The sequence below is a fragment of the Zootoca vivipara genome, chromosome Z1 (genome assembly GCF_965207765.1).
Source record: "Zootoca vivipara chromosome Z1, rZooViv2.hap1.1, whole genome shotgun sequence".
In the NCBI taxonomy this organism is placed as follows: Eukaryota; Metazoa; Chordata; class Lepidosauria; order Squamata; family Lacertidae; genus Zootoca; species Zootoca vivipara.
Window position 1 is genome coordinate 54748940 of NC_142583.1, and position 72089 is coordinate 54821028.

At 43.1% G+C, this 72089-nt stretch overlaps 1 protein-coding gene and 1 long non-coding RNA gene across 6 annotated transcripts; both read left to right on the forward strand.

Annotated features, from left to right (window-relative positions):
• Positions 1 to 7494: 7494 nt before the first annotated feature.
• EMCN (endomucin) lies at positions 7495 to 43193 on the forward strand. Of its 5 annotated transcripts, none has more exons than XM_088661118.1 (14): positions 7495 to 7646; positions 17795 to 17836; positions 18519 to 18548; positions 20008 to 20055; positions 22815 to 22913; positions 27675 to 27740; positions 28629 to 28721; positions 32996 to 33046; positions 33893 to 33988; positions 35294 to 35318; positions 38190 to 38251; positions 40979 to 41063; positions 41597 to 41673; positions 42853 to 43193. In XM_088661118.1, exons 1-13 carry the CDS (start codon positions 7553 to 7555, stop codon positions 41622 to 41624), a joined length of 819 nt encoding a protein of 272 aa, XP_088517244.1. In that variant the 5' UTR covers positions 7495 to 7552; the 3' UTR covers positions 41625 to 41673; positions 42853 to 43193. The 5 variants fall into 5 exon arrangements, with proteins under 5 accessions (XP_088517244.1, XP_088517246.1, XP_088517245.1 ...); XM_088661120.1 differs by having other exon boundaries at positions 38190 to 38247; positions 41026 to 41063; XM_088661119.1 differs by having other exon boundaries at positions 7495 to 7640.
• A 10630-nt stretch (positions 43194 to 53823) lies between these two features.
• Positions 53824 to 64382, forward strand: LOC148687387 (uncharacterized). Its single transcript, XR_015947893.1, has 3 exons — positions 53824 to 55344; positions 59230 to 59308; positions 61919 to 64382. It is a non-coding gene; the product is annotated as an uncharacterized LOC148687387 (long non-coding RNA).
• Positions 64383 to 72089: the final 7707 nt, after the last annotated feature.

The window sequence follows — 72089 nt, forward strand, 5'->3', positions numbered from 1 at the left end:
CTCTACCTAGAGCCGGCCCTGGTTGAACCTAGCCATGGTGCAAGCCAAGCAAGCAGGGTCTCACAGGGGGACCAGGGTGCAGATTCCAAGCAGGCAGATACCGAACCCACACTTGGGTTTGCCGTAGTCAATCCTCCCCTCAGGCCCCTTTGGGGGGGGGGGCTATACTATGTTGATCCTGCCCAATGCCATTTATTCCCTCATACAAACAACATTCTTCTGCCTAACAGAGGAAAGCCATAATTTCACTGAGGGAAGGGCGGAAAGAAAACAACCCAACCAATTGCCAATAAGGTTGAGAGAGAGAACATTCCTTTCCTGCCCTGTCAACCAACGACCCAAAATTGCTCTATCTAACCTGAGGGTGGGCAGGTGGGAAGCTCTCCAAGCTCCAGGGAAAGCAGCCTTATATACGTTTTCCCTCCCCCTCTTCAGCAAGGGTTCATGGGACAGGTTTTTTCCCATGAGCCGATCACACAGAGAAGATACTGGGCAAAACCATCCTTCCTTCCTTGCTTGCTTGATTCTTTTACCTAGTAGCTTAGTTTAAAGGTTCTCTTCCAACCCTGGCTAGTTAGAAATGCCACAGCAACAGATGAGTGCATGCTAGAATATACTGTTACGATGAAAAGCCCAGCAGTGTAATAAATTACTATAAGTGTGCATGTGTGAAAAATTGTCTCTACTTTCAACCTTTCTATGGGTAATTTGAAATATTGGCTTTCAGCAAGTTGCCCTGAACACTTTTGATTTTCGGCTGGTTACTTTACTGGCACAATTGATGGCTTTCCATGGCATGGAAAATATTTCATCCTGCTTTTATATGTCTTATATAAATTGGAAAGTGGAAACACAGGCAGCAAGGGTGGGGGGAGGTGGGGTGGGGGAGGGGAGGTGTGATAGCTGGAAGGAAGCAGATGCAAAGCTGATCACCAAGCAGCTGAAGTATCTGGGGTGTATTTTTTGAACACCGACAGAACGTCTGCCTATTGCTGTTAGGTTTTCTGGGCTGATTTCCGCAGCCACCAGTGCTAGAAATTTGTGGGACCTGCTGAATTATTATTATTATTATTACTATGCATGGTAAATTAAAATATTCATCTCACACACGTATACACATTCTTCCAATCTGAGGGCCAAACGAGACATGACAAGTGCATATTTGCATTTATATGCCTTTAAAAAAATGCAAATAACATCAGCTGAAGGATGTGTATGATAATGATGAGGATTGCAGCAGGCATATGGGGGAATGTAACCTTTTCTCTTCCCTGCTGGAGTCCTAAGAAAAATCCCTCCTCTGAATCTTTGCACTGGGAAGAAATCTGCACACCCCACCCGGCACTAATGGGGCACTTGCTCCCAAGGCTAACACTTCAGAGGAGGGAATTTCCTCATGATTTTAGCAGGGAATAGAAAGGCTTCAGTGCCCCACACACAAACTGTTGCAGCCCTAATAATTGCCACACACATTTTTTAAATGTGAATTCCATTTGAATTGAAATGCACGTTGATAAAATTTAAAGAGATAGAACGGCAATTTCAAAAAATAAGCTATTTCTTGCTTGCTTGCTTGCTTGCTTGCTTGCTTGCTTCCCTCCCTCCCATAATGCTACCAAGGTGGGCTAATGATATAAGTACTTAATGAGTAGACCTGGCATCCAAAATAATTAAATAATAATAATAATAAAATTATTATTTATTTATTTATACCCCGCCCATCTGGCTGGGTTTCCCCAGCCACTCTGGGCGGCTTCCAACAAAACAGTAAAAATACATAAAACACCCAAGCTTTTTCAATAGGTAGACCAGGCATCCTGTATATGTGTATGTTTAGAGAGGGGAAGCCTAGCGTCTCATGTTGGGCATTGGAATGGAAGAATACAGTATATATCTCTATCATAACTATTTCCGAGACTTCCTCCAAGGAACCCCAGATACATGAGATTTTTCTTACATAACATAATTTCTTTTTTTTCAACAACTTTGCGAGGTTCTTTAGGCTGAGAAATAGGAAATGGAATCTAGGTATCCCAAATCCAAATTAATGTTTTGCTCACTGCCGCACCATGGCTTGGTTTTTGAGGTGCCAGGATAACTAGATTCCTCCTTCAAGGGGGAGGCAAAACAGCTGGGAAGCAACAGTCCAGAGCTCCATCCCAGATGGTTGGCAGGCCAGCTGGCTGATGCATCTAGCCATCCATGAACAGTGTGCACTGGATTAAGGAACTGCTAACTAACCCATATGGCGATGGGACACTTGTGGAGAGCCATTGTGGTGTGGTGTGGTTTGGTTTGGTGCTTAGAGTGTTGGACTAAAACCTGGGAGACTAGGATTCTAGATCCCATTCAGCCATGATCACCTCACTGGGTGACTTTGGGCTGTCACTGTCTCTCTGCCTAACCTACTTGGCAGGGTTGTTGTAAGGCTAAAATGAGGAGAGGTAGAACCCTGTACCTTGAGCGCCTTGGGGGAAAAGATGGGGTATAAATGAAACATCAAGTCATGCCTACTGATTGAGATCTGTGAGAGTGTGAGATTCAAGAGGGGTGTTGTTGTTGTTGCTGTTGTTGTTGTGTGAAAGAAGCATTTGCAAGCGATCCAATGATGCAGTGACCTGCAGCTGTGGAAAAACAATTCAAGCCACTATCAATGTAAGCCTGGTTTGTGCAGCAAAATAAAGGAGAGACAGCTGACAATGTTAAACTGAAGGAAGTCTTTATCTACATTGCTAAGGCGCTGATATGGCTTTTGCTCTATGACATAAACTTGGCTTTGACGGGTTTTGGCCCAGAGAAGCTGTTGGCATCATTTCCTGACTCACAGAATTGCTGTATTTTGAAGTGGAAAGCTACACCCAGTGAATTGAAACAAACAAACAGGAGTGTGGGCACACACCACACACACACAGACACAGACACACACACACCAATTGCATAGAAGTCATTGCAGCAATGGAGTGCACAAACTATCATCAGGTTGCCTTGCTTTAAAAGGCAGACTGAATAAATCCTCAGTTGTTCCTGGTGTCTGGTCTGCTGAGCTGGATGAAGACCAAGGTTGCTAAACCAGTGCTAGAGTATCTCGACTCACAGGAAGCCCCAGATAGCTCAGGGACTACATATAAACTCCGTAAAAGCCCTACCTCAGAAATATTTAGAGGGGTTAAAGCAAGTCACCCTTGGGGTGGCAGGCTTGGGTTTGGGGTGTGTAAAAGGTGTTGTGGCCAGGAGTGCTTTTGCCCGGCTTTGGCTAGGATGCCCCAACTGTGCCCCTTTCCTGGAGAATAAAGATCTGGCCACGTTGATACATGCTTCTCATTTCAATTTGTGCAATGCACTCTCATGGAGCTACCCTGGAAGACTGTTTGGAAACTTGAGGAGTTGTAAAATGCAGCCTGATGTGTGCTTTATGAACTATTGAAGAATAATCTTTTATCCACTGCACTGGCTTCCAAGTTGCTCATTCTTGCCTATAAGGCCTTAAATGGATTGGGACCAAGAAAGATCACCTCCGTCTCTTGCTAGCATGCCTTAAATGTAGAATCTTCATCAGAGCCCTGTTGTATGTCTCACAATTAGAAGAAGCTAGGCTCATTGGTACCTGGGACAGGGCCTTTTTGGTTGCAGCACCCCTCCACACTGTGGAACTTCCTCTCTAGGAAGTTCGAGTTGGCATGGACTTGCAAAACTTTCAGCAGGCTGTAAAAACTTTTTTTCTTTTGCCTGGCCTTTGATTCAAAACAACCTGCCCTCCAGCTCTGTTTCAATAAAGGTTTTGTCCTGTTTAAGTGGTGTTTTTTAAAAAGTATCTGTGTTGCTGTTTTTGATTATTGTATATCGCCAGGTTGCCGGGGGGAGGAGAGAGAGAGAGGTTGTTCTTGTGAGTCAGAAGGCAATTAATAATCAATCAACTGCTTAGGGGCTTACATAAAAATGACATCAACTATCTCTTATTTCCCAAAAGCCACAGCACCGTCATGATTTTGTGATTTTATTCCACAACCACAAGGGCTGAAATGTTTACAAGATTTGTTGTTGTTTAGTCGTTTAGTCGTGTCCGACTCTTCGTGACCCCATGGACCATAGCACGCCAGGCACTCCTTAATTGAGTTATCATTGCCCGTGTCCATTTAGCTTAAATATTTTTTCACCCAACCAGCCCATCCTCTCCTCCCCATTTCCATTCCTGTTTTCACGTAGCATTTCATTTGCATTAGGATGTGATTTGTACGTAGATAGATAGCGGTTGAGCTTGCACAGTCTTTTGGAAAATTAAGGCCTGGCCCCGACACACAGCTTCTGTTTTGCTTCGTGTGAGACAGCCAAGAGTATAATCAGAGCATGCATTTCGAATAACAAAAGATGCCAAGGAGACTGACTCATTGTTTCCGATTTAATTAGCTGGGATCAGGATGTGGGGCTCATAAACATATATTGGGAAGGGGGACTTTATATGACACAATTATTCACAGAGTCCGTGGGCCTCAGTTTTGCTTTGCCTTGTCTCAGACATCCAATCTCCTAAGCATGATGTTTTGTCTGGCTGCAGCCAACCAATAACCTTTTCTTTAACGGTGTATCCGGTTTTGCTTCTGATGAGCTGCTAAAGATGAACAGATCAACCTATTCCCATGTCAGCTCTGCGTGCTTTCAGTCGCAAGTCTGCTCTAGCACCTTTTTCTTTTTAAAAGACATAACATTTAAAATGTGTGTTTTAATTGCATGGAGTTTTCCCTGATGTATGCACTTTCCCTTAAAATATATACATTTCAAATGCATTTCCCTTCCTAAAAATAAGTACCTTTGAATGCATTTTCTGGGAGGAGAGTAGGATGAGATTATTTTCTTAACCAAAATTATATCGCAAACTTTGGAGCAGTGCACAAAGCTGATTAAGAAATGCATTCCGATTTGCAGATAAGTCTAGGGACTGCAAATTAGGTAGGTGAGCATTAAAATATGGACTAAACTAAATTCTCCTCCAAAGCTTACACATTGCAATGCCAAGAATATTGCTCTTTGCTTTATCGAAAGATGGATATGGGCTGGCACTCAACTAAAAGTCTATTTTCAACAATGTATTACTTACTTACTTACTTACATACATACATACTTACTTGTTGTTGTTGTTGTTGTTTAGTCATTTAGTCGTGTCTGACTCTTCATGACCCCATGGACCAGAACACGCCAAGCACACCTGTCTTCCACTGCCTCCCGCAGTGAAAAACAACAAACTAATTAACTAACTATAAATTCAACAATATGAGCAAAGCAGAATGAATGAATAACAGCACAGCTTAAAACAGAACAAGCCAGTTCTACACCATACATTTAAAGCACATTTAGAGTACATAGCTCCCACCAAAGAATCATGGAAACTATAAGTTTACCCCTCACAGAGCTACAACTTCCATAACACTTACCAAATTACAGTTCCCAGAATCCTTTAGGGAAAGCAGGGAGAAATGAAAATTTTGAAATTCAAAAATATGCAATTGTTATTTTTTCCAGCACCCTTAGAGATTGAAAGGCATTTTGTTACTTTAGTAACAAAGTGCTATGTATAACTTGTCTTGTCATTAAATTATCATGTTTGGTATTTTAAAAATACAATTAATCCAGTCAGTAATTAAACATTGAATTTACTTTTTTTAAAATTTAAAATGTTTGTTTGTTTGTTTGTTTATACTCTGTCTTTCCCCCTCACAGGATTTATTTCTAGCTTTAATTAGAAATGGAGGCACAAGCTGCTGAACTGTTAGGAGTCTGGTATCTCTTCCATTTGCCAGTGTATGAGGATTGGGGGGGAAAACAACTACAGGAGAAACCGTCAACATTTATAGTTAAAATATACATTATGTATTCTGAAAATTATTGTTGGTTGTAGCCAAGAAAATACATCTCACAGTAGGAACATTGAAATTGATAAATCCAAGTTAGTCATGACCAGGCTTCCTCAACCTCGGCCCTCCAGATGTTTTGAGACTACAATTCCCATCATCCCTGACCACTGGTCCTGCTAGCTAGGGATCATGGGAGTTGTAGGCCAAAAACATCTGGAGGGCCGAGGTTGAGGAAGCCTGGTCATGACGATTAACTTCAGTGGGTCTACTCTGAGTAGGGTTAGCACTGAATACCACCGTGCTACAGTCCTCCTACAGTCCTCTAGAGCAGGCATCCCCAAACTCGGCCCTCCAGCTGTTTTGGGACTACAACCCCCATCATCCCTGACCACTGGTCCTGTTAGCTAGAGATGATGGGAGTTGTAGTCCCAAAACATCTGGAGAGCCGAGTTTGGGGGTGCCTGTTCTAGAGTGTCAAGCAGACATCAAGCACTCATTTCCACAAAAAGAGCCGTGAAAACAAGCCAAGATTCAATTAATACTACTTGAAATGTAATCAATCCATGTTGCAACTGATACTTCCCTGCTACTAAATTTGTATCTGACAAGGGAAGACAGCTGAGCTTTGAGCAGTTCTTGCCCATGATGTAAATTATTACCAAGAAGAAGGATCGGGACTGGGCTGCATTGAGGATTATGTGGAAGGGCTGAGGGGATTCAGCAAGGTGGGGAAGGACTCAGTCATGAGAGTGAAGATACATTTGAACATAATAGCCATGTTCAAATATATAAAAGGATGTCATATAGAGGAGGGAGAAAGGTTGTTTTCTGCTGCTCCAGGGAAGCGGACACGGAGCAATGGATTCAAACTACAAGAAAGAAGATTCCACCTAAACATTAGGAAGAACTTCCTGACAGTAAGAGCTGTTCAGCAGTGGAATTTGCTATCAAGGAGTGTGGTGGAGTCTCCTTCTATGGAGGTCTTTAAGCAGAGATAGAGATAGAGATGATAGAGATAGAGATAGAGATAGAGATGATAGAGATGATAGAGATGATAGAGATAGAGATAGAGATAGAGATAGAGATAGAGATAGAGATAGAGATAGAGATAGAGACAGGGCCGGCCCTACGGCCAGGCTGGGTGGCGCAGGGCACCACGGCGCCGGCCCTCCAGGAGGGCACCGCGAGCTGTGCCCGCCCGCTGGCCGCCCGGTCCGCCGGGCAGCTGCGCCCACAGCAACTGCGCTGTGCCTGCCCACCCGCCGCATAGCAGTGCCTGTGGCAGCCGCGCTGTGCCCGCCCGCCCACCGTGCTGGGAAACGGGACGGGGGGCACCGGAGGGGAAACGGGGTGGGGGGGCGCCGGAGGGATCCGTCGCTCCACGGCGCCAGGGGCGCTTAAGACAGCCCTGGATAGATATATAAAAACTGTGAATCTGGTCCTCTTCTCAAGCAAGATCTGCTCTCTTTGGAACCTTCCTGACCTCTGAGGCTGAAGAAGAACAAACTAAAGTAGTAACAAAAACACGATTGCCTGCCAAGGAAAAGGAGTTCCTGCTAAAGGGCTGAAACAATAAATCTGAATTCCCAGAGGGAGTCTGTCGTGTTTCCTCCTGTTCTTTATCAAGCTCCCAAAAATAAGCAGGGCTGGGCAGTGGCCATTCATATGGGGAGAGAGTTTTGTGCTTCGCTGCCGTTGGAAAAGGAATGCCTGCAGCACAGAGAAGAAGCACTATGGAGCTGTTGGGAAGAGTCCTCCTCTCTGCGGCTTTGTTGACCCTCTGCTGTGTTGGCGGTAATGGTACATTCGTCTTTGCTACTCTTTTCTGGCTTGCTTGTTCGCTCAGAGCAGCTGGGGACAAGTAGAGGTTCCTGGTTAGGAAAAGGTTTGCCTGCTATACTGTTTTCTCTTGGGCTATACTAGAGAGTGCTTCATTGCCACATATGCATGGACTGGCTGATTGCATGACTAGAGAAGCATAGCTGCCAAGTTTTCCCTTTTCTCGCGAGGAAGCCTATTCAGCATAAGGGAAAATCCCTTTAAAAAAGGGATAACTTGGCAGCTATGTAGAGAAGGAAGGAAGAAGATTATTTCTTATGGATCTCAGTGTATTCAGAGAATAATATCTCTTGCTGGTCAGCTCTTCTGGAGCTCTAGTATTTGAGAGTGGGCAGAAAAATCTGATTTATGTACCTATTGCATGGGGCCCTTAGGCATGGTCACTTAGCCTAATTCACCACAACTGGTAGCTCCTTGAACACATCATACCTCCTGGAGATTAATCCAATCAGACCTTTTATTACAAGCAAAGAATAAAGCTGCATTCCTAAGCACACTTGCTAGGAAGTAAGCCCCTTTGAAGGTAGTAGAAATTGCTTCTGAATACACCTGCAGATATTTGTACTGTTAAGAGCGGTAAGTATTGTTCAAAGGAGATTGAAACAGGTAGAGGAATAAAACTGAGAGGGAAGTGTTGCATTAGTGCAGTGTCATTTTCTAATTTTGTTTTTTAAAAAATTTAATTTTGAAGGAAAAGAGACATGGAGAATAAGAAATAAAGATACAGAGTAACACAGAGATGTCATTGGGACGGGATTCTTTCTTATTTTAACTTTGGGTTCTAGTCATTGTATATCATTCAATCAGTTTTTGCAGTCTGTAGTACAGAATTGTTGTGTGTTTTTTTACAGTCCACAGTATTCAGTTTTAAACCAAACCAAAGGATGATAACCAGAGAACAACTGGAGCTGTTATTTGAAAATATAGCAATTCCATTTGACGCTAGGAAATGTTGTTTTTGTAGAAGGTGCTGTGTTGTGCAGTTGTCTCCTTTAAAAAGATGCAAAGCCTATACCCTTTCACAGATATATTATAAATAGACCAGTTGATTGAATGGTTACTAACCATGTAGCCGAATGCCTGCTGCTAAGTAATCACAAGTATTGGATCAAAGTCTTTTCCTCGGCTTACTCATTAGAATGGAAATAAACAGAAGCTTGGTGTGGCATAACCCATGTTGCTGGGCAGGCTCGCTGCTGTTCAAAATCCTGACAAGGAGGTGGCACCAAGGGTACCATCCCTGAAAGATCTGCTTTCAAACCCATGTCATGTCAGCATACACTCTGAAAATCCTCATTGGAGCCCCATTGGTGTCCTTCAGCATTTAGAAGAAGGGGCACTGATGTAATGATTAAACTTTGAAGGGGTTGTATGACTTCTGCAATTCAAGATGGAAAGGGGTCAATATTAGCAGACACAGCTCAGTGTCTTGGTTAAGAGAAAGTAAGGGTGGGGAAATTGGTCGATTTCAATTCTTCCAGTCTTCAGCTTTCCACATTTCCTCATCAGTTTGCAAGCTCTTTTTTTAAAAAAAAAATCCTCAAGAAAATCAAAAGTCAAAGCATTGCAAGAGGTGTTGAACTTTTGGGAGGTTGGATAGTTACAGTGGAATGGTCTTGGGGGTGGGGCGCACATTTTAATTTTTATTTATCATTATTACTTTGTTTAAAAAAATCAAAAAGAAAAAATCAAAAGCATTTCAGTGCAAATTTATGCTAATATACATGTGTTTGTATGCAGGTTTGCCTAATCTACCATTTTTGCTGAGCAATTCCCCCCATTACATGCACTTTTGTACATGTTACTTGGCTGCAGAACTGCATTGCAAAATTCAGAGAAGTGTGGCTTTTGAAAGTTGACTTGCGTTGGTTCATGCATTGTTTCAGAAAGTGCAAGTGCAAAGATAGGTTTACCTTTCAATACAAATAAAACCTAATTCCCCCACCATCCCCCATTGCAACCCAGAAAGTGCCCCCTGTTTCTCCCCTGCTGTGGCCATGCTTCATTTTCTAAGTATCTCTCTTCCTTCCAAATCAATGGCTGCACCTTCCCCCCCCCTCCCCAAACTGGTGAGTAATTACTACAGGTTGGGGCATAGCTGCCAAGTTTTCCCTTTTCTCGTGAGGAAGCCTATTCAGCATAATGAAATTTCCCTTTAAAAAAGGGAGAACTTGGCAGCTATGGGTTGGGGAGGCATATTTCAGCCTGGGGAGGCCTTCTCCATTAGAGCTTCTTCCTCAATTGAGTTCAGAGTGGAAGGGTAGCCAAATGACAACTTTGGATAGTGACTTAACCAAAACTGCCTAATGCTAAGTTTCATGACACCCCACACCCAAAACGAACAGCTACGCCAAGGATGGAGAACTTGGAACTCTCCAGTTGTTGATGGACTACAACGTCCACCATCCCTGACCTTTAACCATGCTGACTGGGTCTGATGGGAGTTGTAGTCCAACAGGCATCAGTAGGGCAACCAGTTCCCCACCCCTGTGCTATTATTTGAATGGGGGGGCTTGCATTTTCAAGCCCCTACCCCTTTGCAAATACATACCCCATCCCTAATTGTACATAAAGATATCTAAATTGTGTGGGCAATGCCCCTAGCAATTAGTATCCATTGTCCTCAGTTCTTCTCTTCCTTGTTGGCATCAATTAGAGCAATATTAAAACTACTTTAGGAATAATCTAGTCCTTAAGACATGCTGCTAATAAGCAAAACCATTCACACAATTACCCTAATCCTATTTATGTTGACCTAGTAGCATCTTCCACATTTTTCATTAATTAGAGATTAAAATGGCCTGACCTACTTAAGCATATTATCCAGCTCTTTGAAAGGCAGTATATATATATATATATAAATACACACATACACACATATTCCTCCTTTGAATATATTTTCCACAGCTTTGTCCAATCAAGGTTTTCAATTTATATGTCTTGAATACCAAGGGATTAAGCTACTCTCTCTCTCTCTCTTTCTCTCTTTTCATTGCCGGCTGATGTAATGGGCCTCACCACATGGTTATTTTGGGTGATATTCCATATAAATGAATGCTATGACTGTTTAACAAAAATTAAAAACCCACCCCATTCCTCTGAGTAATGGCCATGCCATTTCCCTTTATCTAGTTTCCATCCTACTTTGGTTTTGGGCTTTCTGATGCTCTGTGGGTTTTTTAAAAATAAATTGTCATCCTTAGCTGGACTTCTCATCCCAGTCATATTGAGAAGGGGCACACCCTGCTAAGAACTGCATCCCCACAAGTCATTGCTTTTGATAATCAGTAATAGCCATGTGTAACATTCTACTAGATCAGGCATCCCCAAACTTCGGCCCTCGAGATGTTTTGGACTACAATCCCCATCTTCCCCGACCACTGGTCCTGTTAGCTAGGGACCATGGGAGTTGTAGGCCAAAACATCTGGAGGGCCGCAGTTTGGGGATGCCTGTACTGGATGTTTTTTACAAGCATGGGCTTCCTTTACAAAGCTCTGCATGCAGCAGACTGTTATCTCTGCCATTTTATTCGAAGTAGCCTCTTGGAAAATGTAGGAAGCTGCCAGATACCAAGTCCACACCTTCCAACGCGACGCAGGGAAAAACCAGGATGCCTTCTTCTGGGGCCACATTCCCTTGCAAGTCATGTGACCTGGACGAGATCGTGGCCCTGGGAAAAAGTACTTTTCGGGGATGAGATTGCATCCTGAAATCACACAAGAGCACAGCGCCCAGAATGGCCATAATAATCTAAAATTCAGAATTAAAAACAGTTAAAATGGTTTACTGTCACAAGAATAGGCTGCGTCCTGAAAACACACAAATCCATTGTACAAGAATGAGGCTAAATCCCAGGTTAGGGCATCTGGTGAGTTTGAGTTTTCGGTTTTCCTCCCCTCAGCCTACATCTGGCTCTCCAGATATCACAAAAAAGAGCACTCCACAGCTTTTGAAATGGCTTTACCATAATCCTTTGGACTGGCCAAAGTGTGCTCACCTGAACAAGCAGATCTTTTATACAGAAACTACAAGTGATTCTTTGCTGAGGGGACTACCGTAGTTGCACACAGAAAATGCTGTTCAGCGCAAGAGACCGTGGTGGAAGTTCCCCTTCCGCTCCTTCAACAAGGCTGCTCATCCCTGCTGCCCAAGAATTTCAGGCGGCTTATCTTTCTGCAAGTTTAATTAATAAGAGAGAGAGCCCTGACCATCCATCAAAATAAACTTCAGTATAAGCCATTGGATTTCAATGGGGGTGTGGAGGAGAGAGTGATAATGTCAAGAGTTTGGATTCATAATGCAATGGAACCCTTTTTCTTTCAGGAAGGCAATGCTAAGCAATGTCAGGAGCTGCCTCATACTCTTTGTTCACCCAGCTCAATACAGTCTACTCTGACTGGCATCAGCTCTCCAGCATACATCTTTCCCTTCTTTGCTACTTGGTATTTTTCAGAGACTGAACATTGCACCTTTGGTTTGCAAAGCATATGCTCTGTCACCAACCAGTGGTCCTTCCTACCTCATTGACTTTCACCAGACATTACTTTGTTTCTTCATTTAGCTATCTGCTACCAAAGGCTGTTCGCATGTAACCATCATCTGGATTATTCAAAGTACTAGGTCAGGCATAGGCAAACTCACCCCTCCAGATGTTTTGGGACTACAACTCCCATCATCCGTATCTAACAGGACCAGTGGTCAGGGATGATGGGAATTGTAGTCTCAAAACATCTGGAGGGCCGGGTTTGCCTATGCCTGTTCTAGGTGCAGACGTGTGTGTATTTCCAGTGTCCTGTAATGTGCCATATTCCACATTTGTGTACATAGCTTTGGGGAACAGGACCCAGACTAACCTGGGTCATGGCTCAGTGGCAACACATCTGGCTTTGCATTCAGAAGGTCCCAGACAGAACTAGATAGACCGCTAGACGGATTCTTGTAAAGCAGGTTCCTACGTTCCTTTGTTTACAATGGAAGGACCATGGTATTGCACCTGCCTTGTCGCTGTCTTCTCTGTGGGTCCCTGCAGGAGTGCTGAGGTTTCCCATTGCAGATGAGCAGCCAGAACCTTTGATATAACCGGCAGCTATGTATTTCATAAAAGTGTACAAGCCTGATGGTAACATTCCCTTCCCCTGATCTAGGATATTTTGACGTGTGATGCAGCTGTTCATACACACTTTGTAAATACGTTGTTCTTTTTTTTAAAAAAAAAATATTTATTTAGTTTTTCAAATTAAAATTTTACAGTCCAACTTACAACATAAAAACAAGATTCCAAGGAATCTCCTGGATTTCCCTCCTCCCCTTTGTGGGTCCATTTCCTCCTGCATCATTTATGATAATCCAAAATCTTTTACCTCTCCGTTGTGTCCAAAACTCGCCTTTAACTACAAGTGATATTCCAATCCTACTAACAATTTTAACTGTTTACAATGGTTTCTAAGATAAATTATAATTCCCCCCCATTCCTTATTAAAATTTTGGTCTTCCTGTTTTCTGATTCTTCTGGTCCTTTTGGCCATTTTGGCATAATCCATCAACTTCATCTGCCATTCTTCTCTGGTGGGAGCTTTGTCTTCTTTCCATCTCTGGGCCAATAACATCCGTGCAGCCGTGGTCACATACATAAATAGTCTTATCTGCTCCCTTGGGATTTCGGCACCTAGAATTCCTAAAAGGAAGGCTTTGGGGGTTTGGGGTTTTTTTAGAAAAGGTTATTTTCAACATTTTTTTCAACTCATTATATATCATTTCCCAAAATTCTTTTACCGCTTTACATTTCCACCACCTATGATAAAAAGTACCTTCTTTTTCCTTATATTTCCAGCATACATTTGATCCCGTTATATTCATTTTCATAAAAAAAAAAATCATTCAACATGTAACATGCTATGAATTTTAAATCCCAATTCCATAACTTCTCCCATGCTGTAAGTTGTATATTATGCCCAAAGTCTCTTGCCCAGTATAGTACATACGTTGTTCAAAGACTCATTTTAATGGCAGTCACAGGATGAGCCCAGACAAGGGTGCCATCTGGGGAGCCAAGAGGCTGAGGGCCCCTCCAAAAAAATTCAAGGAGAGGGCTGAGCCCTCTCAATATTCCACGATGACTATGCACATCACTCACACACACCGCATGGCATGCTCATGTCACTCATGCAAGCCATGTGGCATGTGGGCAACATATTAGCACATTGCATGGCTTACACAAGTGACACCAGCATGTCACATGGCCCTGGCCCCCTCAATCATGGGGGCAAGCCAGTATGCTTGAGCCCAGAGATCACCTCTTTGTCCAACCAGCCACTAAACTTTAGACTCAAGTTTTCACTTTCTGGAGAAAACTGAGGATAAATAAGTGTGTAAACAGGAGTGGGCAGCCATCTCGGGGAGGAGTGGGGGGAATGCAGTTGCAACCACATTAATAGCTCCTGACATGCTACCTCAGCTCACTCTAACTGTGCCTCATATAGAGAAAGGTTGCTGTATCCACGAACATGTCTGTGTGATGGTGTGGAGGAATTCAGAAGAGGAGCTGTTAGTAGAAATGATAGGGTTGCCTTTACCTAATTGACACGTTCTGAAACCATTTGCCAATCAAAACACAGCCAGCCTTTGAAATTCTCACTTCTCCAAATTTTGTACAAAAAATGCATGCAATAGGGCAACGTGTGCACAGAAATGCATCTATTAGTGCAAACAACATGCAAAAATACATTATATTTACTTTGCTAAATAACATGAGGCAAAAGTGCATTAAAAACATGTAAAATAGGAGATGTTTGCACTAAAATGCGGATGGAATTTCATGAGGATCTTTTTTTGGAGGGGATGGTGGTAAATGCCACAAACTGATGTACAAATGTGCAGAACCTAGCTAAAGACTCGGGTGGTAGGAGAAACTAAGAAGAACCAAAATGGACAGATTTGGCCTCCTGCACATGTAAGAGAAGAAAACAGATGGGGTGGGGGAACAGCTCTTCTGTTGTGTAGCAAATGATGGGCGGTGTTCTTTTTGCATTATTCCGTCGTATCTCGGTGTGTTGCTGGCTTGACCTTGCAGCTGCGACTGTAATGGTCATATTTTTAGCATATCCTGTTATCTTTCACGCACTCCCTGAAGCCACACCCTCACCCCACTTCTCCCCCTGACACAATCCTGGAAGTGACTGCATTGGGATCAGGGAACAGAGCCGGACTCCCACACGTAGCTTTCCGTGGGAATGTTGCTAGTCACTTCTACCAGGGATGGCAAATCCCTGCCGAATCCAGCGCTTTCCTCTCCATGCTTGAAAAGATGAAGCTGTTGCAGCCAAAGGGACTCTAAAGGGATATCAGAAAAGCACAGGCTGGGGGAGGAATAAGCAGGTGACTGCTAAATAGAGGAGGCCATGAGAGGACGGACAGTCTTTCTATCACTGTGACAAATACCGGGAACAAATGAGGGGAAGGGCCATAGCTCAGTGGATAGAGCATCTGCCTTGCAAGTGGAAGGTCTCAAGTTCAATCCCCGGCATCTCCAGGTAGGGCTGGGGAGACCCCTATCTAAAACCCTGAATAGCTGCATCCAGTCTGTGCAGACAATACTGAGCTAGAGGACCAATGGTCTGACTCAGTATAAGACAGCTTCCTATATTCCTACGACAGCCTTCCCCAACATGAGCCTTCTAGATATACATACATACATACATACATACATACATACATACATACATACATACAGTCCAGCAACATCTGGGGGAACCACCCTTGACTTAAAGCAGGCATGAGGAGCCCTGGTCATCCCTGGTCATTGGCCATGCTTGCTGGGGCTGATGGGAGTTGCAGCTCAGCAACATCTGGAAGGCCACAGGTTCCTCTCACCTGGATTAAAGGATTAGTCCCATCCCTAAGCAAAATAGCTGACTTGTTGGTAACCACTCTGTGGATACTCCTAGACAGACAAACATTCTTGACTCTGCTGCTCATGTGTGCAATTGTTGTTGGGGTTTTTTGCAGCATCCACACAATACTGCTGACATCAAAATTCCTCCCCAGACCATTCCAGATCTACCCTTTCCAGGGAAAACATGTGTGTGTGTTGCCAACAACCCATTTACGATATGAAGCCCCCATTGGAAGCCCCCTTCCCTCATCCTTGCTCTTTGTCATCAGCTTGCTCCTCATCGCCCTTGCTCTTCATCATGGACGAAGAGCTTTATTTGGAGCTCTTGAGTGGACCAGAGGAGTAAAGTTCTCCATCTGGTCCACTCTGAGGCACCTAGTCCAACTGGTACCACTGGGAGAGTAAATGGCTATCTTTCACTTTCTTACTACTATTATTATACCGTCCTTCATCTGCAGATCTCGGGGCACAGGATGTGTCCTGGCTGAAGTGGGGACCATGTTTTTGAAAGACCTGCCCATTTCTTTACTACCTATAGGAAAGTGCTACTGACATAAATAGTAAGAATGATAAGATAGGGAAACAGGGCAGAAAGCTTCAGGTAGAGATAACAGACAATTATGAAAAAGAATAAGACATTGCTGTAGTCTGTGTGTTCACATCTGCAGTTTACATTTGTAGTTAAAAATGGAACTCAGTCAAGTGGCTACGATTGATATTCATTGACATAATTGTTTTAAGTCCATACATAATTAACTATGGGATTTTTTCTACATTTATGTTCCCTTTACATTGAAATTAATGTAAGTTATAGAAGTTACATAAATAATTTATGTAATTTACGTTACATAGTGGACAGTGAGATGAATAATGCAATATTGGAAGAAACTGAACTGCAGCAGACCAGAAACAGCACTGGTTGTGATGAATACAGGTTGGAACAGAAATTGCTGCCTTCTTACATCTCTGCCTCTGGGCTGCAATCCTGTCTACATTTACCAGGGAGCAACCCCCATCTTACTGAGTGTGACTTTATTCAGAGTAAACATACATAGAATTGCTCTACACATCATTTAAGAGTGAATAAGCTGTTAAAATGTGAACTTAAAAATTGCCCCCCCAACAAATCAGGGGCCTTGACACTAAACAAAATCTCTGAAATGACACGCTCTTGAAGGGAGAGGCTCGCAACTAAAGTTGATTAAAATCCTATAAACTTCAGCTTCTTCTATAGATGCAAACCAGCCTTTTCATCCATTCATGAAGTAATAAGATGGTTCGAATGTCACATAATTTTCTCTGCCTATGTGATTTCCCCAAACATCTCCTCCTGTGCTGCTATATATTTTCTGCAGTAAGGATTGCAATTTACATTGCACATTTGCACCGAAAAATTCAGACCTGTCATCACTGGCAATGGCTTTTTTTCTGTGTCTGGGTTTGCTACTCTAATTTGCTTTTCACACTGTAATAACTGCCATATAATTAAGCTTTTCATAGTGGATTGACCCCTTGCACAGCAAAGTCAATGTGTTGAGAACAGGGGCACTTAAGTCTATCTACTGGAAAGAAATTATACGAAGCCCAGCTCTCTATATATTTAGCCTAGCTTCTTTGGGCTATGCAGCCATGCTACCTACTTCTTCTTATAGTCCAGGAAAAAGCCTCCATTTAAAGGCACTGGCCAAATCCTGTCCCTGCTTTGGAGAAGAAAAAGAGGGGGAGTACAATTTTCATAAAGAGGAAGCAAACTATTGCTCTTTCTGAAAACTGGTCTTTTCCTAAAATTACAAACCTGGTATCTCCTACTGTAGCTGTGAAATGATCATAGTTTCGGTAAGGAATATCAGCAAAACACAACTAGCAACTGGCCACATTTTAACGAAAGGAGGATGGAAAAGATCAAAGTTGTAAAATTTCCCCCAAAAAATGAAGAAGCCGCCCTGAACATACTCCAGTTCTGGTAGATAATAAGGAAATGCACCAAAATGGTGGTTGGAATGGTATTGCCTTATACCATTAAATAAGTGATGAGCTATAACAGAGAAGGTTAATCAATAAACCATCAAAGGAAAGCATTACCAACTGTTCAAACAGCTGCTCGGCAGAATGACTTCTGCTTCCATGGCATCGCCTCTGAGTGCTAATTCTTCATTTGACAGAGATTGTTGAGAACAATGATTAACACTCATACTTTTGTTTGTTTTTAATCTTCAGAAGACATAAATACAACACCCAGCAAGGGCCCAACAAGTCCTGGTAAGCAACAACCCTTTATTGCCTTACTTTTAACCATCTCTTGAGAACAGGCCCATACATTAGAGTGGCTTTGTTCGAGAAAAAGCAACTTCTTCCCTGTTGCTGTTTATCAGCAAAGCCCATGATGGGTCCGTGCTGATTCTGGGCTTAGCTATGATGGTGCATGAGAGCCAGTGCAGTCAACTTAGTGGTTACAGTGTCAGGCTAGGACCAGGAAGATCCGGTTTAAATCCCTTCTCGTGCCCAGGGTGAGTATTCACTATCTCTTCCCAACCTACTTCACAGGATTGTTGTGAGGATAAAAGAGTTAGGAGAGAACCATATATACATCACCTGAAGCAGGATGTAATGTAAATAGTAGGAGTAATAGTAATAGTAAATATGTAAGGCCTTGCCTCCTCTGTCATTCTCAAGGATTGTCAGAACTCCAGGGGGTCTCTAACTTTCAGAACCCCTTGTTCTTGCAATCTGGGGTGCTCTTACCATCACTGATCCTGTCTGTTAGTTTGTTTTATTTCTCCAGGTATTCTTTTTTTACACTCCCACAACCTTCCTTTAGCATAGGTCCCCTGCCTTATGAAATCCCTTCTCAACAATTATTATTAAGATGGCTGTTTAGTGTAACATTAATCTCAACTGCAAGATAAACCACCACAATGAATGCTTTATGTTATTTGTACAGGATCAACCACAACTATCTCAACAACTAAAGGTAAGCTCACAGGTATATAATTGTCTGGGATTTTAAAGTCACTGCATAAGTGCATATCATTTATACTAATTCATGTAAACAATCGTTTTTAGCTTACTTCAGTGTCCATTGAAGGGTCCAACCAATTGGGTTAAACGCCTTTGCATTTAGTTTCCATTGCATTCATTTGCAACGACTTTGGTTCAAGGTTTCCATTTCAGATTGAAATGGATATATATATATATATATATATATATATATATATATATGTTGGAGATTAGTGTTATAGTACATGTAAAAGGGAGGCTCCTTACTGTGGAGGTGAGAGGGATCCAATGAAAGAGGAGATATAATATTCCAAAGTAAAGCACGATAGGGCAATGGAATCTGCTCCATTAGGGCAAATGGGCACTGACCCATTAACCTTGATTCCACAAAGCCCACTTGTCTGCCTTCTGACTTGCAACCAGTCCTTACCTCCAGATAAGGTCCAGGCAGAAGGTACTATTTGTAGACCTCTGGGTTATTTGTAGTTAAATCACCAATAACATCTGACTCCCAGTGGTTCAAAAAAAGCACCAGCCTTTCTTCCCAAATTAGGCTTCTAATTTGTGGGTTGGGGGACTAGGATTTTTGTGTGAAAGGACTATGACCTCATTTCTGGTACTGAAGACAAAGTCCTGGGCCGAGAGATGCTTTGTTCTTTCATTCGAAGTATATATATGCCCTTCTTACATTTTGATACAGCTGGTATTTGGGTTTGGGGGTGGGAAGCTGATCTTATAGGTTGGCAGTTCACCCAACCCTGCTTTAGATAATGATCAAGAACCCAGAAGTGACTTTTGAAGCATGCACTCACACCCACCATTCATATTTTCATATTAAAGCTGATACCAATTTGCAGTTAACTGGGATATCTTAGGGGACACCATCTCTCAAATAGATCTGCCCAGTCTTCTTCCTGGGGCTACTTTTCCAAATTAAAAAAAAACCACCAGATTCTCTACTTAAATCGTGCTTTGTGTGCAGGAGTAGCTTGTCCCTCAAGTATCATGGTATGAAGACCTTTACTTCTCAAATATAGTACAGTGAAATTGAAGGGTATTGTAACTTCAGAGGCCAATAAAAATTGTCAAATGCCTGGCTGAGCTCAGGAAGAGAATAGATTTTATTTTATTTTTTAAAAGGTATATTAAAGCAGTAAAGACACAGCGGTTTCATATACCAAAACCGCTCTCTTCATCTCCTAATACAAGCACAAAAGGGACAGGTAATGCTGCGAGACGGAACATTCAGAATGGTATATTTGAAATATGCTTTCAGGTAACTTTTATTTGAAATGCGGCATATATTGCCATGAGATATTACTATGTTCCAAAAGACCATCGGTCAACATATCTCAACCTTCTCCTTTTCCTCAAGCAGACTAGGTTGTTTTTAATAATAAAACTCATTTTGCTTTACCTTGCCCTTCTCATAGCAAGCCAAGAAACCTCTTCCAGGAACACAAGCAAAGCTGCAACTGCAGGTATTTTCTTCAACATTTGAATTATTTTTTTGCATGTGAGTTTTCTTCTTCTAGCTTCTGCTCTTTGATTAATCCACATCAGTTGCTTTCCGCCTGGGTTGCTGCACATAAAACCCTGTTTGACTGTGAAAGTGAGTTACAGTGAAATTTGAAGAACACATTCTATATCTTGGCCACATCTGCACCATATATTTAAAGCACTGCTATACCACTTTAACAGTTCCAAAAGAATTATGGGAGCTGTAGTTCGTTAAGGGTGCTAAGACCCCTACCTGCCCTACCGGAGGTACCATTTCCAGTTGCCTGGGAAGCGAGATTGATTGTTAAACCACTCTGGAAACTGTACAGCTATGAAGAGAATAGGATTTCCTAACAATTCTCATCATCTTTAGCAAACAGCAGCTCCCAGGATCCTTTGGGGAAAATCGTGACTATTGAAAGTGGTATAATGTAGGTTACAATGGTCAGGGCTGATCTGGGTTGTAGTTCAACAACATCTGGGGAGGGACCCAAGCTTGGACAGTTGTCAGGCTTTGGGGACTCGGCTTCCCCCCCCCCCTTGGCTGTAGATAAGCAGGACAAAGCAAAAAGAGTCTTTTACCATTTAAAGAGTCTTTAACGATCACAGCAAAAGAACAACACAGCCATTCTTGGAATGAAGGTGTTTCACTTTCCCCCTTGTCACGTGCGCTTCTTGCAACCTGATCTCACAACCACTGTGCTTTTTGTGTAGCCACCTTATCTGCTCTCCTTGACCTTGGACTGATAGGCTGGACACTTTCCAGTGAGAGAGAGTCTGTTAGCTCTCTCTCTGTCTTCCAGTTCTTCTTCACTTAGCTGTTCACCCCCCAGTTCATCCCAACTTTTGTCTTCAGAACTATGCCCCTCTGCAAACCACTGTTCCAAATCTGTACTGCTCCATTGTTTGTTCCTGGGCAGCTTCAGGATCTTGGTCAGGAGCTGACAGGGGGGGAGGCTCCCACCATTCCTCATCAGAGCTGTACTCCTCAGCGTGGTCTCTGCTTGAGAGGCCTGTGGTCTGACTTGGAATAAGCTTGCTTCATGAGCTAAGCAGATCTGGGGCCATCTGGGAAACCTACCTGAGAAAACCCAATGCATTATGGTTGAAAGGTAGGATATAAATGAGATGTGTATTTAAACAAAACAACAGCAAACCAGCTAAAACTTGCACAGTTAAGGCTGAAATCCCATGCACTGTAAATCAGTAAAATCTATTAAAATGTTTTAGTTTAATATCTAAATGACAGTGGGGTTGGTACCAGGTGAAGCCCTTGGGGGAGGGCATCCTGTAACTCTTCTTTTTAGATGATCTTCATACCTTTGATGAGAATATTTGGCTCAACCCTATCATTTTAGTTGACTTTTCCTGTATCTTCTTCCGTTCTGAGTCTTAGACACTTAACGTTGCTAGCATAAGAAGGGAATGGAGCTGCTTATACACACAGAGAGAGAGACCCCAGTTTAAAGGGAAAGCATGCACTGGCATCCAGAACAGTGTGGCAGTAAAAAAAGCAAATCATGTTTGGAATGATTTCCTCAGAGTGCCATTTACTCTTCTTGAAGTGATTAATTCTGTGCCACTGTCTACGAGCGAGGCTGTATTTTCCCCCTTGAAGAGCTGCACTCTGATGAAGGTGAACACTTTTTTTCATTTTCAAAAACGCTTTAGCGGCATTTGCTAATTCATTTTTTGCAACTCCCCTGCAACGTAAGTGGGTAATAATATCATCATTCCTGCTTTATAGAGAAGCCCAGAGCTATTGCAAGAGTCAGGGACAGAAAAGGAGGGCAAAAATGGAAGCTGTAGATGGAGGTAGCTTTCTCAATAGCTCTGACTTCATAGCTGCTCTACTGTTTATGTGGGTATTTAAAACAACATTTTTTTAACATTGGGGGGGGGGAAACGCTATGAATCAATGAACACCCATATAACATAGGCACCGTTTACTACACTTCCATGTTTCCCCCCTCAAATTAAAATCCCCTATTGCTTTCTAGAACATGTAAGCAGTGATTTCATCACGTGGAGTTGAAATCCTAGAGCACCTGACTGCAAAGCTTTAATAGAAATGGAGATTTAGGAAAGCAGCGTTTTCCATTCCATTCTGTAATTGCGCTGCTCCCATTCTGCAGCAATTCCATCTTCTGGCCCAAAACTATGCTATTCATGTCAACTTATGGGAAGAAGTCCCCGAGAAGCACCCTGAAACAGAAATAAAGCACGACATCAAGAAGGAGTGGGTGAAGTCAGCCCACTGTGGCAAAATTACATAACTTATGTGATTTACATTGGGTGGCATTCAGCTAAGTTTTACTCAGAGAAGACCTATTGAAATGAATGAACATGAATGTGTGAACACCGTCAATTTTCACTCCCAGTTTCATTTTCATGTGAATTTTCTGACATCCCTACAGGGCAACAAAAATTAGACCTGGATTTCTTGTTCTTTCTCTTTGGACAATATTTCTGTCTGTGACAAGGATTTATATATAGTCTCAGGTATAGCCACAGGAAGTGAATAATCACACCTCTGCATCAACAGGAGTGTCATTTACACATGCAGACAATGTCTTGGAGCTGTACCAGGAACACGAAAATTAAACAGCATGGAATGCTGGGAATTCTGTTGTCTTTTCATAAGCAATTTTAGCAATGAACCATAAGGGTTTCACAGATCGCCTATGTTTATTTGGCAGAGGAAGAGTAACAGAAAAAAATTGTGTCTTCATTGTTTCAGATAATACAACTGCTATTGCGAATTCTTCAGCGAATTCTTCAGCAACAGCCCAACCAACACAGACCTCTGCACTATCAACATCGAACAACACGGCAAGCAGTAGGTATTGTGTTTCGCTGGCTCACTGGTGAATTCATTGTAAGCCATACCTGAGGGTGAGAAGGGGCCGCCATGGCTGTGAAGCAGGGCATTGGTTGGTGGTGAAGGTCTTGACTCACTGATGGAGCACATACATTGCACGTTAAAAACTCCCACGTTCGATCCCCAGAATCTGCAAGAGACTCCTATGTGAAACCTTGGAAATCTGCTACCAATAGACCATACTGAGCTAGATTAACCAATGATCTAACTTGGTACAAGGCAGTTTTCGATGTGTGACCCCACTTCTTACCCCTGTGTTGGTGAACATGGGAGTGAAGAGTACTACTGGCATAAGACTATTGGCTAGTCTTCATGCAGCCACAGCTGAAATAAAGGCTATGTATATGCAGGGCCTGGAATCTGTAGATCCACACCAGCTTAAAGTCTGCCCATCCCTGTAGTAAACCAGCATATTAATTGATGATGCTATCATTCTACAATATTTCCAGAGGGGTAGCTATGGTAATATGCTGCAGCAGGAACAACAAAGAGGTCTGTGGCACATTAGCAATAAATCTGTTAGATCCTTAACACACGGCAAGACTCTTTTTCATGGTAGGCAGAAAAATGATGATGACAGAGAGCCAGTGTTATATCTGCTCACAAACTGCTCTCTGCAATGTCTTCACTGAACACATTTTGAGGAATAAGGTCATAGACCTGCATATGTAATTTTACAATCTATTGATGCTTCCCTAGTTAAAAATATCTATATATCCAAAATCTACAATGTTAAGTTCTTTGTGCCTTTCAAAATAAATAGAGAAGAAGGAGAAAACTCATACTGGACTGGATATTACTTTTGTAGAGCAGTTAGTGGCATAATTCATATGAAGCAAGGTTGGGGAACCCCTCTGTCCCATAGATTTTGGAGAAATGTAAAATGGCAAGGGATCTCCACTGTCTCTTTTGGTTTGGCCCTCCGTCTTGGGGATCAAGTGATAATAAAAACCCAATTTTCTTGCACAGGGTGCATTAGGCTAGATGAAGACATTTTATTTGGCTTCTGAGAAATTCTTTTGGGTCCACACAGAGCCGGATTTAGGTTTGATGAGGCCCTAAGCTAGTGAAGGTTATGGGGCCCTTTATATGTCCAGCTGTCCTTTGTCAACAACAAATTGTCGCTGTTTTTTGTGTTGAATACAGTGGAACCTCAGTTTATGAACACCTCGGTTTATGAATTTTCGGTTTATGAACGCCATGGACCCATCTGGAACGGATTAATTCATTTTCCATTACTTTCAATGGGAAAGTTTGCTTCAGTTTATGAACGCTTCAGTTTATGAACAGACTTCCGGAACCAATTACACCCATGCTTCAGTTTATGAACGCTTCAGTTTAAGTACTCTGCGGACCCGTCTGGAACGGATTAATCCACTTTCCATTACTTTCAATGGGAAAGTTTGCTTCAGTTTATGAACGCTTACTCCGCGGACCGTCTGGAACGGATTAATTCACTTTCCATTACTTTCAATGGAAAAGTTCGCTTCAGTTTATGAACGCTTCAGTTTATGAACAGACTTCCGGAACCAATTGTGTTCATAAACCGAGGTACCACTGTATATGGTAATTTATGGACCTAATAGGTATCTAGAGCCATTTGCACATAACAAAATATGTATTTTATCAAAGTAATTGTTGAACTGAAATACAATTGGAAATTTACATCCAGGTGTTTTTTTCCTTTAAATTTTTTGGGGGGCTCAAGAGAGTGGGGCCCTAAGCTATAGCTTGTTTAGCTTATACCTAAATCCGGCACTGGGTCCACAGCTCAACTTTCAACACCTAAGCCTCTCTGAATATGAAAGGCCCCCAATGAAGGGGAAAGTCTAACCCTTTGGTTCTTTGCAGAAGGTCATTCCAGTTGACTCTCACTTAACTCAAGCATGGCTACCGTCAGCCTTCTGCATAAGGGTGTCTTAGGGGGAAACTGTGACTCTCCAGATTTTGCTGGACTCCAACTTCCATCAGCCCCAGACAATATAGCCCATGTTCAGGGCTGAAGAGAGTGTCACGGTCCGGTCAGCGGGTGGTTGAAGCCCTGACTGAGGAAGTCAGGACCAGAGGCAAGATGGTGATGTAGAAGCAGGAACAGGTACAGGGGTGAGGGTCCAGCAGCAGGCAGTTGCAGGGTCAAGGAGCAAGGCAGAGGCAAAGGTCTGGGAGTCAATGAGCAAGGCGTCAGCAAGGCAAAGGTCCAAGGGTCAAGGAGCAAGGCGTCGGCAAGGCAAGGGTCCAAGGAGTGAGAGGCCAGATGCAACCAGGCAGGCATAGTGTTGCTGTGGCGAAGAGCTGAAGGGAAATGCTGAGCTTTTATCCCTCCCAGCTCCTGCCACCAGGTGCAGTGAGGTATCAAGTGGCCTCACCTGAGTGGCCACTCCTTGCTTCTCCAGCACAAGCTGAGGCAGGCCCCAGTCCTGCAAAGCACTACAAGCCCCAGAGCCTCAATCCTGCCCATACTCCTGACAGAGAGCAAGGCTGGCCCACTCATGAGGTAAGGTGAGGCGACTGCCTCAGGCGGCAGCATCCACCAGTACAGCAAGTCCTGACGTTGATTTTTCTTTCCCCCTTGTTCCTGATGTAGATATTCCCTCACCCCTTCTACCCTGGTGGGGAGGGGGTGCCATTTTAGGGATTGCCTCAGGTGCCAAAATGTCTTGGTGGGAGATGTAGCCCAACCAAATCTGGGAGACCACAGGTCCCCCATCCTTCCTCTAGTATGTGAATGTGTCCATTATTATGGAATGCTGCAGACATTTTTTTAAAAAATTACATACCCATACATAATTGCACACAAAGGCATCTCAATTTACCATAGTCTTTGGATGCACATCTTTTATTTTATACTTACCTACAGCACTAAAACACTGAACTGTCTGTCTCTGCTGTTACTGCACCAAATGAAGATTTGCTGATGTAGAACTGGTGCTGTAGGCTATGAAGAAGCGTTTGCTTTTGTTTTGCTTTTGTCGTTCCACTTTATAGCAGAAGTCCTAATGGATAGAAACAAAACAAAACAGAAAGCCCACAAATGTGACTCCTTTTATTTTAGGTCATGGAGAAGTTCCTCACTTGAGGGTATCCATAGAACACAACCACCTATAATTAACCTGTACTGAAAGCTAAAGCTTGTGGCAAGTAGGGAAAAGCTAATAAGCATAGGCAGGCCTGTCTCTACAGCTTAGTTCATGGTAGTGCCCTGAATGAATACTGGAAGTTGACTACTTCCTTGCCCATAGTAGACCAACCTAGAACAATACCATTGATGATGGTTTTTACGATCAGCTTCAAAGCGGAGCTTCTCCACCCATTCCAAGTGACTTCCTCAAGGGGTTCCGAGAAGAGGACAATGGCATTAGCATCTGGTTGGCCACTGTAGAAAAAGGATGCTAGATAGGAATTTGGTCTAATCCAGCAGACCTTTTCCTGGGTTCTTCACATTTATTTTGCCCTAACATTGCGGAAAACAGCTGTAGAAAAGACCGGGGAGTGCTGCAGCATTTGGATTAAAAAAGGTAAAGGACCCCTGACAGTTAAGTCCAGTCGCAAACGACTCTGGGGTTGCGACACTCATCTCACTTTACTGGCCGAGGGAGCCGACATTTGTCTGCAGTCAGTTTTTCCAGGTTATGTGGCCAGCATGACTAAGCTGCTTCTGGTGAAACCAGAGCAGTGCACGGAAATGCTGTTTACCTTCCCACCGGAGCGGTACCTATTTATCTACTTGCACTTGCTTTCGAACTGCTAGGTTGGCAGGAGCTGGGACCGAGCAACGGGAGCTCACCCCATTGCAGGCATTCGAACTGCCGACCTTCTGATCGGCAAGCCCTACGCTCAGTGGTTTAGACCACAGTGCCACCCGCGTCCTAGCATTTGGATTAGGAGAGGCATAAAAGCTCTTGCTCACAGAACTACACTTTCCAGCAACCATAAAAAAAGGCAGCTCTCAGGATTCTCTGGGGGAAGTCAGGTGTTTTACACGTACGGTGTATATGCAGCCTCAGTCAGCATTGTGCAAGTGTTGGGCAACTGCTGACTACTCCCAGTACGTTTCCGACCACAATGCAAAGTGTTGGTGCTGACCTTTAAACATAGCTGCCAAGTATCCCGTTTGGAATGACGTTATTCAGACATTGCAGTGCTTAGAACAAAACACCCCAAAGATAATCCCACCCTCTGCACACCCAACTGATCTCTGTATTCTGCAGAACAGGGCCTCATGCAACTAGCATTTCATTGGGAGGTCCATTCTCAAGTGCCAGAATCAGGCCTTTATTGTGACGACGCCTACTCTCTGACACTCACACCATCAGATAACCTCCATCCCTATTGTCTGTTTGGGAACTTGTTGAAAATCTTCCTCTTTTAACATGATTTTTTTCAAATCATTCATTGTTTATTTAATTGACTTTCAAATTGTTGTTTAAATTGATTTTTTTTCTAAATTGCTTTTATATGTGTAATTGTTTCATGAATGTTTTTATTGTATTGTAAATCGCCTCAAGAAGCCTCTTGGGAAGTGATTCATAAATGAAATAAATAACTATTATTAATAGGCACCGTTTTAAAGAAAAAGATGCAGGGACCTGAGGATGTTGAGACAACAGCTCTGCAGAATTACTCTGGTTTTCCCCACACGTGCATACTGATTATTCCTTTGACAAATATGTTTTGAGAACAGCAGTTAACACACTGTCATTTATCTTATCAAAATATCAGCAGGGACAGCTGAATCACCAGCACTGAGCGCTGTGACTTCATCTCACTCGGCTCTAACAACTCCTGGTAAGACATCCCCTTTATAATCTAATTCATAATCAACTGTTGACAACTGGCCCATTAAACAATTATATGACTGTATTATAGCAGCGGTTTTGCTTCGGTGCTGCGATGTTGAGTATAGCTTCAGTTTCCTTGCAGTAGATGCAGGCAGAGGTTTTTCGCGGTTGATTTTGCCCTGTAGCTTCTGGTTGTCGGGTAAACTTGATGAAAGGCTTGCAGGGGTTGGGTCCAAGGAAAAGCATCTCCCAGCGTGCTCCAGGGAACAAACAGAATAAGCTTTCAGGGGATGATGTCCCTTTGGTTGGTTTTAGGGCATCCCATGTGGCTTCTTTTGCAGAGATGAGTGCTCTGCTTGAAAAGCTATCCAGTCCCAAGCCTGGTTTAAATTGCTCATCAGCAGTTGTCATCAGGACAGGGGACTAAATAGGCACCCATCCACCCTCCCTGCTGTGATGAGATGTATTGCATTAAAAAGGGGACTATTTCTAACTTTGCATCCATACATATAAAGCAGCATATGCACAATTTCTGAAAACCTGTGCTTTTTTATGGGTAATGCATTTTCTGATCTTCTTCCCTCTCCCAATGTGCCATGGCTACTCCCACCAGCCAGATAATAAAGGAGAGGAAAATGTTCTACAGATGGGAGCTGGCAGGGAAGTTGTTTTAGGAAGGTGGAGGAGATTCACCTCTACCCTGCCTCTCCAGATTCACTTCCACACTATCTCACCAGACCGCTCAACGTTTTATAAACCTTTTATAAAAGGTCTCAGAAAGAGAGAGGGAGAGAAACATCCTTTGTTTCTCACTGCAAGCAGTGCTTCCTACCTGCACAAGAGTCTAAACCTTAGGATGGTGTTTGTGTTTAACATGAGATTTCCTTCCTTACAGCTCAACATAACAAGACAACATCTCCCAACAAGAATGCCACTCAGAGAAGCGTACAAGACACGCTTCAAAAAGCAACTGAAGTTCCAACTGAAAGTAAGTAAAGACAAATACTTGTCTCCTATTTTACCTCCAGACTGCCAGCATTTTGTGGGAGGGATTCCAGTGAATATGTAAAATTTAGCAATTGGCATGTGTGCTTTATCCCCCTGGTGCATCAAATTCACTTCAAAAAACCACAGTTTTGCATGTTGGGAAAGTTGTGGGGTAAATGCATTAAAATGTGTGGAATTAATAAATGATTAACAGGAACATCATTCTCCCATTCTCACTGTGATCCCCCCTTTCCCTTCTTGCTTTGTGGCAAACCATAGTTTGATGTTATATATACAAAGCAGCAAACTGTGGTTTCAATTTGCCCTACAAATCTGAGTTGATAATCAGGACTCATAAATGAGTTACATACGGAGCAGCCAGTCTGTGCTTTTTAAGTTCTTGAGATCTTCTACTTTTTTTTTAATTATTGAATTTCTATCCCACCCTTCCTCCCCCAGGAGCCCAGGGCAGAAAACAACAGATACACACAAAAACAAAAGCAAAGCAAAAACATTTTAACACTGTAAAAACAATTTAAAAGCTGTTACAGTTTAAAACATCTAAAAGTAGTTACAGTTAAAAAATATTCTTCCATCCAACAGTCTTAGGGTTGCCACCAAATGCTGGGTTAAACAAGAATGTTTTCAAATGCCTTCTGAAATCCCCAGGTCTCTAGAGTGTCCAGGATAAAGGACCCTCCCCAGAGTGGGTTCATTTGCAACCACTTTCGGCAGGTTTTATTTCTATAATTTGGAGAATTGGGAAGTTTAGAACAACATAGTATGTGTCATTTTTTAAAAATGAAAAGGTCTTCTTTGACCTCCTCCACCTCCAAATTACAAAAACATACTTTGTGTATTTTAGCATCCCCTTTGAGCAATCAGTCAGGAGTGTACTTGAGCTTAGCTTCATTTGGTTGCCATCCAAAAAGGAAGAGGGGGGAGAAACAAACGGAAGGAGACTGCAGTTGTTTAGTCAAAGGGCCATCTGAGAACACAGTGGAGGGAGGGAGGTTTGGGGTCTCCATCTCCCATGCCATCTGCTGGTCTGTTAACCACCTACTAGAATGAGGCAAGGCAGCAATGCAAAAAATAAGGGGCCAAATAGAAGGCTTTCTCCCTCCCCACTCATTGCCCAACAACAACTTATTCCGGACAATATTGCCCTCCTCATTTTTCAGTAGTGAGTCTGGAAGTCTTCCCAGATTCTTTTTATAGGGCAGCTGCCCCTCTAAACTCACAGCCCCCAAAGGAGTGTGAGGTTGACATGGAAGAGGCATAGAACAAGTTAAATAAGTCTGCCAGTCACTGTCAATTTCTTGGGCTTTCTATAGCGACGGCTGATGCGGCGCAAATTGCTCGTTAAAGGGTAACTGAAAACCATGATACTGTTGACCAGATATGCCTAACAGCACAAGGATATAAACAGCAGCTTGAGATTCCTTGTCCATCTAGATAAGCACAGTAGTGCTTATTCTGACTGATGGCAACAGTCCGGTGGCTACAGGAGATCCTTTAGGGAACCTTTGGACTTCCAGATGTTGCTCAACTACAACCAACCTCAGCCCCAGCAAGCATGGCCAATGACGGGGGATGATGGGAGTTGTAATTCAGCAACATCTGGAGGGCCAAATGTCCCCTTCACCTGCTCTATGTGACCTCGGGAGATACCAACAATTTAACCTGTGGCTTTATAGCAAGGGTGGGGAGAGTTTTTGCAGCCCAAGGATTGGACTCCCCCTTAGAATCATAGAGTTGGAAGAGACCACAAGGGCCATCCAGTCCAACCCCCTGCCAAGCAGGAAACAAGGGAACATGGCAGTGGCCAAGACAACAGTCTATGTGGCCAATGTGAGCATTTTAGCTTTTTCCAAGCCTTGTTGCTGCAGGATGGTTACCCATTCCCTCTGCTGCTTTTTCCAGGAAGACCCCCCTTTCCTCTGAAGCTGTGAGTACCCTGAAAATGCCTCCATCACACTGCAGTTAGGCATGGGAAAGCCTTCCATTGGTTCCAACAGAAGGTTGTTTTCAAGCCTTGTTGCATCAGGGAGGGGCAGATGAGACTCTGTTGGCTGTGGGGGGAAGGGTGGCAGCAGGAGCTGTGTAAGCCCTGAAGGTTAGTGATTCCATACCCTTGGTTTACAGGCCTTTGCAGACAAAGTTTATGTTCTGCTACCATGCTATAGGGCATTCAATTCTCTGCCTTATGGCAAACTTGCTTTTCACAAATGGGGGGGGGAGGAAACCCTGGGAATAAATATAATGATCCCGATTCACAACAGAATTTATAGTATAATAATAATAATAATAATAATAATAATAATAATAATAATAATAATTTATTATTTATACCCCGCCCATCTGGCTGGGTTTCCCCAGCCACTCTGGGCGGCTTACAACAGAAAAATGAAATAAAACAATTAAACATTAAAAGCCTCCCTAAACAGGGCTGCCTTCAGATGTCTTCTAAAAATCTGGTAGCTGTTTTTCTCTTTGACATCTGATGGGAGGGTGTTCCACAGGACAGGCGCCACCACCGAGAAGGCCCTCTGCCTGGTTCCCTGCAACTTGGCTTCTCGCAACGAGGGAACCGTCAGAAGGCCCTCAGTACTGGACCTCAGTGTCCGGGCAGAACGATGGGGGTGGAGACGCTCCTTCAGGTATACTGGACCGAGGCCATAGTAAGGTTGCAATCCTTTGATATGCCCTATTTTTGGTAAATACTGACAAAAATGTAGGATTTAAAGCATCTCAAAAACTTGAGGAGGCTTTTTATTTTTTAAAAGAATCCCCTGGGATTCAGATAATAAGGTAAAGGTTAGTGTGGGCTGAGAAATGCTATCACTCAAGAAAGAAAGTAAAACAGATGCATTTTTAAGACAATAACAGCACCTAGAATGTAGGTTTCTTAAGTGTATATGAAAATTCAAGAAAACATAATAATGGATGCCAGATTATTTTTCAAATAAATAGTATCACATCGTAGACAGGCAGAAAACTGCTGACCAGCATAAGATTATGGTTAATTCAATAAGGTTGAACCTGGATCAGCAAAAAATGTAATCTAGTTTTAATGAGACCAGTAATGTCAAAAAATGGGCTATAACAAAATCCCTGAAAAGCATTAAATAAACCATATGCTATTGTTGGGTGTGTGTGGGTGTGTATGGGGGGAGAGATCTGTGAAGTTGAGGTACTTGGATTTAATTCAGTCTAAATCTCTTGAAAGCAAATTATATTTAGTTGGCTTAAATTCTAAGCACTCAAAATGGAATCGGGGAGTGAAATTGGGTTGTATCCAAGTGGACTGGGCTAATATTTGACTTATGGATCGTTCCTAGCTGGGAATGGAAACGAAATTTGATTTAAAGCCATATCTACCTGATTTGCTTTTTTTAAAACAACACATGAACTGAAGCACAGTCATCCTCCAAATTTTGCAAGGAAGTTCATTGCTCAAACAGTATATGTACTGTATACTTTTATATGCAGACCCATATATTAGTGAAAGTAACATGCAAAAATGGGAAAACAGATTTGCAAAAATGTGTACATTAGGCAAAAACAGGGCTTTTGTCCCCAGCCAGAACTCACTGGAACGCAATTCCGGCACCTCTCAAGTGGGCGCCATTGTCATTCTAAGAGAACAAGGGAGGTATTCGTGGCGAGTTATGGCACTTCTTTTTCATGAAAAATAGCACTGAGCAAAACTGCATACAAAAAGGCGTATTTTGGGAGAAATTTGTTACTAAAATGCTGGTGAATTTTCCAATGACAAAAAAACCTGTTGTGGAAATGTGGAGAACTGACCTTGACACTGGGAAAATGAGAAGGGAGACAGACCGAACCAAAGCAGCTTCACTTCAGAATACAGTAGTATCATAATGCTAGTTTCATGTAGGTAGCCGTGTTGGTCTGACGGAGTCGAAACAAAATAAAAAAATTCCTTCCAGTAGCACCTTAGAGACCAAGTTTGTCATTGGTATGAGCTTCCGTGTACATGCACACTGAAGAAGTGTGCATGCACACAAAAGCTCATACCAATGACAAACTTAGTTGGTCTCTAAGGTGCTACTGGAAGGAATTTTTTTATTTAGTATCATAATAATTGCTCTTCAGTCTACTGATGACTTGGAACAGGACAGCAGTGGGATGTGGGGAGATAAGAAAGCTGCCGTTGTGTTCAACTGCTAGCTGAATTTTTTATATATATAAAAAAAGCAGAAACCATGCAAGTGAATGTTTTACTTTAATCGCTGTTTTTCTTTCTCGTAGGCAACACTGTAAATGCACACTCTGAAAAACAGGATCACCCCTCTTATACCAGTAAGTACACGAGCGTGGTGGTTTTACAGCAGCTGCCAAAACGTCAGTCCTTAGTGGACAGTGAACCTAATTACGGAAAGCTGTCTACCTGCCTGCATAAGAGCTATCTGCAAGAGAGGCAAGATCTAATGAGAGCAGAACTGACATTGCCTTTCACCCTTTGAGCCCTGAAATTATTCTTGAGGATGCAGGTGAAAGCCGCGATATCATGCAAAGTGATAACCCTGGATCAGGTCATTCTTACAGAGAGCATGAACAGGGGGGATATGTCTGCCCAATAACATCACAAATAAAACATAAATCATAAAGAATAATTAACAAATCATCACTAAAACAATGTGTGGCATTTGCCTCCTATCAAAGGACTTTGTTCAGTCCTGGACAAAGAAACCCGCACACACACAAAACACAACGTGACAACATAACATAGCATAACAGCATAACATAACATGCACACACAATGCAAATTGGAATTTTACTGCAGTCGCTGCTGGCACTTGTAATCTCATCCTTAATTCCCCTAGGAAAAGTGTTATACACCTTTAGGCCTGTCAAGCAAAAGTATATATGGACGCAGGCCTCGCAGCAAGGATACTGCTGTTTACTGCAGAGGCCTTTGGAAGGATTGAACTTGGGAGGAAGTCAGGTTATGGTCTTTCATAATGGCTGTAAGCCTGCCACCTAGTGATTGCACTGGAAAATAGGAAGGCTGGGAAATTAAGTAAGAATTTCCACTGCAGGCACTGTGTAGATTAGAAAGTGGTCAGTGCGGAGGGGGGGTCTTTTAAAAACGAATCTAAGATGTTGACAGGTTTGAATTAAAACAGTTTTCTCCATTGCATGCAGCCATTATTTTGCCGGTCATCATTGCCTTGATAGTAATATCACTTTCCGTATTCCTTCTGGTGATTTTGTACAGAATGTGCTTGAAGACAACTCCAGGTATCTATTCAACTTTTAACCCCCCCACCCCCCCAAAAAAAAGAAATTAACAAAATATTTAAAATGGATTTGAATTAGATCCCCCGTTGTAATTTCAGCTGGAGCATATTTGTTAGAATGTTTTTGAACTGACTGGGATTTGTGCGATGCCTTGCTTTATTTGTAATCGTGATGTTCAATATGTCGCATTGAGTTGTTGCTTCTCCAGCCTAAGCATCATCAACCAGCCTCCTTGCCACAAGAGGGAGCTGTCAGCAGGCTTTTGGACACCCCACGGTTTGCAGAAGAACAGGAAACTAGTCCAATGAAGACTGAGTATGCTCAGTCTTTGCGAAGTAATGACTGTTTGCAGAGGGTAGCTGTACTGCAGAGAGTAACTAGAATCCCAAACATCGGCTCTATTCACAGCAAAATTAAGTTGCAAGGGGGAAGGGGGGGATTCAATTCAGTTCACATTTAAAAGCGTATCTGCCTAATTCACACTTTCTGAAACAATATGCAAACCAAAACACAGCCAGCCTTCAAAATTTACACTTCTCAGAATTTTGCAATGCAGTTTTCCTGCCAAGTAATGTGTACAACAATACATATGTTAGGGTAAAGCGTGTGACAACATGCATAGATTAGTGAAGATAACATACAAAAATGCACTATAATAGAGAAATTATATTAGGGGAAATATACTTTGCATCAAATATGTATCTTAGGCAAAAGTACATACCAAAAAATAAGGGTGTGACTACTTTTATTCTGAATTTTGATTTGTTTTAATCCACTCTGGGGCTTGCTGCTGAAGGCAGGTAATAGAAGAAGAAGAAGAAGAAGAAGAAGAAGAAGAAGAAGAAGAAGAAGAAGAAGAAGAAGAAGAAGAAGAAGAAGAAGAAGAAGAAGAAGAAGAAGAAGAAATTTTCACAAAAATGTTTATCTGTTTTCATGAGGGCTTTTACAAATCACAATTGTAAACTAATATGGAAAGGTAGAGAACTGAAGATTTGAAACCTGAGGGATTGTGAAAAACTGTAATTCCCATATTTGCCCATCCCTACTAAGAAAAGAGGCGGTCGTTAGGCTCCCATTCTTATTGCTCTAGAAATCGCTTACAACTGTATAACCCTGGCAAGTAAATCATTCCTTATTGCCGAATTCAATGAATGCTCACATTGCACGATTATTCTGATATGCAAGAAGGAGAAAATCCTGGCATGTGAAAGAGTTGTAGGTGATGGAGAAGGCTAGGTAGGAACCTTGCTCCCTGACAATTAGCACTGGGATATCTGTATCATGTGAATTTCCTTCTGCTTTCAGAGAGACAAGAAAACGGAACTGAACAGTAAGTTGTTTTCCTTTCCTCCCATCCTATGCTAATATAAAAGTGCCTTATGGAAGCAGTCCCTTGTAGGCAGTGAGGGCCAGGCTGGGCTTCCCCTGCCACTCTGGGTGGCTTCCAGCAAACATTGAAATACATCAAATACACAGATTAAAAACTTCCCTAAACAGGGCTGCCTTTAGGTATTTTCTAAAAGTCAGGTAGACGTTGTTTATCTCTCTGACCTCTGATGGGAGGGTGTTCCACAGGGCGGGTGCCACTACCAAGAAGGTCCTCTGCCTGGTTCCTTGTAGATTTGCTTCTCGCAGTAAGGGAACCCTCGGCACTGGACCTCAGTGTCCGGGCAGAATGATGGGGGTGGAGACGCTCCTTCAGGTATACTGGACTGAGGCCATTTAGGGCTTTAAAGGTCAGCACCAACACTTTGAATTGTGCTTGGAAACGTACTGCTGTAGGGGTCCCCACACCCGTCAGTCCCAGCCAGTATGATGAGAGTTGTAGCCTCACGTTGGCTACCTCTGCTATAATGGTCCAGGTTTTAAAAATAACCAGGCCATTCTGCCACTAGAAGCAGTTCAGCTATCTTGCAATTCCTGTCCCTGCAACCCAGCCGCACATGTTCTTCAGATTCAGAAGAACCCCACTGTGGCACTGGCTTTCTGACAGTTTCTTTTGAGATACAAATTTGGTCTTATCAAGAAGATCTTGACATCTCTACAGTACATGGTCAGGGTCATTCCCATAAATGAGAGAGAGATGAGAGATTTGCAGAAGTCCGTTCACAAAAATAGACACTCTGACGTGGTCCTTCTTGATCTGTGTGCATTGCCTCTTCATATTTGTCACTGCGTGAGAAAGAAACACACCTGATTCTTGCAGCTCTATCAGCTCCTATACTCAATACTCAATAGCTATTGGCCTCAGTAATAACCAGTGTGGGCTTGTTTGGGAGATAAAACTTCAGAATGAGGGCAGCTGAGAAGATTGATTTCTATCACTCCCATGGCAACACAGAGCAAGGCAACATCTTTCTTCCATAACTGCTTCATAGAATCATGGAGTTGAAAGAGATCTTGATTTGTTGTTGTTGTTGCTGCTGCTGCTGCTGTTGTTGTTGTTTAGTTGTTTAGTCATGTCTGACTCTTCGTGACCCCGTGAACCAGAGCACACCAGGCACTCCTGTCTTCCACTTCCTCCTGCAGTTTGGTCAAACTCATGTTTGTAGCTTCGAGAACACTGTCCAACCATCTCATCCTGTCGTCCCCTTCTCCTTGCACCCTCAATCTTTCCCAACATCAGGGTCTTTTCCAGGGAGTCTTCTCTTCTCATGAGGTGGCCAAAGTATTGGAGCCTCAGCTCCAGGATCTGTCCTTCCAGTGAGCACTCAGGGCTGATTTCCTTCACAGTGGATAGGTTTGGTCTTCTTGCAGTCCATGGGACTCTCAAGAGTCTCCTCCAGAACCATAATTCAAAAGCATCCATTCTTTGGTGATCAGCCTTCTTTATGGTCCAGCTCTCACTTCCAACAACAGATAGTGCCAGCTAATTCTCACACTGACCCCTGTTGATCTGTCCTCCCTACTGAGTTCTAGAAGGCTAAGGAGGAGGAAGTTGACAGCCCGGACCTCCCCACCACCTCACACTTCCCACCCTCCCTTACTCCCTGCTGCCAGGAGGTCATGTGAGCGCCACTCTCACAGTCTGCAACAGCAGCCTCAGGACCACTCCTTGGAATGGGAGTAAGAAAGAGGGCAGGCAGAAGGGCATATTGAAGTTATTGGGACAGTGTCCCATTTGCCCCAACAGACATGCCTTTGCTGTTCATTCTGCCAGGAATCCCTTCCTCGCGTTAATACAAAATCCCCTTTCTTATAATTGGAATGGCTCTCGTGTTGTTAATGTGTTTGACAAACAGAGTCCCAGGTAGCTTACTATCATCAATACGCACCTAAATTCTGTAACAGCAGTGGCTGTTCCCAGTTCTCAAATGGCCCATACCGTGTCCATCCTTGTTTATATTCTTTTTTTAAAAAAATCAATTATGTGCAGGAAGAAGTTACCTTTTCCTTTATTAAGTCCTTTATTTGCTGATTCGGGTGGACTTCCTGGAGAGGTTTGCCATATTCCTCTGCTGCTGACCCAAATACCAAACTATACTCTCTGACAACAATAAAATTCTTGACATCTTTTTCCAGCTCACTGTTACCTCTGGAAGAACTTCAGTGCAGTAGCAGTCCCAAAGGACATTTCTTTCAAACAGTATTTTCCACATAGTATTATGAATTTAGTCTGTCTGGCTATTCTTTCAGACAGAGTTGATTTTTCCAAAACTCCACTTTCCCTATCTGGTTCAGAGAATGCAGTTGCTGCTTACAGTAACGTAGAGAGTATTCACCTTGAAAATGCATTGATTCAGAACCTGTTTCCTTCACAAGGGGTGCTTCCAGACTCTTGCTATTTGAAGGCAGGATTCAACCATAGATTGGCAGAATAAGGTTGCACAATTAAAGTTGATTCTGTGCTCTTGAGCAACAAATCTATCCCTCCCCCTCCAAAATGGATTTTTTTTTCTGATAAGGAAAAATACACTGAAAAGTGTGGTGTAACTATTGTTCGATGCAACATCCAGCTCTCTCCCAGAAGGTGCAGGCGTCCTCGGTGGCCAGGAGTTTCTTTTACCAGTTTAAGTTGGTAAGACAGTCCTGGCCATTCCTGCATTGGAATAACTTGACCACAGCCATCCACTGACTTATTTATTTAAATACATTATTTATGTGCTGCTTGGATTGGCTAAATTCAATCCTCTTCTAGAAATGTACTCTTTTTCCCCTCATGATTTAAATGTCTCCAAACATCTTCAACATCTCCCAACAGAGCCCCATCGGATAAAGAGAATGTGAAACTTATTTCTGTGAAGGCAACTTCTCCAGAAAATGGTAAGTCATGATTGCTCATCGCTGCCTGTATTGGGAACTAGCAAGAAGGGTGGGTTTCTTTAAAATTGGTTAAGTTTAAAGGAAACATTTTTTTTCTTTTACCATTCCTATTAGACTTCATAGTTGGCCTGGGCATGAAAAGAGTGTACCCCTGTGACTTGGCGCAGAGACCCATGTGACACAAGTTTGCATTAAATTTGCATATTCTAAATTATGTGTTTGGTGCCTCCACTGGGTGAATAGAGTCTCACCCAGTAAGTTTCTCAAAAGCTACAGAATGGGGCAAGAGGTTTAGAGCCCATCTCAAAAACCCTGAAGCTCAGCCCCTCTAACAATGCCCACAGCACATCCTCAACATGCCCAGTACACCTCTAAGGCTCCCCATTACAGGGGAAGAGCAGTCATACGGGGCGGGGGGCGCCGGAGGGATCCATCGCACAACTGCGCCAGGGCGCCAGGCATGCTTAAGACGGCCCTGCTCCTGATTCAGCGTCTGCCTCTGATTCTAGATTTCTTTCTGCCACAGACTTTCCCAGCTCACTAAGGCCTGTTGTCTCCTCAGCTTTCAACACCTGCTCCGAGTCTTCTCACCTCTTTGTTGTCCCACCAGCACTCCCCCAGGCTCTGAGCCTTCTTCCCTGGGGGGCAGGGCCGTCTTGAGCAGATCGCGTGCCCTGGTGCTGAGGGGCGGAGATTGCTCCGCCGCCCGTCCCGCCCTCGCAGGGCGCAATTGGTTTCTGCGCGGCGCCCAGCTTGCCAGCCCCCCATCGTGGTGCACTGTGCCACCGGGGGTCTATGTAGAGCCGGCCCTGCTGGGGGGTTCCCCAGCTGGTTCCTCCTACCATTCCTCTGTGTCCAACCAGTCCAAGACAGTATACCTGTGGTTCCCAGGGACTCACTCATCCCTGCACTGACCAGACCCACACCTGAGCTTCAGCAAGATGGTTTCTTCAGACCAGTCCCTAAAATTGATTATCCCACTGAAAAATCCCTAATAAAGCCTCCCCAAAATTCTAGGGCTCAGTGGAATTCAGTTTTTAAAAAACTACTATAGAGTTATCAAAGTATTCCTCTTAGCCTTGGTGATGTCTAACTTCCAGCACCAGGAGAATCACACTGACAGATTCTTTATTTTTTATAGGAAATTGGGAATGAGCTTCTAATGCCTCTGGGAGCTTCTGAATCTTCCACCTTGGCTTTGAGTCCTCTTTTTGCAGAGCAAAATCTTGATAAACTCGTTACTGAACAATGTTGTATGCATACTATATTTGGAAGAGAACTGAGTCATAACCACTTGAGAAACATTATTTTTCCCCGCTTCCCTCTCACACTCCAGCTAATTTGATTCATATTTAATACACTTTGCAGCTGAATTTTCAGAAGTTTAATACCTTTTCAGCTCACACACATTTCCATAAGTATAAAATCCACTCTTGCCTTTCAGGTCCTGTGGAAGGTTCAGGGGTTGTTGTTTTTAGGGAAAGGGCTTGAAAGTAAAGGTTCTTCTCCCTCTAAATCTTCCTTGGATGTTCCTTTTTCATATGTGTAATCACATTCACCTTTATCTGTGTCTTCTGAAGGAGTGAGGCTAATTTCTTGAGAACTGTACACAACCCAGGTCAAAGCAGTTCAATAATAGCAGGACATGCACAGAAAGATGGGCAACCACCCAAAAGGTACAGCTCAGTTCTGTGTCGAAGTGTAGATATAACACATAACCACGGTTTAAGAAAACTTAACCATGGTTATGAGTAATCTCTGCTCTGTTTCGCATAGTTGCTGCTTGACTCGGGATGCGAATGGAATTCGATTCAGTTCTCATGCAAAGGTGATCTTTACATCCACCTTTTCCAAAGCAAAGCATGAACCAAAACACAACCATGCTTTTAAATTCGCACTTCTCTGAGTCTGGCAGTGCTATTCTCCCACCAAGTAATATACTAGGGTAAATAAGCACAACAACATGCATGTATTTGTGAAAATAGAACACACAAATGTGTTATTGCTTTGCAAAATATATTAGGCAAAATTGCATATTAGGAGAAATTAGCGTTAAAATGGTGAATTTTCGTGACGACTTAAAAAAAAACAGTAACTGACATAGAAATGTGGAGAACTGAACATCAGATTAGAAGTATTAGAAATGAAGAGAAAAATTACAGATTCAGCCATCCCTGTTCTTAGCATAAGATAACATAGGCTGTTGGCCCCGTCAGTCATCTTTGAGTGGTGGCACATCTAGTACCTGTTTTATATTCAAGACAGTGAAATTAACTCTGCACCGTCCCCTGAACCAAAGCACAACCCATCCTCTCTCTTTTTTCCTTGATCTGGGGGATGGGGAGAACTCTTGCGGGTCTGCGTTAAGAGCCCTGCCAGAAAGCTCCATAAAACCTTATTAATACACCAGATATGTTACCAATATCTGTTGGGGGCCTGAATTCCTTAACTGTGATTCAAGAGACAGCACAATGCCTTTGTAAGCATAATAAGCACCCCACTGGATCAGGCCAAAGGCCTATCTAGGCCAGCATTCTGTTTTCACTATGGCCAACCAGATGGGTCTACAAGCAGAATGTTAGCACAATAACACTTTCCTGCTCGTGATCTGATGGTGCTAAGCAGATTTGGTTTTCACCTAATATAGTTTAGTAAGATTTCATATTATGCTTTACATCTCCGATATATATCTACTCCCCATTAACATTTATTTTCCTTCTGGGCCAGGAATGTCCAGTTTCTTGATTCTTTCCTCATATGCCTTGCCTTTAGGCAATGGCATGTCATTACCTTTGGAGCCCTTCAAACCAATGTGAGTACTCCCATTGGTTACAAGATTTCAGGCAAGGTACATGCATTTGACTGTGTGCTTAGATATTTGGTCTAAACTGATGCCATGAAGGTTGGGCTTAAGTTACTTCCAGAAGACACTTATCGTGGTGGTGGAATATATGTGTGTAGAGCTACATCTGGGGAACCCAAGGTGGTGAGACGTCCAGATGCAGTGGACTACAACTCCCATCAGCCCCAGCTAGCATCACAAACTATAAAGGATGATGGGAGTTGTAGTCCAAAACATACCTGTGAGCTATGGTGGAATATACCTATACTTGGGGAAAGATTAAACTTTGTCCCTTTTTTAGAACTACAAATGAGTAGCTGAACTCATTTCTAATTATGCATCTATATGCAATGCAGATATACTAGATTAATATGTGGGCCACATTTCTCTGGATAGCTCTCATTTCTGTGGCTCTCCTCCACTGACTGCGGCTAATACAGCAAACTCTGGTGTGATTACGCCTTTTTTGCCCAATTAATTGACATGCACTTCCTATTTCTTAGGCGATCAGGCTTCTCAAGGGAAGAATAGAACTCGGCAGCAGAATGATTTGTCTTCTTCACGCCTTGGCAACAAACAGGTATGTTCAAGACCTTCCATTTGCTAAACATGGCTTTGATATTTCTTATTTTCAGTGCTAATCAAATGTTTTTCACTGGGAAGGGCAGAGATCCCTTTATTAGATAAATCTTCAAAGGGTTTGGAGCAAATTCTGAACTAAAATGGCAAAGTGGATATGGTGCTGTTTGGAGCTTTGGAGCAATGGGGTTTACAAGCCCTGGAGAGAGAAAATGGAAGGTTGTTTGTGGAAGTTTTAGGTAGAAGCTGGGCAGAATTGAACTTGGGCCTCATAAGACACTGCGTAAAGGTAACATGGCACCTCCCAGCTGTATCATGAAGCAGAATACTTCATCAGCTGAGACCATCAAACAATGAGTTCCTTCACTCCCACTGGCAATGGCATGGGTGTGAATCACAGGTGGAGGAATTCAAAGTGTGATGACCCACCCAACTTATGCAATGAATTTTTTTTTTGCAGTACTGTACAACTAGGAGATAGAAAACTTGCCACCAGAATACAGTTTGTCATGGTGTAGGTCAAGGGTGTCCAACTGGTCGACCACGATCGACAGTTCGATCCCCGGATGATCACGGTCGATCTTGGTCGATCACAGGATCCCTATCAATTGGTGGAAGAGAACAACAATGGATTGAAAGTCCTGCCCCCTGCGCTCTGTTCCTCCGTTGCGTCAAATGGGCAGTCTTCAATCGTCTGTTGCCGACGAGTTTGCATACAGAAGTAGTCGTTACTGCTGCTGCGTTGTGGTTTAACTTTGGCTCCCCCCCCCTAAAAAAAAAGGTCAACAACTTTGGCCTCTCCCCCCCTCCATGGGTAGATCACTTCCAGTATTTTTAAACTGGGAGTAGATCGCAGTCTCTTGGGAGTTGGACGTGCCTGGTGTAGGTAATGTCTCAACTGGTTCTTAGGTTGTGGTTAGGAAGGACTTGGCTTCGACATTCACTTCTCCTAGATGTTAAGATAAGATAGAGTGGTGGGAATTTACATCTCTCCAAAGTACTGCCCATGTCTGCAAATGAACCAACTCCATCTAAGAATTTGAGCTTTATAACTGCAACTTGATAAAACAGGGCTCGTTTTGTTTTAGCACCCTAAAAGCAGCCTAGCTGACTTTCCTTTTATGGACCCAGAATAATCTTTCTGGAATAAATAAACCTGTGTAACATTGCCGTGTTTCAGGTGTGAAGACATCCTGTTCCATGAATTCCTCCTGGAAGAAGCTACTCCAGAGCAGACATTCCAATGGAACAGTGTGGATTCATGGCGTCTCCACATTGACAGACAGAATGTGCACACTTACTTCATAATAGTTTTATTTACACATTGCCACTTTCCCCCCTTATATGCCTGCTGTTTTTATATTTTTATAGTTGCTCTGTTAACTGGTGTATAGTACATATTTATTGATTTCCCCATGTGTAAAAGCACTGAAATGTTCACATGTTATAATACTAATGTCAAATCGATATTTGACTGTTGGTGAGAAATTCTGTATATATAAAACATATTCTGCCTGTAAAGGGGGGGGAGTTAATATATTTTCTTGTACTTCGTTTTTTAAAAAATAGTCATACCACAAACACTGGACCACATGGAGGGTTTTGTGTAGGCAGAACTGCACACTGGTGTCCTACCTTTCCATTCATAAAAGGAAGGAGCTTGTGGAATGGAGCTTTCCAACCACTCCCCCATGTCCCCAAAATGCTCTGCTCCCAGTGGTTGGGGGACTCTTGAGAAAGATGTGTGATCTGGGGCAGAGTACATAGCTGCCAAGTATCCCGTTTTCCCCGGGAAACCCCCGTTTTTACGTACCGTTTCCCGGCGGTCCCCCATATCTCTCTGTCTCCCGTTTTTCTCCCTAAAATTCTCCTGCCATTGGCCATTTCCCCCCCCCTGCTTTGCCCATCTATGGGCACCCAAAATGGCCACCGCCAGCGTCGAAAGTCGCGTCTACTCATGTCCGGACATGCGCAGACGGGACTTCCGGTGTTGGCGGCGGCCATTTTTGGTGCCCATAGATGGGCAAAGCGACATCGAAAATTGTGTCTTTACTAGAACTGTTCTTCAAGCACATATCTAATTCTTCAGATAATGATCTGCTTCACATATCACATAAACCGGAGTTTAAAAACAAGCCATGGTTTATTGTGAACTAGCAACATGCCGGGTGCACGCTACTCAAAAGTTTCCACAGCACTCCTCTCCCACTGCTGCTATGCTGTGGATGAAACAGGCCAAATTCTGCCTTATCATGTCATCCATACCTGTACTCATGGTTAGTTTCCCCTCAAACAAACCATGAGTGGTAACCAAGGTTCATTCATGGCTTACCACTCATAGTTTGTTTGGAGCTCGAGTTTTGATAACACGACAAGCCAGACTATGGCTTGGTTTATCGTGGCAGCAGCAGGAGTAGGGAAGAACTTCCACAGGGAAAGAGCATGCTGCCCTGTCACATGAAACCATTGTTTACAGTATTTTAAACTGGCACAATACAGGATGTGGCCATCAATATGTTGCTGGACCACAACTCCCATCATCCTTCACTGTTGGCCATGGTGGCTGCAGTGGCTGAGGTTGATGGCAGTTGGAGCCCAACAACAACTTGAGGGTTACAGATACCTCAGTCCAAGTATTACATGATTTGTCAGCTGGGCCAATATCACAAACGGTTCCAGTTCCTTCGATAAAGCTTTTCAAAGCTCGAGATCATTAAAACCTATCTGTCCCTAGTGGCTGATGAGAGATTGACACCAGCCTTGCTATTTGATCGACTGGAAATGCCACAGGACAGTCTTTGGATCTCAGCGATGCTGTGCTTCGTTTTCCAAGGGCAAAGGTGGGAACATGACCTTTTGAACTAATAGACCAAGGCACGCTGGATTCTAAAGCTGTCGTCTGCTGTGTCTGGTCCACCCAGAGGAGGTGCACAGTTCCTGGTGTTACCACACTTGTCATTCTTTAAAATTACAAAATTTCTGCAAGCCTGAGGGTAATACATTAGTTTTATTTACTTATATAGGGCAGGAACAAAAAAAGGTGTACAGAGATCCATGTGAGCAACTGAATGAAATAAATCACACGTGCAAATTCTGCGAGAAAGCCATGAGATGGGATAGAAATGCATTAAAAATAGAGTATTGGAGAAAGTGGTGAGTGGTGGTGAGGATGCTCCTTAGCTTGGGTTCCACTTGGAGCTTTCATAAATTCTTACCTTCCAAGTCCCGGACTGCAGAATCCGGGACCGGCAGCTGTGTGACACCGGAAGTTGCATCGACATAACATCCGGTGTCGCTTTGCCCTTCTATGGGCACCAAAAATGGCCGCCGGCGGCTTCGAAAGTCGCTTGTACGCATGTCAGAAAGTGTGTCAACACAACTTCCGGTGTCGCTCCGCCCATCTATGGGCACCAAAAATGTCCGCCGCCGACACCGGAAGTCGCGTCTATGCACTTCCGGACATGCGTAGATGCGACTTTTGAAGCCGGCGGTGGCCATTTTTGGTGCCCATAGAAGGGCAAATCGGAAAGAAAAAAATGGCCGCCGGCAGGAGAAAATAAAGGAGAAAAACGGGAGACAAAGTGATACGGGGGACCACCGGGAAAAGGTAAGTAAAAACGGGGGTTTCCCGGGGAAAACGGGGTACTTGGCAGCTATGCTAAATTAAGAGCATTATTTAGCTGTTTATACCACATTTTCCCCATATGAATTAGACCAGAGTAGTTCATATTTGAATTTGTTCACGAGGAGCAACTTTGGTTGCTGATTTTGTTGGTTCTGTTATGCCAATTAAATATGGACCGGGCATATGTAGTAGAGGGCATGGAAAGGGGAGCAGAAGGAAAGCAACTGATCAACTCACTCAAAAACACCAAAACAAATGGGCTGCAACCCCAAATACAGCAGCTGGGAGCCCGAGCTCAGCCCAGGTTTGTTCTGTTTGCAGGTACAAGAGGTGGCTAGCATTAGATGAAGGCTGAGTTCTTCATGTGTCCATCTACTTAAACAAAAGACGGGGCACTTTGGACGACTGGTGTGTGTGGAAAGTTTCTTCTGCATCTCCCCCCTTACCATTCTCTATCAATTCATGAGGAAAAAAGAAATTGCATTTGAACATTAGCAGGGGGGAGAGAAAATCCTGAAGCAAATCTCATGGGCGAGGTACATAGCTTTTGTTGTGCTTATTTTACATTTGTGGTGGGTGAGGAGGTTTTTGTCAGTGCCCTGAGAAACAGGAAAAGCTTATTTGCGGAGGAATTATTTTTAGTTTTATATTGTTTTATATTGTTGAAAACCACCCTGAGACATGAGGGTATAGGGTGGTATACAAATTTAAATAATAACAACGGCAATTTTTGAGGGCAGCTTTCCACAGCACCACCCTGATAATCTTCTTCAGACCTTTCCACTTGTGGAATTTTAGACCTGTATCCAACTTCTGCAATGCAGGTAAATATTTGATAATGAGTGCTGTATGGGAGGCAGAACTGGTTAAGACTTCAACTCTCTTGTCATTATGGGAAAGGTTAAGCCTCCTGGTTTTATAATCGCCCAAACCTGCCTCAGTGCTTTCGAAATTGAGAAGTGAGGATGATTTATTGTGCTGGAAATTCCTTATCCTCTGTTGCTTTTCAGCTTAGTTGTCACTGAGCTTCTTACAAATCTCACATAAAGGGCACGGATGTGGCAATTTGCAAATGCTTGAAGGTAATCCCTATAGTTTTATCTACACTTTCAGCTAACTTTGTTGTCTACTGCAAGCATTATGCAAACAAGGATACAAAATCGGAAAGATTTCTCACTCAGAACTGAACAGATTATCTCAACAGAAGCCAAACCTTATTTAAGGGATTACACTTGAAGAAGGATAAATAAATATTAGATGTTTTTTAATAGAGCTGCTCCAGAAAGCCAGCAACCATTGTGTTCAGGTAGGATATTGGAGTTTTCTGTTGTATCTAAATATTGCTACAAAAATTCTGGTATACTTAATCCAATCCACAGCACTTTCCTTGAAAGCATCTCAAAGTTTTTCAATAGGTTCATGTTGTAGCAATACCATTCTCTGCTATTATGGTATCTTTTTTTTACTCTGTACTGGAATCCTTTCAAACCAGCCTATCGTCTCCCATTATGCCGAACCCTGCAATGTTATTTTTACCTTAGCATTACACATGCAGTTATGAAGACATCACATCACAAATCCAGGAAGGTACTATAACAAATAATATTATTGGGTTACGGCAATTCAGTACACTAGGCAAAACCAGCACTTTAAAGGATCAGAAGAAGATTTTGGGCCCATTTGCACTACACATTTAAAGCATCATTATACTGTATTAAACAGGCATGGCTTCCCACAAAGAATTATGGGAACTGTAGTTTGTTAAGGGAACTGAACATTGATAAGGGACTTCTATTCCTTCAAAGGAATTTCTGCCATTTGGAGAATTTGCACAAACACCCCATGCTCACTTTTTCTACCCAGTCACCCCCCCCCAAAAAAAACAACCCCAAACATCCCAGAAAATGTTTCTGTACATGTGCAGAGGCAAAGTTTATGTTGTTAATTCATTTTTCCAGGGCTGAGTGTCATATAAAGAGGCACCGGGATAAGGCCCTCAGTTCAAATTAATCCCTGGCTGTATCTGTGTATGACAATGACCTAAGGTGATCATAATTCTTAGAGCAGAGGTCGGCAAACTTTTTCAGCAGGGGGCCAGTCCACCGTCCCTCAGACCAGGGCCGGTGCTAGGGCTTTTTGCGCCCTAGGCAAAACACCTTTTGGCGTCCCCGGCACATGCGTCATGACGCATTGCTGACGCCCCTCGTCCCCTCCATAGGCGGGAGGAGCGCAAGCCAAAAGAAGAGCTCAGCACCCTCCCGCCTATGGAGGGGACGCTGTGAGCTCCTCAGCAGCTGCAGCGAGCAAGCGGTGGCAGCGCCTGTAGCTGAAGCGGTGGCGCAGGGGTTTTGCGGGGCAGGCTGCCCAGCGCCCACTCCATTTACGTGCTCTAGGCAGCTGCCTAGTTCACCTAAATGGACGCACCGGCCCTGCCTCAGACCTTGTGGGGGGCTGGACTATATTTTTTGGGGGAAATGAACGAATTCCTATGCCCCACAAATAACCCAGAGATGCATTTTAAATAAAAGGACACATTCTACTCATGTAAAAACTCCCTGATTCCCAGACTGTCTGTGGACCAGATTTAGAGGGCGATCCGGCCGGATCCGGCCCCCGGGCCTTAGTTTGCCTACCCATGTCCTAGAGTAATTCTAGAAGGAAAAAGTAAAGGCTTTACTTTCCAATTCTGCATACATGTCCTTCAGTTCACAAAGGTGAACCACCCCAATATGAATATCTCCTCCACAGCAGCCTTCCCTACACCAGACATCCTATAAGGTTTGCAAATCCTTAGCTGTTGAGCCAAGATACAGACATCTAAATTAAGTCAATAAAATCCACATTATTGCTGTTGGGGTAGGAAAATGGAAATGGGAAATTATGAAGTCTTATTAAAAGTTTGCTCAGACAAACTCACTTTGCTGCACATTTGCATACCATTTTCATCCCAAGGTGCCAGGCATTTCGCAGATATGCAAAACCTGCATGCTAAATGTTTGTGTCATGCCAGATATATAAAAAAGACAGGGCAGTATTTTTTTTTAAAGAGCAACCATGACAGTGAAATTCATTGCTCTCTGTGCAATTGCTTGCCAAGGTCCTGCACATACTTTTTTCCTAGCAGGTAAAAGTAGCAGCCATTGCAATCTTTTGATGCAGGACCCAAAATGGATTACAGAATGACTGTTCCCCACATAAAAGGAGAGGCGCATTTTGCACGGTCGCGCGCAGCCCCCTGGGATCCCTGAGGCAGCCCTGGAAGTTCGGAGGCCGGCGCTGCCTTCCCGGGCTGGATACTGGTGGACTCCACCCACACAGTTACCTGTCCAATCCAGCTCGGGGAGGCGTTGCTGGTGGGATTAGCCAGGCAGGAGGAGGTAACCTTACCGTGCACAGGGCTGAAGCAGAGTCATTCCTGGGAAGCAGTCGACAGCTCCAGAGCTTGCCAAGCCTTTACTTGGTCCTGCACATACTTTTTTCCTAGCAGGTAAAAGTAGCAGCCGTTGCAATCTTTTGATGCAGGACCCAAAATGGATTACAGAATGTGTATTGTTCATGCTCCCTCCTTCATTCTCTTTCTTAACAGGCCAAAGCATAGCCATCAATCTCATTAGTACCTCCTCCTCAACCCTGCCATATAACAATACTAAAAGCTTATTGACAGTCTCATTAACAGATGGGTTAAGGAGTCTGTGTGTGTGTGTGTGTGTGTGTGTGTGTTCATTTCATTGTGAAGTGAAACGGCTTATAATGGCCTTGAACATATTTTCTGGTGTGCCGTTTCCTCTCTTGCCTTCTGCATTGATAACATTCAGAAAGACACAGGGAAATCTTCTGTTTCCAAGTGAATACTGGTGACAGCCTTATGTTCATGTCAGTTAATGTTCCAATGAATGAGAATCAGCAATCTCAGCAGGGCATTGGCTTTCTTTGAAATCTTTATTGGCAGGCCAACCTGACTATGCTCTCGCTAAACACTAGATGGTGCAGTATGCAGGCTCAGACCTTTAGTTTGCAGGAATTACTGGTAACTGCGGCAGCTGGTAAGGTAACTGGAACTGAGCACTTTGCTATTATTTCTATCTAAGCATATTCTAGCCTTGTGGCAAGGGAGATTATTTCTAATTTGTCATTCATCATATTTATGCATTTGAGGTAATTCGATGAATGGCAATATCGGTGAAGAACCTGCCTTATAATGAGTCAGATGAACAGTCCCATCTAGTCTGGTAATGTGTACAACAAGCAGCAAATTTGCAGGGTTACAGGCAGTAGGGGAGACCTTTGTTTTAGCAGCACCTTGCTGCTAGCAAGGTGCTTTGAAGCTGCATGTTTGGGCATTCAAAGCACCAAATGGTGCCACCATTGTGAGATCATGGGGTTGACAGATGGGTGGTCCCACATTCTATCAAGGCTCATCCTGGTAAGGATCTGGCCCATGGAGTCAAAGGTTTTTCCCACCTCTGCAACAGATGCTCGAGAACCAACGTAAGTAAATAAATTTTCATTTTGTGTGCATAATATCTGCATGAAATCCCAGGATCATCCAAAAGGTCATCTAGTTCAACCCTCTACTGATGCAGGATATTCCTTACAACAACAGTGACCATCCAGCCTCTGCTTCAAAACCTCGAGAGAAATATTTACAAATACTCAAGCTGAATAGGGAGATGCACACTGACAACAACAAGGTAGACAACACCAAATTCCCTAAAATCAATAGCATTTAGCCCTCCTACGAATCTATTTGACTGCTAGGTACACCAAAGCAGGCTTCCTCAACCTCGGCCCTCCAGATGTTTTGAGACTACAATTCCCATCGTCCCTGACCACTGGTCCTGCTGGCTAGGGATCATGGGAGTTGTAGGCCAAAAACATCTGGAGGGCCGAGGTTGAGGAAGCCTGCACTAAAGGGTAACTTCTTCCTCCTTCATCCTTCCCTAGCTGTAATCAAATTTATTTATTTCGTAAAATATTTCTATCCTGTCTTATGTCAACTGATATCTGTGCAGGGCACCTATTCCACAAAATAGTTAATACAGTGCAACTGAGCCACATGAAATCACGATCAGCAATAATATCAGCTACCAGAAAGATCAGAAATCAGCTACCAAGCAGAGGGGATTTGCTTAGCTATTCCCTTTGGCACCCATCCAAAAAAGCAGTAGGGCATCTTATATCTAATAGCCGCCAGCCATCAAATACTATTAATCAAGAGATCAGCCTTGAAACAAGAGGTCTCCCATAAAGCCACAGCTCTATATGTATGCATCCTTGGAAGTATGCGCCACAGGACTAAAATGGCGATGGCTTGCGCATGAATATGTGTGGGATCTTGGTTGCATACAGACTGAATGTGCAGTAAGCTGATTGAGAGCATACTTTATTCCTATCAAAAGTTACATGTAGTGCAAAGAAGGTATTTCTCCATTAACCATCCTTTACTCAGTTCAGCTTACTTGATTCATTCGGGGGGGGGGGTTCTTAATATGCCGTACCAGAAAGTATTTCCTGATCTTAAGAAGTACCCTATTGCTAAGATCGCTTCAGAGAAAGGTCTTTGCAATAATAAGGCATCTGCTTCAGGGATATGTTCCGCTATCTCGGTGACATCTGTTGCAAACCGATAATCATGTTTTATTTCACAGACTGGCTTCTCCACATTAGTTGATTCTCCCCCTTTGGTTTAGAATTTTATATTGTTTCTACAGTCAGGCAAAATAAAAATGTTCATGCCTCCATTGAACTTAGGCTCCGTGCTTAACGCTTGGAGACCTGGCCTCCAGCACTCATTTGTCAACCTCAGAAAGAACATTTATAGGGCAATCCTATCACCGTTGACTCAGAAGTGATTGCCATTGAATTAAATGGGGCTGACTCACAGGGAAGCTGCTGTCTTATTCTCCAGCAGACCTCTCCTGTCTTTGTAAATAAGCTGTAACCATTGTGTGATAATAAGCAAATGGTATAAAGCTGGTCTTTGTCTCACTTGCATGCTACCTGGAAATATAAACTACCTGAAAAAGGCAACCCCCTGCCATTATGCAGGGGGGCCATCTCTATAACGTATTTAAACTAATTGTTAATCCAGCCCCAAATATTCTTCTTTTTTAATATGCCAATTATTTCACTTAGGACAAACCCTTCCAAGGCACCTCATGTACATTGTTAAAAACATAGGGTGGTAAGCAACACCACTCCTGCTCAGAGTAGACCCATTGAAGTTAATAGGTATTACCCATTTAGGTTCATTCACTTCAATGGGTCTAATCCGAGTAGGATATAGTTGAATACAACCCATTACAATTTAAACAATATCTTCACCATTTTTATAAGAGGATAGAACCTGGATGAGTAGTTGGGGTCAGGTGCTCAAGCTTGAAAAGTTTCCATTCACTTTCAACCTTTGTTGAAGCTGGTTGCTGTCTGTGAGCTCTTTTGGGCTCTGCACACAAGAGCTACAGCTTTTAGTTTATTAGCTATCTCCGGCTGATCTTTGGGGATTTCCCCTTTTCCATCAGGAACAATGCCTTTTGAAAGTGTCCATCTAAAATGCTTAAATTGGTCTTCAAGAAGTTCTTCCGAGGCATCGCAGAGTGTTCATTTCATACTTTTATTCATGTCCATCATTAGAAATTATACACCATTGTGCTGCAGTGAAAGAGAGAGCACTTAAAGGAAATTATAGGTCAGATTTCTCGTGTGAAAATGGAAGGAGCTTGTCTGTTGCGGCAAAAAAATACGTTCATTCTCAAGAAGATGAGTGTCTCCCCTTCATTTCTCTAAAGGCATGATTTGTCTAGACTTCCTCCACAACAAACTAAGCTGAAACAACCAGATAAGGGATTTAGAGATATCTTTCAGAGCAAGAGCTGTACAGTATAAGATTCTGCATGCCCCATGGGCTCTGGGACCTTTCTCTAACCCGGAGGGTGGCTGATTGTGCTGCAACACAGGGCCCATCCCAGGCGCTAACTGGATTAGTCAGCTGACTTTTGTGGGGGTGCGGGGACTGGGAGTGGACCTGAGAGAGAACCTTCTCGCTCTGGTCTACTACTAATACTAGAGCATAAACTGAATGCTCCTATGGGGCTGACTTCGGTCAGTATTGATGGGATAGCTCAGTTGGTAAAGCATGAGACTCTTGATCTTAGGATTGTGGGTTCAAGCCCCACATGGGGAAAAAGATTCCTGCATTGCAGGAAGTTGGACTAGATGGCCCTTGTGGTTCCTTCCAGCTATTGAATTCTATAATTCTGATACTACAAAAACTCTCAGAATGGAAAATGGAAGCCCCCCCCCACACACACACACATGAAATGCTGACCAACAAACCTTGAAATTACCAAGCTGATTTCAAATCAAGCCAAAGAGCTTCCCCCGTCACTGATGTTTCCCAAAAATGTCCATATATTCTAAGTGGGAAGTGCTCAGAAAAGGAAGGGGTTGCTGGTATGCCCTAATATTTTTGTCCAAGGGTCTTTAATTATGTTCAGATGAGACTCCAGACCCATTCGGTTTTCAGCAGCAGCTTCAGGAATAGGATCATTAATAGACTGTTGTTGGTATTCAGAGCCAACATTAAATCTAGCCAAGTGGTAGCCATTATGCAAATGCATTCCGCCTTTGCTTATCCTGGTCTGATGTGCAAATTGGCTGTTTCTGTGCACTTTTGAAGCTGCATTAATTATTCTAGAATATATACAAGCAGCATATCTGATGGATTGCACCAAAGAGTTATAGGCAGTATTAAGGATCTGAACATTGTGAAAGATTTAAATTCACCTGTGCTCCTCAGACTGTGCAGAATGCAGGGGAGGAAGTGGGCGTGGGAGAAAAAGGAAAATTCCCTTAACCGGAGACTCAGAATAATGATCTGCAGCAGTTGTCTAGAACTGTGAAAATACAAACCCCAGACCATGGAGGAGAGATGCAACATATGAACCATAGCTCTGCATGCCCCAGATTCAATGCTCAGCATTACCAGGTAGAGTTGCCTGAAATCCCTTCCTGAACCCCTTGAGGATTGCTGCCAGTTAGTTTAAAAAGTACTGAGCTAGTTGTATCAAGTTACTACAAGGCAGCTCTCGGCAATCCGATGCCCTCCAGACTACAACTCCCATCAGCCAGTGCAACCGTAGAGTAACAAAGGAAAGGGAACCACTTGCCCTTTCACAATGCAAACAGTTTTCCCCATTCGTTGAGCTCTCTGATTTTCTGTGCATGTGCATTTGTGCTCAGTTGCTCTGCTTCGTGGGTTGTTGTTTTTTGAGAAACTATTCTCCAGTAGTACTGTTACAATTTCCACTTACAACGGGGTTTTTGACAGAATTCAACAGCAGCCAAGAGTACCACGTTGCCTGTTTGGGTGCATCCAGGTTTTGAGGGGTGGTTGATTCATGTCGAGCATGCTGTGGCGATCACCCAGGGTCCCTGGACGTTTCACAGTCTATTGATCCCTGTACCACCACTTTATTTCCCGCTGCCACCAACCAGGCTCTACCTGATAAAATACTGAGTCCAGTCAGGGTTAATTGGAACATAAAACTTCTGTTTATTTATTGTAGTTTAACAAGCGTGTGGTTTCATAAACAGTCTTCAGTCAACTATAAACACTTGGTGCCTATACCGGCCTATACCTTCCTATACCTGCTAACACTCCCTAAACCAACCTCCTTCCTGCAACCAGTTCCACCCTGACTTCCTAGCAACTAACTGTTACTGACTCAGCTTATATTCCACTACACTAACTCAACCTACCCACAGACTCTCCCGCAATTCAACTCCACTCCAATCCCAACTGAACTCACAACTCCAAACCCAACTGAACTATTGAACTCCCCCCTCAGGGCTGGTTTTTATAGTCCCTCTGACTCCAACCCCCTGGGTTCTTATTGGGTAACCCGTTTAACTATTTCACTTCCAGCACTAGCATAGGTCAACGTCACAGCCACAATGCTCCCCTGTCTTTCCAGGTCATTGGCTCTGCAGGTGGTGATGCTAGAAGGCCAATGTGCACAGCAGAGAAACCCATATCCACTCTATTTACTTTCTCAGTTCCTGCTGTCTAGTGTGGGACAAGTACTGAGCCAACACTATGATAAGCTGCAAAGCTTTTTGTTTTATTTTTATTTTTATTATTTTTTAAAAAAAATATTTAATTGACTACACCGTGACTGTAATAAAAGATGAAGCGGAGGATGATTTATCTCTGCAACAGCTTTCACAATGTGGAACTATTGATTGTTGTATGTGAAAGAAATTTTCAATTAAATTTCTCATCCTCTAGCCTTGGCTGCTGATTTAGAAGAAATGGCTTGTCGTTCTGTTGATGAAACAGCTGTTTTTCAGCCAACTGGAGCCTAAAGTTGCTGGCAAGAGTTCCCCAAACAGATAATCACAGTTCTGTGGCAGAGAGGTAGCATAGTGTGGCTTTCCTCCACGTTCACAGAATGGAGCTTTCTCAACACATCCTTCACTCTACAATACTCCACAGCCCCTCATCTGTTCCTAGAGCTCTGGGTGCTTTGGGAAATGGGGTGGGGAACTGTATATGGAAGGGGGGCTCCAATGAATGCAGGAGGAACTTAAGATCCAATGATAACCCTAGATCAACACTCCTCCAGCAACTTCAGCTCCGAAGAAGAAATGGACCCACTCTCTGGTCCATCCTATCTGAGGCTATGAGCACCGGAATCTTGAGCTCCAAAAAGATGCTTCTGCTGTCAGATTTTGGTGGCTTGACCACAGACAGATTTTGGTGGCTTGACACAGATAAGAGAGTCCAGAAGAGAGATCAACACAGCTGGAAACCTTGAAGGATCCAACAATTGCAGAAGGCCATGACACTTGAACCAGCTTCCGGGCAATGGCTACCTAGCTGTGCTCTAAAACTCCACCAGTCGCTGAGAAAAGTTGGATGTCTACCTGTAACAATCTCTGTGGTCTTGAGCATTCCCACCTTGAGCTCTCTCCAAGGTGCTGATTTTGACTAGGTTTACCTTTTGGGGCCAGCCTGAGGAACGGAGAGCTACCAACCACTCCTTGGTAAGGCAATCACCCATCCTTGGTGGGGGGCATCTCTACAGACACATCCAAGTTTAAGAGTTCAAATCTCAGATTACTTTGAACTCACGAATGGGAGATTAGCCAAACCTATGTCCCTATTCCCAGTAGGTAGTTTGATAATATTGGCCCACTGAGTCATTTAATGATTCCTGGGAAAGTGTTGGCAAAACACTTTGAGCAATCAGCAAATTGCTATAGAAATGCATATGATTTTTGTTGTTTTATCTCATACATACCAACAAAGCTCCAGATGAGCAATTAGAGTCCAGGCAGACCAGCATTTTTAGTGCTGTCTACCTAGATTCAGAATTGTTTCTTCCCTTCTTCCAAGTTTTCTCAAGGGAAAGCTGATTCAGGCATAAACTTCTTTTGCAGTTCTTCTAAAGTTCTATTGTCAAGCAGAAGGGCAGGATCAGAAAAGGAGAAAAGAAATCCCACAAGAAAATGGTTAACCAGTGCAGCAAAAAAAGATGTTACCTAGTGGCAGATCTGCATTGCAAGCATATATTGGTATTATACAAGTTTACCTGCTTGGGATTCACACACACACACCCCAAAAAAACCACTGGGAACTGTAGTATTGCGAGAGTGCTGAAGAATTCCTTGTCAGATATCCCTACCCTCTCAGAATTATAGTTCCTCAGATTTCCTAGGGAGATGAAATGACTGTTAAACAAATTTAATTCTGTGGTACACAGATATGCTATATCAGGCATCCCCAAACTTGGCCCTCCAGATGTTTTGGGACTACGATTCCCATCATCCCTGACCACTGGTCCTGTTAGCTAGGGATGATGAGAGTTGTAGTCCCAAAACATCTGGAGGGCCGAGTTTGGGGATGCCTGTAGCTGCTATATCTTTCCCAGCCCTCTTGCCACTTCATCTTTAAGTGTTTACAGGGCAGAAGCAGGATTGACCCAGTTGCAATTTGATACCAGCAGCAGTGCCAACCTGGCAGTCTGTCAATATGTGTAGGATCAGCCACAATCCTCATGTCCAGTATTCAGGAACCTATTTTTAGCTTTGTTGATTTTATACTAATGATTCATACTCAAAGCCATATTTTTTTATGGCTTAACCACAAGTCACACTTAAAGTAGTACTGTTGGCTTGTAAAGTAGGCTGTCTGTACTCAGAATAACCATTCAGTACTTTTAATGCCGCTGAGGACTTAGAATTTCCCTGCCATTGTATTTGTACACAGTCACCCTGCTTCATGGTTTTTGTAGTGCTTAAGAGTGCAAACAGCCATTACCATGCATATGAATATTGCTCACTAGCAATACGATAGTTAATAAACGTGTTTGAAATTAAGTTCCAACTAAGAGAGGAGATACCATGGTTAAACAATTTAGGGGCCTTCCAAAGGGCAGAATTCTTGCATAGAAACAGGCTTTCCACTTACGAATGTTTCTTGAAATTTGCCACATTTCAAAAGCAGCGCATGATACTCAAAATAGTGTGAGAGAGAAACCCTCTCCTTTGGGGCATTTGGTTCACACCTAAGTCTTTTTAATGCCAGCCCAAATGGAGGGGGCAAATTTAAACTCATGCCAATGACCTGAAAATTAACACAAATAACAAAAGTTTAAATCCAACCCAAAGCGGAATGTTCCTTCACAATCTCATATTTTACTATCAAATCTTGAAATCCAAATCTCAAATTTCAGTATTTGAAGATCAGCATTGTTACATACAGTACTGGTATGAAAATCAAACATTTGAATATGATTTGTCCCCCCAGTGCAGGATGTATCTGCATAGAGGCAGCATAGCTTTGTGGCTGCAGTTACAAATTGACAAAGGGATGTTTATTATTATTATTATTATTATTATTATTATTATTATTATTATTATTTTCTCTGGATCCTGATTCTGAAAAAGTTTGAGTCAAGTTAACCTGAAGTGTTCTTCCATTTCTCTCCCTCTCCTGCCTCCCCTTGATTTTCTGTAAGGCATTAATGATGCCCAAGCAAAGAGATACATTTTTTCTTGTCCTCGTACAAGATCTTAAAAAGCAACTATGAAAACCAGCCAAATCCCATCCTCTTCCACATCTTAGTTATTTAAGCCATCAAGCCAGAGACCAAAAAGGAGCCACCTACAGCCACCTACAACCATTTGGCCAAGCTGCAAAGTCCGCTAAAAATAGCACAGCAAATTTCAGTAATAAGAGATGCATGTAGCAGCAGGTGGGCTGCGGACTTGTTTTGCCCTCAGCATCTTTGGCAGAGCTCTTGAAAATTAAACTGAAACATGAGATACAACACGGTGTAGTAGTAAATACTAACCAGGAATAAACAATCCTGCAGCCTGCAGGAAAGTTTGACAGTTTTCTTGCAAAAGATGTTCCTTGCTGCAAAAGATGTCCAGATAGATAGATAGATAGATAGATAGATAGATAGATAGATAGATAGATAGATAGATGATAGATAGATAGATAGATAGATAGATAGATAGATAGATAGATAGATAGATAGATAGATATGGAATTCCTAACAGCAGGTGGAATTTGCTGCAGAATGACTCTCTCATTTATTTCTTTAGTTATTCATTAAATTTATGTTCCACCCTCCCTCCCAACAAAGCCCATGGTGGCAAACAAAGTGAGAAAACAATAAAACTGTATGAAAAGCAATTCTAATACAGATGAAGACCAAGGAAAACCTCAGCTTAAAAGGGCTGTTGGAAAAGGAAGGTTTTCAATAAGTGCCAAAAAGACAACAGAAATACAAAAAGGCAGGTTATAAACGTACATAAATCAACTACTTAAAAATCACTTAGGCTACAATCCTATGCACACTTACCTATTGAACTCAGCAGAACTTGCTACTGAGTAGATGTATGTGTAGCTCTGATCAATGACACACCACTAGGAGCTTCCTAAGAACATTATAGAATACATTTCCACCAATTCCTGGTTATCCTATCTTATGCACAGCATAGTAGCCTGATGAGAACAGGACTTCCTTCAGATGTCTTCTAAAAGTTGTATAGTTACTTATCTCCATGGTTTGAGGGGTCACATAACTCCATACCCTCCAACATTTCACCATTGGCACTGTGGGTTAAACCACAGAGCCTAGGGCTTGCTGATCAGAAGGTCGGTGGTTCGAATCCCTGTGACAGGATGAGCTCCCGTTGCTTGGTCCCAGCTCCTGCCAACCTAGCAGTTCGAAAGCATGTCAAAGTGCAAGTAGATAAATAGGTACCGCTACAGCGGGAAGGTAAACGGCGTTTCCGTGTGCTGCTCTGGTTCACCAGAAGTGGCTTTGTCATGCTGGCCACATGACCTGGAAGCTGTGCCCCAGCTCCCTCGGCCAATAACGTGAGATGAGCGTCACAACCCAAGAGTCGGTCACGACTGGACCTAATGGTCAGGGGTCCCTTTACCTAAAGAAAAGCAGGATGTTCCAGGATCAAATCAGAAACATTCTGGCTTTTGTACATTCAAGACTCCCTGGAAAATGGACACTGGGAGCATGGATAGCTCAGTTGGTTAGAGCGTGGTGCTGATAACACCAAGGTTGCAGGTTCGATTCCCATAAGGGACAGCTGTATATTCCTGCATTGCAGAAGGTTGGACTAGATCAGGCATCTCCAAACTGCAGCCCTCTAGATGTTTTGGCCTACAACTCCCATGATCCCTAACTAGCAGGACCAGTGGTCAGGGAAGATGGTAGTCCAAAACATCTGGACGGCCGAAGTTTGGGGATGCCTGGACTAGATGATTCTCAGAATCCCTTCCAACTTTACAATTCTATGATAAGGATCTGCTGATTAAAAATTTAAACTGAAACTTTCCAGGTCCAAATCTAACAGCTTGTTGCCCTATTATTATTATTATTATTTGTTTGTTTTCAGCATTTTTATACTGCCTCAAGATTGTCCACCACCCAGAAGCTCCCTCCCCCCAAAGAAACAGGAAAAAGAAACTATTCAGGTATGTTATATTAATAACAAGTAGTCTCTCTGGGATTATGGAGGTCATTTGGCCACACCAATTTTGAGATGCAACTCCCCAGAGGGTTGACAACAGGTCAATGTGTGTGTCTTGGCCTGAAAACGGTTACCCACCCCTCATATTAGGGACCAGATGCTGAGGTTTTCACTCTGAACCATATCAATACCCAAAACACAGAGCAAAATACAGATCTCAAAACAGCATCTGGCTGCTTCTCTTAAAAAAATATAAATAAATAAATAAGACGCACCTGCTCTGGCTGCATCATTATAAACCAGTTTTGTTTTAATGCCTGCTAAATTATGTAAAATGAAGCCAATTAAGATATACAGTAGGAAAGATCCAGTTTGCAAATCATTCCGTCCAGAGTAGCTGGTGTGAGAGAGGTTTGGAAACTGGGAAAGATTAATTCATATATATATGTGTGTGTGTGTGTGTGTGTGTGTGTGTATAAGCTGAAGCAATGGGGGGGGGGACATGCATGCAGTAAAGTATAAAGAGCAGATCACTGTATAAAGAGGGGCTGAGTCAAACACACTCTAGTGGTTTCGTTGGGTCTTAGGCCCCATCTGCATTATACATTTAAAGCAGGATCATACCACTTTAATCAGTCATAGCGCTACCCAAAGAACTCTGGGGGCTGTAGTTTGTTAAGGATGCTGAGTACCGTTGGGGGACCCTCATAGAGTCACAATTCCTAAAGTTCCCTGGGAGGAAGGATTAATTGTTAAACAACTGGAAATTGTGCTTCTCTGAAGGCAATAGGGGGTCTCCTAACAATTCTTGACAAACTGCAGTTCTCAGGATTCTTTGGGTAGTATTCTATGGCAGCTTAAAGTTGTATGCCAATGCTTTAAATATACAGTATAGTGTTGATACGGCCTTACGTATCTAGTGATGGAACAAACCTATCCTCCTTGGGGTGAGCCAAGCTGGGTGTGGGTGTCAATAGCCCTTATTACAATTACATTTCCCAGGCCTGCTGGCGGGTCACATGGCAAAACACCAGGCATAAGTGGAGACATTCCCCAGCCTTCTCTCCTTCTTCCTGCTTGCTGCTCAAATGGCAGCAGTGATCAGGTGTGTAAGAGGGAGGCAGGGGCATCCTGAGTTGGAAGAAAGAGCTTGGGGTTGAATAGATAAAGGAGGTTGTGTGTTGCATATGTGTGGTAGAAGACAGAATGCTTCTCCAGCTCACGGGAAATCCATCCTGTAAAATAATGATGACAGCTTTCATCAACCTGGTACCCTCCAGGTGTTTTCGACTACAACTCCCATCAGCCCCAGGATGGTGTACTGGCTGGGGATGATCTGGAGGGCACCAGGTTGGCAAAAGTTGAATTATGATGTCATCATGCTTGCATCATATCTGAGGCTGCATTACAAGCTTCCAAGGTTCATATTTCTGAGGTAATTTTCTTCTGTGACTTCACTAGGAAATACATGTTTCAGTGACACCCGTACTCATGATGAACTCTGCTTAGTTGGGGCCAAATATCAGTTTTCACCATTGCTTGAGTATAGGCCTGATAAATCCATATATAGTGCCGTAAACATCTCATTGTAACATTGTGTAATTGTCCCCTCCTAATGCAAAATGGAAATGGCATCCCCCATGGCATGTAACTTTGGACCAAGATGTTCAAGCTAGCTTCTCTCTCTTCAAATCCACAATTTACTGCCCCTGGATGGTCTGTGAAAGGTTGGTTGTCTAGAGATTTCTTGGCATCCCACACCATTCCCATATCAATACTGCATATATCAATACTGCATACTGGATGCTTTGGGTCTTTTCTGATTTACAGTTTATTATCTAGAACAGGAAGGCGGATGTGTGGGGAATTCAGGAGAATATTGTTGCCGTCATCCCCATTTAGTCCTCTACAGCAGTGTTTCTCAACCAGTGTGCCTCCAGATGTTTTGGGACTACAACTCCCATCATCCCTAGCTAGCAAGACCAGTGGTCAGGAATGATGGGAGTTGTAGTCCCAAAACATCTGGAGGCACACTGGTTGAGAAACACTGCTCTACAGTGTCAGCTTGGGGTTTTTAGAATGCTCAGAACTTGGCATTCTGGGCTGGGTTTATTTTTCCCTTCATGGGACAGTGGGTTATTGGGACATTTGGACCGGGTTAATTCCGTCATGTTCTGCATAGAACCTTGCAATCAGGTTTTTCTAGAGGTTGTTAAAAACAACGTTGTGGTTTGCTGCCTGATTACTATGAATGAATATATCACCATGATTCATAGCTGTCAACTTTCGGATTTGAAAATAAGGGATCAGCAGCCTCACCTGTCCTGGGGACAGTCTACGGTATATCTAACAATCCAAGATAGCAGTGGGAAACGGCGCTGGAATAAGGGAATTTCCAGCAAAAAAAAGGGGAAGTTGACAGCTGTGGCATAGATTAAGGGAGTTTCCCGCAAAAAAAGGGAGGGTTGGCAGCTATGCCATGGTTTGGTTAAGGCTTAGAGAGTGATGTGAGCTTCAAGTCTGGGACTTGACAGAAGAACAATGATCTGTTACTTAGCAGCTGTGGATGATCTAGGAATGAACAGAGGTGTCTTCCAAATTCACTCCCAACCAGCTACTCCTTCCAGGGCCGGCCCAGGACATTTTGGCATCTGAGGCAGACCCCCAAATGGCACTCCCCTCCCTATCGCAGAAGAAGGGATGAGAGAAGATCTACATCTGGAACAAAGATGGAAGAAAAATTGGCATTGGGACCTTCTACCTCTTGTGGATCCTGCCACCTGAGGCAGTCATCTCAACTTACCTCATGTGTGGGCCGGCCTTGCTCCCCTCTAATCCCCACCCTCTTCCTCTCCCTGTTTCAAGGATCAACTGTATAAATTTCCTACCCACTTTCCTAGGCTCCCTTCAACTCCCCACTCCTCCTCACCTTAACATTCCCTGTTCCCAGTAACTTACTTTCTTCCCTCTCCTTCCTTCCTTAACACAATCCCCAAACAGTGCATTGCATTACTCACTGCAGCACATAGTTCATTTGCCCGGGATTTTTAAGATGTTGAGATTTATACAGTTTAATCTAGGACTTTGGTTTTCATCTTTGCTGCTGCGATTTTGTGTTTTTAATTTTGCTAGCCACTCCTCGAGGTTTCTTTTCTACCCAAAGAGCTGGAAAGAAATTTGTTAAGCAAATAAAATAACAATAGTTGATATGGGGAATATAGTAATGGAGAGTTTTGCTGCATGCTGCCCATTCCTAAAATATTGATCTTAAATGCTTTTATTGCACCTCAGTGTTTCCTACCCTGAAATGTTCAGTTATTGTTCAGACAGAATCTCTCCCAAGAAGAGAAAACAAGGACCCAGAATTGAGGGGTGTTGAATTCCCAGTGGTGTCTAATGCCCATTGGGTAGAAAGCATGGAATAAGCAATGGCAAGTGGAGCTAGAGCCAATGTAAGGCACAGCCAACTAGTTTTAGTTTTGTCCTCAACCTTCTCCATGCTGAGATCTGCAAGGGGAACAATAAGACTAAGGAGGAGGAATGCTACCCCTTGGACTAGGTGCATGTAAGAAAGCAGGCTAGACAAGGCTGCCTGAGGTTTGTTGGGCAGCACCCCAATGGACCATTCTCCACTCTGCATTGCTTTCAAACAAGACAACGTCTGCCTTCTCATACAGATAATATTAAGTATGAGGTTTTTTGGAGGGAAGGCTGTATGCCTGAGCCCCCTTCTAATCCCTGGATCAGGAGGGTTTGGTGCCAACATTTGGCCTTCATTTCATTACCTTTGCATGTAATGTGGCTCCTCTCATAACCATCAGGAGTATGCAAGGTAGGCTGTGTGCCACTCTGAACTGATTCACCTACTGTGGTGATATATATATACTACTGCTGGTAACTTTATAGTTCTGCTTTCATTGGTCCAATAGCTGTGGTCATCTTTCGTTACAGCTCATAAACTCACTAAGTGCTCATCCACACTTTCGCCTGGCCCATATTTTGATCGTATCGCGTTCCTATTAATTCCCAAAGAGCTCCAAGAGCTTTTCTTGTTGTTCCGCGGCTGAACTGCGGGAAGATCAAATCTTACCTGCTAAATTGAAGCTCGTTTAAGCAAAATATCTCTTCAGATTTTCCGTCCGTCTGATAAGATCCGATTCAGTGGAACTTCCAAAGCAAAGCAACCTCAATCACCCAACAGTAATATAGGGATAATGCTGATCTAGCTGACAAGATCGTTGTAAGGATTACAAGTTAAAAATACTATAGGCTATAGCTCAGTTTTTTAAAAAATGTGAATCATGTGAGTTAGAGTTGATTGATTGATAGCCTACTGTGATTGAAATAGATATTGTGATTGAATTCGCATCTGTTTCTGGAGCAAGAAGTATACCTTCTTTGTTTTTAGATGAGAAGGTATCATCACAGGCATTTTCTTAGAAGATATATTCCTGTGTGTGTGAGAGAGAGAGAAAATGGAGGTACCCTTTTTAAGATGGTGGCGGCCAGCTGAAGCTTTTAGAAGCACTTCTATTAATATTACATTATTATTTTTTAAAAAATCTGCCTTTTAACGCATTTTAAAGCAATGAATTTTCCCAGAGGAAGGAGGCACATAGCTTATTAGAAAGCATATCATGTGCATATATGAAGTGCTGGGGGTGTTATTGGATTGTTGTTTTTAGTTTGATCATATATTTTCTGGTTTCATATTTTGATTTTGTTCTGGGTATAGGGCAATATATAAATAATAATAATAATAATAGATCCAAAGCTTTAAGAAAAGGTAAAGGTGTTAGGTTTTTCCTTTAAGACTGATGTGGTCAATGGTGCTACACAGAGATGTGTGTTTGTAACCTTGTTCTGAATGATAGCACACCTGTGAGCTTTTGCTAATTTGAATAATTGAAGGTAGAGTTTGCTTACTGTAATGTGATTGGGTAATTGACTATTTTGAATTCTGTATTTAAGCAAATGGTTCATGGGTGTGGTGGTGGTGATGTATTGTGAAATGAGAGGAAAGGAGTAGAGGAGTGTGGTGTATATAATTGTAAATAAAAGCAAGCAAAGATACTGAAGACGACTTTGTTATTTCGTCGACCCTGCCGCTGTTGCCACTCAGTTGGTGCGTATTTTGCCCAACAAAAGGGGCCCCTGACCATCAGGTCCAGTCGTGTCCGACTCTGGGGTTGCGGCGCTCATCTCGCTCTATAGGCCGAGGGAGCCAGCGTTTGTCCGCAGACAGCTTCCGGGTCATGTGGCCAGCATGACAAAGCTGCTTCTGGCGAACCAGAGCAGCGCACGGAAACGCCGTTTACCTTCCCGCCGGAGAGGTCCCTAATTATCTACTTGCACTTTGATGTGCTTTCAAACTGCTAGGCGGGGAGGAGCTGGGACCGAGCAACGGGAGCTCACCCCGTTGCAGGGATTCGAACCGCCGACCTTCTGATCAGCAAGCCCTAGACTCTGTGGTTTTATCTAAAGAAGAGTTGGGGAACCTGTGGCCTTACACATGTTGTTGGACCATTGACACTCACCAGAAAGGCCAATGGGTAGGGATGCTGGGCATTGCAGTCTAGCAACATCTGGAAGACAGCAGGTTCCCCACTTCCGAAAATCTCAGAAGACAGGATTTTAAAGGTCTCCATCTGAAGTCCTGATGCAACATTGTCATTCAGGCTAGAGAGTGCCATTGCATCTCCAGGAGCGTCATTTCACACATTCGGTGTAAACCTGAACATTTTAAAGGTGGATGCCATAGATGTTTGCAAAGGCACTTGTAATATGAGAAACCTCTCTTAGCTACCACTGAGGCTAATTATTATTTATACCATGGCCTTGGTGTACATGGCACCTGACAGCATTAGAGTGGAGGTGCTACTACTTGCATGAATGAACAAGTCCTCTATTTATATTGTCCAGGATCCAAAGAACCACTTTAGCTTTAGCAACAAGGGCTTTGGGTTTAGGTTTGTATCCTTTGAACAGCTAGCTACTTGCATCACTCTCACACACACACAAGGTTGGAAATGATAGATGTCTCTATATCTTCCATGCCCATATGGTTCTATGAAGGACCTCGTGCATTTTCTTGGAAACCCGTTGGGCTGAGTCCTAGAATGAAGGAAGTTACTGTTTGTTCTTGCTAGGCCATTGGGCTTGGGACATGCTGTGCCAGTCTTCCGAACGGTGCCAAGATGAGACCGTTGAAGGTCACTGCAACCTGCAGTCCCAACTGACGAAGATTGGATGTCCCTGTTTGTAAAAATAGAGGTGTTATCCAAAATGATCTTGGCTTGTGCCCAAGCTTGGCAATTACACGTATTCTTCTCTCAACTTAAAATCACCTATGCCCATCCAATGGGATTGCATTCTTTCCCACTTCCCCTCCCACAAACCGAGTGTGCCGTGTGCGGCTGCCAGTTGCTAACAGCTGCCATCTTTGGCAGACCCGTGAAATGAGATCCCAAGTCTCATTGGAACAGAAGGGCAGGTCTGAAGAGGACAAGGAGCCTATTGATTGAAAACAGAGGCAACAGGCAGCGGGCAACTCCTGTAGCATTTTTTTAAAAAAATTAGTTTGCATTTTGCAGACTCCAGTTAGGACAGGTGAATGAATAAAGGGTCACCCACAGCGCACAGCGAGAGGACTGTTGTTCTTTTTCACATCCAGATTTTGCAGCCACAGTGGATGCAATAGTGTATTTAGCTCACAGTATTCTGTTTTTTGACCCCATCTGTACATTTAAAGCAGTATTTTGTCACTATTCTCCACCTCAGCTATAAATTTTCTGATGTTCTATTGATTCATCTCACAGCCAGCCCGCTATAAACAGAACGGAGGAAAGCCAGAGACCCCAACAGGCTTCTTTCCAAAGTAGTATACTGCAGAAACACCAGGAGAGGCTGGGAAAAAATATGTTGAGTGCGGGATGGGTGATATAATGGACATCTGTGACTCACAAATATTTTCCAAGGAGAAAGTCCCCCAAAGTGGGAAGCTATCCCACACTTCCCTCTCCCTCCTCCTGCCAACCTCCGGCATCTATACTATTCTGGATTGCATTAGGAAGGAGTGGAAAGGTTAAATGTCATTCATTCTACACACAGCTGACTAGAGCTCAAGTATTTATTTATAGGAACTTGGATCCCAGGAGGGCAAAGGAAATGGAGAGAAGCACCTCATACAAACACTCATGTTTACTGGGCAACAGCAGGAACAGCACTAAAAAGGCCTTCATGGGAATCTGATAAGTGAGAAGCATCTCGTTCTGAGCATTTGGTAGATTGAGTATGAAATTGAGACGGGACACCTCTTTCCTGCTAGCTGGTTCAAGGCATTATTAATTTTTCTATGTACAGTAACTAATGCTAACAGTAAAAAAAGGTTATCGGCCAACCCAAGCCATGTGGCGAGGAGAGATTTTTGGAGACTTGGAGGTGGTGCTACAGAGCTTTCTGTTTGCCCACTGCACATGTGCTGATTTTTGTATCTGGGCTCCTGTGTTGCAGATTTTTTATTTTTATAAACCACACAGATACTCTGGAAGCTCTAAGAAACCCTCACTGTTGCTCTACATTTTGGTAGGACTGTTATGCACACCTCTTGGTCAGTGCTCATGATGAAGTAGGTCAGTCTCCAACTTTCCACACAGTTCCTAGGGAATTTTTAGAACAAATTTGAAACATTTCTCTTGCATTAGTTTTTGCTTTAAAGGTCAAAGGATGAGTGCATATGCACATTATCTCATATGAGTTGCCTCATATCCATTTAATTTCCATGTGAACTAAGTCTTCAGGTTTAATGTCACCAGCAATTTGCGGGACTGCTCCTATTGAGATCATCATCAGGCAGACATCTACAGTTCTGGCATTTCGTCCCCCGCTGAAAATGTTTTCATGAAGCCAAGCGTTTAGAAAATTAGGCATTGTACTGTATACATTGCTGGGTTAAAAAGCAGAAAAAGCAGTTATTTTTTCTCAATTCACATTGAAGCTGTTGGAGGGGGAGGCGTAAAAACACAGTGTTTCATAACAAATGACAGAATAGATACATGCTAGGTACGAGTTGTGGCTAATGTTGTGGGAACGCATTGAGTGCATATTAAACAGGAGTGTGTACGCAGCCTTAATTTGATTCAGCACTGGCCGTTTGTTCTGTATTTTATTATTGTATAGTTTTATGGTGCTTTACTGATTTTATTGTGCCATGTTTTTTTAAGAAAAGGTTTATATTATAAATAAATAAAATATACGAACCCATGTAATCCGTTTGTTTCAAAAGGAGTGGGGGAAAGAGTTCACTTTTGAACAGGAATGGGAAACTTGTGGTCATCCAAACACTGGGCTACAATTCCTACGTATCATCGCTGACTGTTGGTCTCCAACAACCACAAAACTACTGGGATGGGGGATCATATGGCCCATCAGTACAGACAGACCACAAGAACCTTGCAATCTGGTTTCCCTCAGTATCACTACTACATTTCCTTGTATGGGAATTGTAGGAGCCCCTGGACTTACGAAAACGTGAACAGGGTTTTGCAGTTGAATTTCCTCTATGTATATTTGTATACAAAGCCACTGATTCTGGAACAGGGGTTGTGCAATGGGGATAAGGAAGGGTAGTCTGAGAACGTGGATAATATGTATGTTTGTTCAGTCCCGCTAAATTCAACGGGGCTTTTCCCCAGGCAGCTACAAAGCTTTTAAATGGCGCCTGTAACCTGAGCAATGGCCAGCAACATTCATCCATATCTTTATAAGCTTTTTTGCTGAATAAGTACTCCTCCACTTTTCAACCCAAATGCAAAAGTGCCCATCAACGGAGCACCAAAATGCCTGTAGGGTATTCTCAATGATTGACTACCTGCTTAAACTCTACACCCCACCTTTCCACATGCAATTTTTTGCACCACAAATGCTGGCCTCCTTGTGCTTGGGCACAGCAGCTTTAAGCTTTCCAGAAATTAATGGCATCTACAGGGAAAACAAATATAACATAAATATCTTTAGTGTCCCATTCCCCTCTCTAGGCTATCAATAACAACGCAGCAGCCTGCACTACCTGCAATGCAATGTTGCCCAGGCAACAGGTTAATCCTGACTGCACAGAGCAAGGGGCATTGCTTTTCTGTCTCTCTCTCCACCCCCCCCCACCCCTCTCCTGAGCCTCTATTTCATATTTGTTAAGTTGTGTGCCATGTCTTTACAGTGTTGTTTGTTGAAGAGGCTCATCCCCAAAGCACCAAAGAATCTGCTACTCGTAAAGGTGCCAGAACCTAATGATGAACTAGCTAAAGTCTAGCCTCTGAATACGGCTATTTTGGTACAATCCAGTTTAAATTTAGCGTGAACCTTTTTTTTCACCCCAGGGGCCACATTCCATTCCAGGCAACCTTCTGGGGGCCACATGCCAGAGGTGGACAGGGCCAGGGCCAAAAGCAGGCAGGGCGGTGAATGTAAATGCTACTTTTGTATCATAGGCACACCCCTCTCTATGCTTCATCCGGGGAAGCAAGAGGCAACCTCGACATGCAAGGATACATTCCAACCAAGCAAAATCAGGAAGGAAGGAGGCAACACAAGGCCAGTTAGGGGTGTGGCAAGGCAGCAGGTGCAATCTGGATGAAGTCCTGGGGGTCAGATAGAGAGACTTGGGGGGCTACATTCAGCCTGCCCACCCCTCTCGGCCCGAGGTTCCACATCCCTAGGATGGGTCTTTGCTCTGATCCAGGAGGGCTCCCTTCTGTTCTTGCACTCTAGGGCTGAAAAGCATGTTATCAATCTATAAATAAATGCAATCAACTACTTTTAACTACCATTTAATTCAGGGAGACTTAAATGAGCTTAATTGTATTTAGTTCATTAGATTAGTAACTGAAAGGGGCTTTTAATTCAACACCCGCACGTATCAATTAATCAGGCAACACACTGTACATGTTTTTGTGAAAATACTTACAAAAAACTAGCTTTGGAGAGGCCCTCCAACCTCAAACAAGAGGTGATGCCTCTTCTTGGAAGATGTCTGCCACAATACATACATGCAACATCTCAAAACAATAGAAGTGTTCCCCCTCTTCCAAGTATTGTCATATGCAAATATATGTAGGTTCATTCCATTAACTAATCGGCCACAGCTCAACTCAAGATAACCATAATGCAGAGGAACGGAAAGTGACCATGTCATGTGCATGTGTATATGCACACATAAGCGCCAAGACAGAAGTAGAATAAATATTTTTTAAAAATAAATAACATTGAATCCAGCTTCACATCCCATTAAAGAAATACAATGGTACCTTGGTTTATGAAGTTAATCTGTTCCGGAAGTCTGTTCTTAAACCAAAGTGTTCTTAAACCAAGGCACGCTTTCCCATACCAGTGGGGAACTCAGTTTCCAAATGGAACACACTCAACATGTTCTGCTTCCAAGGCAAAGTTCACAAACCAAAACACCTACTTCCAGGTTTGCAGCATTCTTAATCCAAGTTGTTCATAAACTAAGCTGTTCTTAAACCAAGGTACCAGTATACCGGTAGGGGCAGCTTTTAGTCCTTATAGGAAGTTGAACTGCTCCCGAGAGATTAATGGCCATTCTCACATTTTGAATGGGTTCGTGGTGGTGGGGGTGGGGGTTTAATGCAGGGGCACAATCCACTGAGGGCTTCTCCAGTCCTACTTCAGGCAATGGAGCTGCTTCAGGAGATCTGCACAATAATATTCCCATCTGTTATGTGGGCCTGTGGGGGGATAAATCCAGCTCCCCAAAATTTGTCCTCAGAGGCAGGATTCAGGTAGAAACATGTCTTTACAGAGCAGAGACCTGGATTTCAGCCTATAACACAGCTCAGAACTGACATCCCCTCCCATATATCTCTGATACAATAGGAACATGCTTTGAAGAACTTTCTTAGAGCAACAGTGGGACAGACTCCTTCGGAAGGTGGTGGACTCTCCTTTCCTGGAGGTTTTTCCCCAAACAAAGGTAGAATGGCAACCTGTCACGGATTCTTCATCTGTAATGGTTTTGTCTGGTTCTGTTATGGTCTTGTTTGTTTTGTTTGTTTATATGGGCTTAAAGCCCAGATAGGAATCTATCATCTGAGATTCCTGCATTGCAGTGGTTGGATGAGACGACCCTTCCAACTATACATTTCTAAGGTTCTTTAATCTCTTTTTCCATTCCAAAGATCAGAGCTTGAGTTTTCCCTGCACTGCACATTGCTGAAGACGCCTTCTCTGGCTGTTGAATGCTTCTGGTACTCTGGAATATAACCTGTCCTCTTCTGAGGCAGTGTTTGCTCTTTTAGTTAAAGATCTACTAGAAAAACAATATGTCAATATGTTATCATACTTCAAAATGTGCCTCATCCGCAGCAGGGTGAAGCTGTGTGCAGCATGACGCCTTAGTGCTCATGCGCATTCACACATGGGCTTATAGCATGTGCTAGGGACGATATACAAATGACTGTGCTGGCGGGGGACTGATGGGAGTTGTAGGCAGAAACCTAAGGTAACATTTGGGGAAGCTTCCATCAGCTTCTTCTTGCAAACCATCTTCCAAATATGTGCAGCAGTCTCGTGCGCATAGCATCTCTGTAATAACGAAGAAAAAAAGCAGACTAAACAGAGAAAGCAGAGGGCAGGAAAATCTGAAGATCTTCAGGGCAAACTCTCATTTAATCCCAGGGACTGCCTCTCCCCATATAAACCCAGCTGGACCTTGCAATGGTCATATGAGGCCCTTCTTCGTGTGCCTCCTCGAGAGGTCCAGAAGGTGGCAACATGAGAACTGGCCTTTTCCGCAGTGGTTCCCCGCTTGTGGAGAGTTCTCCCCAGGGAAGTTCATCTGCCACCTTCTTTATATATCTTAAGGCACCAGGCAAAAATGTTCCTCTTCAATCAAGCCTTTGACTGATTAATATTCTATAGCCTTTTAAATGAGTTTGTGGGAGGAGGAGGTTATTGTTTTGTTGTTTCTGTTTTCACTATTTATTTGTACTTGTATCTCATGTTTGTATCTTGTGAAGTGCCCTAAGATCTTCCGATGAAGGGTGGTATATAAATCTTAATTATCATCATCATCCTCTTCTGCATCCCTTTCCTGCAGGGGTAATCAATGTGTTGCCCTCCGCATGTTACTGGAATACAATTCCTATCAGCTTCAGCCAGCATGACCAATGGTCAGGGGTTGAGTGATGCTTCCCCAATTGCTACCATGTTATTGCTCTCTGGAGGGGCTATAAACACAACATAGTGGGGAGAATCATTTGTGATGTGAACAGTTGTGAGATTTCAGCAGGATGTTGACGGATATGCACTGACTAGAAATGAAGCATTGTGACCTGCTCAAAACCTTTGCATATGCCAACGGTGTATAACTGCCCCAGTAGCATCATACGTGCAAATCATAATGGAAGTGCAATAAAAAGGATATCTGATGGGCCCTTAGGTGCTACATAGAATCATGGTGTTCGAAGGAATACTGACAATTATCTACTCCAATGCCCTACAATGCAGGAATATGTAGCTGTCCCATACAGGGATTGAACCTGCAACCTTGGCATTAACAAACCATACTCTAACCAGCTGAGCTACATTGGATTTTGCTGGCATCAGCTTCGAATTGACTATCATCCTGGAAGTTGGAACCTTATATATGCTTAAGGGGTTGTTTGCTTCAGGCTTTTTCCACCCTTCCTAAACAAGGCTTCTATAACATAGTAAGCTGGTTTTGAAATTCCTCTGACTACGGGTGGGGGAGGAGGGAAGCAGAGAGGCCT

Bases quoted from the DNA above. Each gene is read 5' to 3' on its own strand.
- EMCN (XM_088661118.1), top strand. From the start codon at position 7,553: ATGCCTGCAGCACAGAGAAGAAGCACTATGGAGCTGTTGGGAAGAGTC. The intron at 17,837-18,518 runs GTAAGCAACAAC...TTATTTGTACAG, and splicing joins CAAGGGCCCAACAAGTCCTG to GATCAACCACAACTATCTCA. The intron at 33,047-33,892 runs GTAAGTACACGA...CATTGCATGCAG, and splicing joins GGATCACCCCTCTTATACCA to CCATTATTTTGCCGGTCATC.